The sequence below is a fragment of the Grammomys surdaster genome, unplaced genomic scaffold (assembly GCF_004785775.1).
Source record: "Grammomys surdaster isolate TR1022 unplaced genomic scaffold, NIH_TR_1.0 332711, whole genome shotgun sequence".
NCBI classification, from domain to species: domain Eukaryota; kingdom Metazoa; phylum Chordata; class Mammalia; order Rodentia; family Muridae; genus Grammomys; species Grammomys surdaster.
The window spans coordinates 1-72089 of record NW_021627929.1 but is presented as its reverse complement, the minus strand read 5'-3'; the positions used below and the strand labels follow the sequence as shown (position 1 = coordinate 72089).

General features: G+C 43.9%; 1 protein-coding gene across 1 annotated transcript; it reads right to left on the bottom strand.

Moving 5' to 3' along the window:
• Positions 1-54223: 54223 nt before the first annotated feature.
• LOC114616622 (vascular endothelial growth factor receptor 2-like) lies at positions 54224-71572 on the bottom strand. Its single transcript, XM_028762047.1, is given in 13 exon segments — positions 54224-55841; positions 55844-56016; positions 57717-57802; positions 58242-58341; positions 63224-63375; positions 64765-64870; positions 65253-65352; positions 65580-65691; positions 65834-65956; positions 68131-68228; positions 70053-70206; positions 70815-70903; positions 71416-71572. Coding segments are annotated over 13 exon segments (1533 nt in total). The 3' UTR covers positions 54224-55758.
• Between the last annotated feature and the right edge of the window lie 517 nt (positions 71573-72089).

The window sequence follows — 72089 nt, the reverse complement described above, 5'->3', positions numbered from 1 at the left end:
GAAGCAAGATGAGAAGTCTAGAACATGTGCCCTTTCCAGAGAACTCCCTCAGGGTCTTCTCTTCTACTGCAAGAATGGGAACAAATTGCCTTATTGTCATTGCCACCATCAAATCCCCGTTTTTACCAGTGCTAGCTGCAGTTTACTGGCTACTTACCATATGATTGTTGATTAACATACAGGAATTCAATCAGTACAATATTCTTTGTAGACAAGAATTATTAGCCCACTTACCAGTTGAGAAAATCAATATTAGGGAGGTTCTTATAGCTAGGATTAATTCTTGCACATTTGTTCATTCAATATACATATAAAGTATATGTATGTACATACACACATATATATACTTTACATATATTTTATAGTTATTTATACTTTATATATTCATATATACTTATATATGTATATATACATATATACTTTATATATGTATTTATATAAGTATATATATGTACATATATCCTTATATGTGTGTATGTATATCTGGAGATATATCTACATATATATGTATATATATGTATATACATATACATGTACATATACATATACATATATATCCTTTTTTAGACTCTCTGGATTCTAAAACAGTTCATTTGGGTGTTAGGAATTGAATGTTCAAGTTATTCCAAGTTTTATCATAAAATAAAATTCCCCCAAGCAACAGAATTGGGAGTGGGCAGAAGGCCATAAGAACTCCATTTGTTTTGAGAGTGTCTGCATTAGCTACTTATGAAGACTTGACCTGTCTGTTCCTTCTGTCATATAAAGACATGGGTCTCTTCCCTTCAGGAGAAGCTATCAGTTTTACCAATGCTGGAATCTGAGTCAGAACAGAACCCTTACTAGACACCAGAGCTACCAGCCTTGACGTTGGACTTCCAGCCTCAAGAACTGAGAAATAAATGTCCATTGTTTGTAAATCCGTTAGTCCAGAGTGTCTGGCTACACACATGGACTAAGCTTGTTGAGGTAAACAGAAGACAGATCCATAAATGATATATAGAAGCTCACAGAATGCCACAGAGATGTGACTATTGTCCCCAGGAAGAAAACCCAGAGTTACCACAGATCAAGTCTGATAGGAGACCTGCCCCATGGACTCCACTGTCCAGGGCTCTGGAAGGCAGCACATCAGTACTGCAGCCTCTAGACCCTCCACAGCCCCGTGTTACTGTCTCTAGAGGTACTTGTTACCTACTCTTTCATTCTTGCTCCTATGGGCCATTACCATTTACCCTGAAACTTCAACTGATATATTTGCTTTGGAAATGTGAGTCATCTGTCCACACTCTAGCTATGTGGGATGAATAGGTACAGTGATTTACAAACTTCTACAAAGAGAGGATCTGGCTGTCTCCAAGGAAGACTCGTCTCAAAATCTGAGCAGGACTATTAGATGCTGGTACATCTAGAGGAATGACAGACAGGTGACCAATGAGTCTTTGCCCTTCAGTCACTTACTTCTTAACAGAAGAGAAAAAAATGCACACGAATGACCACACTACATAAGAAATGCCTGCAGAATGACCCTGGCAAAGAATGCTTCTTAGACAGAGAAGAATGCTTCCTGTTGGGGTTAGGGGCCCATTCTGACTGGAGATAGCACAGATTTAAAGAAAATATCAGATATGGAGAGATGGCTCAGTCATTAAAGTGCTTGCCGTATACACATGGAGACCTGGGTTAGGACCCCCAGCACACACATAAAGGCCACACATAGTGGTATCCCATATTTCATGCTCGTGTGCAAGAAGCAGAGACAGGTGGATCGCTGAGCACTCTGGTCAGCCACACTAGCCAATGAGCTGCAGATTCAGTGAGAGGTTCAGCATCCGAGTAAATAACAAGATGGAGAGCAACTGAAGAAGACACAGGGCAGAGACCTCCAGCTTCCACATGCGCGTGCACACACATCACATGCATATTTGGGAATGTGTACACAGGTCACATATACGCACATACCATACGTGCACACCAGGGAAGGTATCACGTCCAGGGGAATCTCAAGGAAGAGTAGAGTTTGCAAAGGTAATTAAGAATATTTGAAAGAACAGCACCCATAGACAGATGTACAAGATGTGCAGGCGGAGAGCCGTGAGCTCTTGCAGTCTATGGCGTGAGAAAGAACAGGTGGGCTCCTTCTTCATACAGCAGTGAGACCACAGAGGCCCGGCCAAGGCTGGGACCAGGGCACAGGAAGGAGGACCAGACTTGGGAGTAGGGAAGGATCAGTTGGACCTCTTCAATGGCTATACTTCTTCACTGTCTGGGAATTATTTGGGGCCATGTATCTCCTCCATCAGACAGGAACTTTCCTGAGGCAGGGACCATGTCTGCCATCCCTCCCTCTCATGCATACAGCGCCCTCCACAGCTCTGTATTCAGAGAATGAGCTCAGGAGATATTTACTGAACACGATGAGACACAGGACAAGGGTGTGGAGCAAACAAAGATGACCCACAGGCCTTTTCCATATGCTGAATTTGAGGGCTGCAGGAACAACTGGGGAGACATCTTTCAATAGATTTTGAAAAGTGGGCAAAAATTGTTTCTAATCTATTATAAAGTCAAGCAGGCGAGCCTGTTCTGTGTGTCTATGTGCAATGGTTAATGCATGACAGACATTCGTTCCAACGATGGGATTTTGCATATACATTGGAAAAAATGGCTGTGGGGGGAAATGTGTATTGTGTCATTATTATTATTATTATTATTGGTACTGTTAGGACATTGTCCTGACTGATATAAATTCCTAGGATGGTACTTTATGGTCTGAAAAGAAGAACTTATGTTCCCTAAGGATCTCTGTAACTTCACAGTTATAGTATGAAACATAATAGTGGACATACAGCCCAGACTGAGAGAAGAAAGTAATTTACATAGAAGATGCAGTCCTGAGTCCCTGTGGTCCACAAGGAGACGCCCCCATAGCCAGGACATATGATAATGTATTCTTTAGGCTTGTAACCTTGTTCAAATCAAGAGCTGACTAGTTTCACAGTCAGAGGATTATTATCCATCTTGCTGCTTTGGGGACACTTGACCCAAGTAAGTTTGGAGGCTGATGGAAGCATTGAATTTAGGGAACCACAGGAGGGCTGGACAGGCCACCTGGCTCACTTGGTGACTACAGCCAGGTGACAGGGAACATTTAAAAAATGTTCTGGCTGTGCTGGCCAGAAAAAGAAGAACAGCTTCACTGAAGTTAACTCTTTTTCTCCAGTGAATGGTTCATGTTTGTTCTGTCTCTCTGGAACTCATTTTGAAATGAAACTGAATTTGACTTACAGGGAACTTAGAAACTAAGCACAAGTAGGGGCTGCATTTCAGGAAGAGAGCGCCACACTGGCATTTATAACAGAGCTTCCTACAAGCCTTCATGTTGGTACAAGACCCAAAAAGCCCCATGGATACTCACGGCTCCCCTGCCTGTGAATGGGGACTCAGAGTCCCAGAGTGGGACTGTGACACAGGCCAACACCTCTATAGAGGGCAGTGTGCAGTGGCTGAAGAGTTTGGGATAATATTCTCTTTCCCATTGGTCAGAGAGAACCTTGGAGCTTGGAGCTATTGTCATGCCTGAAGTATTAGCTTCAGAAATGTAGGAACCCAGAATATTTTAGTTTCTGAGGAAAGGATGTTTTTTTCCCTAGCAGGCACTAACACATCTGTAGATGACTCTATCTCTTTCCTTGTTCTGAGGCAAAAGAATTACTATGTGTTTTTCTAACTCGGGGTCTCAACCTTCCTAATGCTGTGACCCTTTAATGCAGTTCCTCATGTTGTGGTGACTCTCTAAGCATAAAATCATTTTTGTTGCTACTTTGTAACTGTAATTTTGCTGCTGTTATGTTCATCATAATGAAAAGATCTGATAGTCTTAGACGACCCCATGTAAGGGTCATTTGACCCTCGAAGGGGTCGTGACCCACAGGTTGAGAACAGATGTTCTAACTGCTCCTTCCCTCAGCCCCATTTTGTACCTGTTACGATTCCCTCTCCATGGGTCCTCAGGTTCACACTTAGATTTATATTTAATTATATGTATTTTCTGTGTATTGTTTACAGCCCAAGATTTGATATATTGATCCATTTTGAGCTACATAATAAAATGATGTGATTTTCAAAGTGTGTGGGTACTTAAGACAAAAAAAAAAAGTCCTCCATGAGTGAAACAGGTGGGAGATAGGAATGATTTCTCTCCCTACAAGGTCCTCCTGTCCTGGATGGCAAGAACACGGGTCCCTGCCTCTGTCCTTCCCACAGTGGGTTATTGAACATCTGGCTCGTCCTCACCCTATTTGAACTCATTGCTTGTCTTGGCTGAATGTTGTTGTTATTGTTGTTGCTGTTCTTCTCTATCCTGATACAAGCTACAGTCACCTGAGAAGAGGGAACCCTGGTTGAGAAAATGTGTCTCTCATATTGCCTGTAAGATGGCCCCTGGAGCATTTTCTCGATTAATGATTCATGTGCGAGGGCCCAGCCCACTGAGGGTGATGCACACCCATGTAGGTGGTCCTGGGGCCGGATTAAAAGGCAGACTGATATGAAAGATCAGCCCAGCATTGGTCAAGCCCAACAGATGGCCCGGCCTCCTGGCTTTCTTTAGAGTAAGCCATAGAGAGCAAACCAGTGAGCTGGTTCTTCCAGGATCTATGCCTCAGTACCTGCGTCTGCATTCCTGCCTGAGTTTCTGCCTTGACTTCCCTCAGCGATGGACTATGATATACAAGTGTAAGCCAAGCAAACCCTTTCTGGCCCATGTTGCTTTTGTATATGATGTTTGTCACAGCAATAGAAATCCTAACTTAAGACATTGCTCAATGTGTAAAATCATTTTGAACACAATTCTGGGACAGGCATTCAGTAATCACCCACCTTCTCATGCTTAGAGATTAACCCTGGAGGAGCATGCTCAGAGCATGTCTATTCTGTGGCCCCCAAACCCCAAACTGCTTATGTGAACAAGCTCAGGGCAGAAAGCCCTGAGATGGCTTCATAGAGGTATACTTGAGCTGGAAGGACGGAGGGAGCGTCCCTTACCCGAAGCCCTTTAGTCAGCTCCTAGGGTGCAGAGACTCTGACATCTGGTGTACTTTGCTTTAGGCAGCCTAAACTCATTCAGGGTGATTGCTCTGCTTTGAAGAACCTGTGCTCAGGAAACCTGACTGTGGTTCCTTCTGCTACCTGCCAGCGTTTGGCCACTTTGGCCCTGCAGAGGTATCAAGAGCATCAGAGGTGAAAGCTGGCAGGACCCATGACTGAGGGATAAGCACCCGCTGATAATCTGTAGTGGGAGCTTGGAAATCACGGGCTCTACAAACATCACTTGTCAGATAATTAGGCAGAAAAATGAATCCAGGAGGGCCTTGGACTGCTTTGGGCATGAAAAGAATGTCTCTCTCCAGTTCCACGGGGTGTGGTGGGACAAGAGGAAAGACTGTCAGATGGTTCCTGGAAGTCTGGCCAGCTTGGTGAGCACTCTCCTGCCTCTGGACCGGCTTGATCTGCACGAATCCACTTCATCTTTTCCGGAACATAGCACCTTCACCAGGTTCCCCAGAGGGGGCTCCCATTCTCCCCCCTCATTCAAATGGCCACCTCAGAGACCCTGAAACTAAAGATCAGTCCAGCATTGTTCCAGTCCAACGGATGGCCCAGCCTCCCCGCTTTCTTAAAATAACAAGAGAACATTTGCTCTCTGGTAGTCCAAGGCTGCATCCAAATTTAAAAAAGAAAAAAAAAATAACGGGAGAGGAAAGCGTTCAAACAAAACTCTTGGAAGTGGGCTCCTGTGGCAGCTCAGAGGAAAACAGGAAAGCCAGCGCATATCAAAAATAGATGACTTCCTGCGTGAAGTTCCTCACTGATCTTGTTGATTGGGGGCTGCCCATGTTGGCTGGCCTGACAGTTTCTGTCTTCATAAGAGTTCACACCGCTCGGCAGTTCTCAGGCTTGGAAATCCACCTCTGGGTTTCAAAGCATATGCCTCTTGTTATCAGTGCCCCACCCCCTTGGTCCATGAAGAGCATCAGAGAGCAGTTCCTTGTCCCTTGCTTCGTTCTTGTGTGTCAAGGAGATGACTGTGCATTGGAGATGCCCCAGGAAACCTCGGAACTGTAGGGCGTCTATGCCCGAGGCATCTTAGATGACAGAAGTGTCCCCCACAAACACAGCAAGACGGAGACAAGCGTTCTTCACTGTGCTGAGGGTGCATTCACCCATGAGTGCTCCCCTAGGGAACAGCTCCCACTTACAAGCTGCTGGTGATGAAATGCTCTTGGGTCCCTGGTGAATTTATCTTCTAGTTTGGAGAAATAGACAATAAACAAGATCCCCAATTAAAAAGTTAGTTGCATAGGTTGGTAAGATAGGGAAGGAAAGCTGGGCAAGAGGCATTAGGGAGTGGTTAGTATTAAATAACAGAATGACCCTAGGCAAGGAGGTGGTGTTTGAACAAAGACTTCGTGGAAAGGAAATCGCTAGGTAGGCAGGCATCTTTGAAAAGAGTGTGGTCAGGTGGACATACCAGCTGTGCAAAGACCAGGGGCAGCGCCATTATGATCAGTGAACAATACGTTTGACATATCTCTCCTTCATTATTATGAAAGCCTCAGACATGTTAATAGTCACTTTCTGAGCAGCAGGAGCCAGGACAGAAAGGTGAGAATCGGTCAGGTGTTGGAATTGGTGTGGTTGGATCGGAGGTAAAACGAGAGGTTAACGGGGATCAGAAAAAAACAAGCACTTTCCAGGATTCTACCCCCACCTCCCGCTCCCCAGGAAAGAATAAAACCTGGAATTCAAAGGACATGCCCAAGACAAATCACCAGGCAACAGAGAAGACCGTGTATCCTGGCAAGCTGCCCCCCTTGCTTCGGTTGGTGACTCCCGAAGCACTCGTGGAATTTTGGCGGAGGATCACAGAGCCTTCCAGCCGAATTCTTCCTTCCCGGCTGTGCTTGATCCCTAATGCCCTTCTCCCTCACCTTGGCTGGGGAGTTTTCTTAATAACTTTCTGTTCAGAGCCACTTTTGAAGTGGATCCTGGCCAGGGTGAAGACTGACAGCCCCGAAGATTTCTGTGTTCTCCTATCATCAGGCAGAAGGACTGGCATCTCCCCAAGCTTCCAAGTGAACCCCATTGTCAAGAGCCTGTAGGGAGCTCTGCTGAAATCCCTCAGAACTCCCCCTTGTTCTTGGGAAGGTGCCACTGTGCCTCCTGGATAGCCTGCACTACCCCACGACTTCTCTTTCTGAACTCTCCTCTTTGCTACTGAATACTGTGTGGCATTTCCTCTAAGCCTGTGCTTTGTCCTGCGGTCGGGTGTGTGTTCCTTCTGCCACTCCCTTCACTAGGCCCACGACAACTCACCTTTCACATTTCCTCACACCCTACACCAGTCACTTTTTTCATTGCTGTGACCTGAAGGGAGGAATCATTTACTTTGGCTCACAGTTTCAGAGAGTCTCAGTCGATCACGGTAAGGAAGACATGGAGAGTCCACAGCACTTGGAAGCGTGTGTAGAGAGCTTCTCCATCTTAATAGACCAGGAGCAGAGCAGTAACCTTTGAAGGCTTGCCCCTGGTGACCTGCTCCCAGGAGCCAAGCCTTATGTCTCAAAGGTTCCACATCTTACCATGATAACACCAATAACCAGAGACTAAGCATTTAGAAACCTGTGAGGGACGTTTTCCATTGTAACTGTAACACTGGTCTTTGACCTGGAGGGACCCCTATATTTCCAGAACACAATGTTTTCCTTGGTGCACAGTAAGTGCTCAATTAAACTCGGCACTTTACAAATCCATTTGATAAATACATGAACAGAAAAAGAAAGCTAAAATTAATAGGATAAGAATTATCAAAAGCAAAGAGCAAAATCCCCACTAGGAAGAAAAGATTCCCATAGGATAGATAATACTGCCTTGAAAGTTATTATTTAGAACACTCAGACCTTGGTAGTTACTCTCTGACTTGGACTCAAAAAGGAATGTGACTGCCCACGTTAGCCGAGGCTGACAACGAAGCAGTCAGAACGGCAAGGTGCAGCCAGAAGAGCCAAGCGCATAAGAAAACACAGCTTGCCTGAAGAAACTCAACTCCAAGAATGTTGTCTTAGCTTCTCACTTTGTCTCCAGCCACTGCAGAAGATCCAGGCCAAATCGCAGAAACCTGGTCCAAGACAGAACAGTGTGGACACTGGGAGACGGGGACAGGTCAGAGGTCGATATGACAGGAGCCTCAGCACAACCCTGCACAGTAGGGGCATATTAATAACACCAGGCGCCTCCCCAGCTGCTGCCCAGTCCGCTTTTATTAGCCCCACTGTGGTTTCCTGACTCGTTTCCATTCAGGAAGCTTGCAATAATGGTTAGCAGAGGAGCACGTTGCAAAAATAAAAGTTCTCCCTCTTTTAACTTTTCCATCTCCTTTAACTCCTCTGCCCATCCTTCCTCTCTTCCCAGCCTTCCCTGGAGCGCTGCCATGGCTGTGATCAATAGCACACTGGGGAGGACCTTCCCTGTGGCAAGATGGAGACCAGGGGCAGCGGGAGTACTGACCCAGCGTGCCTGCAGACTGGGATGTCCTTTTGCAGTGCCCTCGCAAACAGAAGTGAGGAAACGGCCCGTCATCTATCATGGGATTTCGCAGAGGATGCCGGTAATGGGAAACAGCCCCTGAGGTCACTCCTGTGCCGTATGGAGTCAGCTGTTGGGGGCCAAGTCGGAAAGGGGGAGTTCTCGGTGAAACCTGGCCTGCCTGGAATCTCCCTCCATTGAGGGCTGCACATTTGTGGGTGGGATGGAGTCCCCGCCTTCTGTGCACCCACACTTTTGGCCTCTAGGGGGAGTTGAAGACTCCTGCCCCTTCCAGATTCAACAAGCCTAGATCCAACCCCCCCACCCTCCCACCCCGCACCCCACCCCAAGCAAGTGTGCTGTTAGATGTAAGAACAAATGTGGAGCTTCTGGGTGTGACAGAGGCTTGGTGGTACTTGGAGAGATCTCTGTGGTAAGGGAATGTAGGTAGCATCATGGTGGTGTAAGCCAGCTCACCTGCTTCCTCTTGGTTAGCTGAGGCCACTCAGCATGTTCAGACATGAGAGGCATGAATCTAGGGGTGAGGAGGTGTGAGGGGATGATGGTGTCTCCTTTGATTTGTCTTCTATTCCCTGTCACCCCAGTTCATCTACCATCACAGATGTGCCTACAGGAAGCACCATCTAATGAGCTTCCTGCAGAGAAGCAAGGGAAGCCATACATGAGTCCAAGTGAGGCCATACAGACACTGCTCCAGGAAGCATCGTGAGACCCCCACTAGATGCCCACGCCAAAAGATGCCGAGACAAGTGCATGACATCATCACCAAAAAGAGACTGGGCCAGTCTCATGTAGCCATATAGCTACTCAACTCCCTTGAGCATCACCATGGTTCTCATGTGGCTAAGATCAGCGCTCATCTGACTTGTGTGGTTCAAGGTATGTCACGAGACCCTGTTTCTTTCATACATACATACATACATACAAACATGCATGCATGCATACATATGTACATACATACATATATACATACATGCATGCACACATGTGTATATACATACATACATATATACATGCATGCATGTGTACATACATACATCTATATATACATGCATGCATACGTACATACATATATACATATCTACATACATGCATGCATGCATACATACATACATATATACATAGATGCATGCATGCATATGTACATACATACACATATACATACACACATACATGCATGCATATGTATGTACATACATATATACATATATGCATGCATACATATATACATACATGCATACATACATACACATGTACATACATACATATACATATGTGCATGCATACATACATACATGTATGCATACGTACATACATACATACACACATACATACATATATACATACATGCATGCATACATACATACATTCATACATCACCTCTGGGAGGGCATGGCTACTGAGATAAGACCAATCAGGTAAGGATTCTCCAGAAGCCTGGAGAAGAAAGGACTTTGAGGAAGAGAAGTTATCATCTGTTCCTAACGATGCTGATAGGCCCCTGCTTGGTCCATTGGTCCATCCTCCTTCACCTCCGGAAAGTTCAGCTCCTTTCAACTCCGACAGCACCTCCCGTTCAAACTCTTCCCTGAGTTCTCCAGGTGGGACGAAGGCCTCCCTGTCTTGGGATTTGGGGTTACCTTGTTTTTAGTATTATTCAGCTTACCTCACAGTACTAGAGCATCCCCCTGTGTTGTTTAGTTCTGGTTTTTGCCACAGCTGGATGTATGATGTTGCATAAGTAACAGAGCCTCTCCCTGTTTCTTCCTCAGTTTCTTCCTCTGTAAAGTGGGACAACAGTTCACAGCTTACAGGGTTTTATGGAGATTACATATACAAAGACGGGAAACGACTGGGGTAGGGGATCCACGTGGGGGCTCTCAGCACCCCCTCATTCTCTGTCTACTTGACTTTTGTAGGGTGAGGCCTGAAGCCGAATGTCCTTTATTGAATATTATGAAGTAGTGAGTTTATCGCACATTTTGTTAGTTTCTCAATTGGAAGTGCAGGTAAATCAAATCTATAAAAGGCAATTCTTACTACTACAAACAATTTCATCGACTTTGTTCTAAATACGCAACAAATGTGTCACACATGTGTCACACACGTGACAACAAATGTTACACTGAACTGAATACAACTACCCTTTGTCAAATTCAACTCAACCCACTCTAAGGGGCAGAAAAATGAAAATGAGACTTTATACATACTTAGTCATTCTCCAGTGTCCATGGGGGAATTGGTTGTAACCCCTGTCTCTGGACAAATTACCAACATCCTTGGGTGCTCCATTCCCTCATATAAAATGGATCGGATTTTTATACCCACTGCCCGCCCCATGCTTTAAATCATGTCCTGGATACCCATTGTAATACTCAATGCTGTAACTGCCATGGAAATCACTGCACTGTGTTGTTGAAGCAATAATGACCAGGGAAGCCTCTGCACACCTTCACAGCAGGTACAACTTAGCAAGAAAACTACTGGCTGAGTCTGTGGATGTGCCAGGCCCACTACACATGATTAACTTATATGTTCTGTGTTTTGTATTATTAAGTGTCTATTTCTCTGTCTCCTGGGAAATCCTTTTTATGTGGTTTTGAGGTCATTTGACCTAGTTTCTTGTTGTAATAGAAGACATAGGACTTCAGGCACAGCCCATTACTGCCCACTTACTGAAATCCTTCCTCTCAGTCATGAGTGGCAAGGTTTTGTATAATGTCTGTATTCACTGAATCATTAGATCACCCACCAGGGCTATTGCTGAGTTCTTAGTCCAGCCTGAACCTACCTGTCCAAGTCTAGAGACTGGGAAGGTTCTAGAATGGTCTTCCCAGCTTTCTTCTGAGATCTAACAGTTCTCATCCTTCCCTAGCTCCTCCCAGGTGCCGCTCCCTGCTCCGCTTTGCTGTTCTTGGGCGATGTGCTCACATCTGCTCCTCATTGTGTTGATAATTTGATTTTGAACTTACTTCCCTAAGTATTTAATCAGGTGTGTAAAGATGAGAAGTGCAAGATGGATGCTTCTGAATATTTATTCAGAAAACAAATTAGGCAATATTCACCCTGTCTCTTCCCCGGGCATCAACAGCTTCTAAATCTACACTGGCCCGAGACCCTTGGTCCCTGAAGATGAAGCCTGGAACTACAGCTTTAATACCCATGAAATTAATTGTTTTTTCACGCCTAATAGTATGCTCACCCTACGCTCTGGATAAACAGGCTCTGAAGTGGTTTATACACTGGGCTTGTTTTGCTTCTGAAAGACGATCCTTAAAGTAACCTCAGAAAACAGAAGGTCAACACTAGAGATAAAAAGAAGTGATGATTATGTTTTTTTTAAAAAAAAAAAACCCAAATTCCATTAAATTAAGATGCTGTTGACAGAGCTGTAAAATAATCTTCTACTGGTTGATAATTTTAGAGTATTTCAGAACAGTGGAAGTTACAAGAGAGATGCCAGTATCTATGCTTGTTTTCCCTATGAGGGCTGAGATAAAAATAAGTTTATAGTGATTATTGGGCCACTGTAGGATAGAAAATCCTAGATATCTAACTCTTGAGACAAAAAAATGCGATATTACAGTTTGGCTGTTAAATGTTTCCCAAAAGCAAAGGCTTGGTCTCCAACATAGGGGTGTTTCAAAATAGAGTCTTTGGGAGGTGATTGGATCAGGATGCCTCTGACCCCACGAATGGATTGAGTCTCCTACAGCACCATGACTTTTGGTTTTGGTTTGGTTTTGTCCCCTTTTATTAAACATATATTCTTTTATCATGTAATATAATCGAAGACGGTTTCCCCTCCCTCTGCTCCTCAAATTCCCTCTATACCTCCTCTCCCATCCAGTTCCACTCCCTTTCTGTCTCTCAATAGGAAGAACAGGCAGCTACTTTTACAGCATCCATGACTGCAGACTCAGTTGAGAAAGAGGGACATAGAAGGTTTCTGTAACAACACTTACCCAATCCCCAAAAGTAACAGCCGAAACAGAAAGCCATCAAAGAGAACTCTTAAAAACTGTGGTAAGGATGCTGAAGTGTAGCTCTCCACAGTTGATGGCTTCTGGTGGGGATGCAGATGGGGAAAGACTCAGTTTTCTTTAAAGGTCTGGCTACTGGGAGTTTGCCCATGTTCCAGTGAGTATATGGGTAACACAAATTAGACTTTCCCTCCTCCTTGTCCTTCTTCTTGTTCCTTCCTTCCCTCCTCTTCCTCCTCCTCTTCCTTCTCCTTCTTTCTGGTGAGGGGAGGTTACAAGGATCTGGGGCAGACCTGGGAGGTCTGGGAAGTGCAATCCAGGTATATGACATGAAATTCCCAAATCATCAATAATGTTATGTTGCAAAAAAAACTCAGACTTTTAGGAGATATCAAAAAGCATAACAAAATATAATAAGATAAAATAGAAACTATTGAAGTTGGACATGACAAGTCAACAGAAAAATAGAAGAGCCCAAGAGAAGGTACAAGAATCCGAGACCTCCTCATTCACATAGTCAGGGGTTTCATAAAAGGACTAAACTGGAAGCTGTAGTATGTATTCAGAGGACCTGGTGTAGACCCATGTATGCTCTGTGGTTGCTGCTTCAGCCTCTGTGAGTTCATATGCATGTTGCTCAGGTGTTCTGGAAGGTCTTGTTCCTCTGATGTCCTCCATCCCCTCTGTCTCCCCCACTCCTTCTGCCTCCTCTTCCACAGGGTTCCCTGATCCCTTAGGGAAAGGATTTGATGGAAACATCTCATTTAGAGCTGTGTTCCAAGGTATCTTTTTCTCTCTGCATAATGTCTTGCTGTGGGTCCCTGTATTTGTTTCCATCTGCATTGGGAGGAAGCCTCTTTGATGGTGGCTGATTAAGGGACCTCTCTATAAGCAGAATATCATCAGCAGTCACTTTATTTTTACTTAAAAAAAAAGACCAGTAGTATTTGGTTTTATCCTAGGTCTCTGGGCTATCTAGTCTCTGGTTCTTGGTTACCCAAGCAGTGTCAGGTATGGGTTTTATCTCATGAGTGAGCCTTAAGTCAAATCAGACATTGGTTGGTTACTCCCACAAGGTTTATGCCATCATTGCCTTAACATGGCTTGCAGGCAGAGCAGACTGTACCTTTCCATGTCATAGACACTAGAACATGAGAGTAACGGTTCTGCACAAGTACCTACTCAACCTCTCCATGTTCAATGGGTTGTGTGGGCACTGTCTACAGCATTGGGACCTTGATGGCTGTTTGTAGAGATCAGCCTACCGTCTTGGCAAGAGCCTGGGTTGTTTAGGTATTTCCATGAGATTCTTTTGGTTAACAATTCAACTGGATGAAAGCCAGACAAGAGATGGCTAATAGAGGTTCCCTCACCCTCATTATTTGGAGACTTCATTAGGGTCACCTTCATATATTATAGGAAATTTCCACTGCACTGTGTTTCCATACTGCCCTTCGAATGGTCTTCAGTTCTAGGTATCTCTCCCCTCATTTTCTCACCATTCCCATCGGATTCTCCTGTTGTTATTCTCCTTATCCCCCTGCTCCAGTCCACCCATAAAATCTATGTAATCATGACTTGATGGAGAATTGGGTGGTGGAAACTTTAGTGATGGAGCCTACCTTGAAGAAGTAGTTTCCTTAAAGGGTGCGTCCTGTACCCGTTTCCCTTTTCTTTATCTCCCTGGATAACAATATCTGGCTCTGGGTTCACATCGAAAAGGGAAAGGAGTCACACATGTACCAACAAAAGAATTTGGCCTGGAGACGCTTGGAAGATCACAGAACAGTGGAGCTCACTACGTGTAGTTTGAAAGATTCCTTTTTACACCGTTTCTCTCCTCTCTTCTCTTTCTCCCTCTTTCTCCCCTCTCTTCCACTTCCTCTCTTCTTTTATTTCCTTCTTTTCTTCCTTCTTGTCTGCTCTGTCATCCCTCTTCCTGTGTTCTTCCTGACTGTCATGAAGTGAGAAACTTCACCGTGCACTCCTCAAAGAGGCTGCATTTTATCCCAGGCCCAGAGACAACGGTGCTAGCTAACCAGGGATCGAAACCTCTAAAACCATGAGGCAAAATAAGTTCTTACTCATTTCAGCTGATGTTCTCAGGCTCTTTGTTACAATAGTGTAAAGCTGGATAACACATGAATGGCAAAGGTGATGACAGTAACTTATCATCCTGATAAGTCAGGAAGTCTAGCCAAGAGAGACCTGACACCTAATGTGTGTGGCCTTAGTAATACTTTAACATAAAACCTTCATGTTTAATGCATCTTTGGAACCCAGGATCAGGAATTATAAAATAGTAAATCATTCTCAGTACTGCTGGTCCCATATTAACAATGACAAAGGGAAAGAGCTCTCTCTCACACACACACACACACAGATACACACACACACACAGATACACACACACACACACACACACACACACAGGCACACACACACAATCTCTCCTAGAGATGCTGGGTAGAAAATAATAGAAACCACTGAAATTCTCCGTGGGTAATTTAGAATATGACTTTTCCCTCACTGGCCATAACTGAGCTATGACCAGAAGACTGGACAGAGCCTTACCTTGCATCAGCCATTTCTATGTCTTAATACAGTGGCTTACCACTTACAAAGGATATTACAAAGCATCGACGTGATGCTCCAGGCCCACTGTTCCTGATCTATGAGTTTAGTCACCACACTGAAACAAAGATTTGAGATCATCAACCCCCCAAAAGATAGAGCAGATGAGAGCATCAGCATCAGCGGCAGAGGGAGGCAGACACTGATCTCCATTGTGATACTACTCAGAGAAAGAAAGTTGTGTCGGACGCGATAGAACTTCCTGCGGCAGTAAATGCAGGCTGCACGGGCCACCTCAAAGGCAGAGACACTGTCCTTTTGTTGTTGAGTAATAGCTCTCAAGAATTTCATTAAAGCAAAAGATGAACTTAGTTAATGAGAGTTAATCAGATGCATACCTGGTGGGAAGTTCAAATCAACACTCGTTAAAATGGAGGTTAGTTTCTTGGATCTCAATAAAAGGTACTATAGCTCTTGCCAGAGGCAGCAGGGAGGTGTTCTTTTGTGGAAAAGAAAACAAATGTCTCTGAGAAAAATACTCACATTAAATAAAAAACAAAACAAAACAAACAAACAAAAACTAAAAATGTCAATCAACTAAAAAGAAAGAAGACAAATGGGCAGCCTTGAATGCCGGAAGATGACTCTTTTAAATCTTCTCAATGGCAAGTGAGGTTAGCAAAAAAAAAGAAAAAGAAACAATCAAAGAAAAGCAAAGTCATTAAACCTATGGACCCAGACAGTGACTCCATGTCCAGCATTTAAATCCCAAATTAGTAATTTAATGATAGTGCCCCACCCAAGCCTACAGCATGCCGTCTCCATTGGAAGCTATAATGAAGACAGGAAGGGGCTAAGAGCTCTCGGCTTTCAGTGTGGGCGGGGCTTCTGTGTTAAATGATAGCACATCCCAGAGGGGGAGTTGTAACTATTCAGCATGTGGGTGTTCGTGAGACCCGTTGACATAAGAACCCTCGATGTTCCAGAAACGTCTATTCATTGACCGGCAGAGGCCTTCCCTTTAAGAGCTCAGAGAACAGGTAGGGTGGCATACTGTACAGTGGACAGTGCTGCCACACCTCAAGCCCCAGCCTCTCCTCACAAATCCTAGGGCTACTTGCAGCCCATCCATTTCATCTTCAAAGCCAGTGCTTTTCCCTGCCTCTGTCCATTTCTCTTCTGCAATCTCAGACCTATGCATCCAAAGCTGCTCAGATATAATAAATTCTGTAAAGATATCTCAGACAGAACTCAGCCAAGAGGGAATTTTCCTCCACCCTAGGTCCCAGAAAAATGTCACAATGAAACATGTAACCCTTTTATTATTTTTACAAGTAATGTACGCTAATAAAAAGGAGAAAAGAAGTAGTAAAGACCGAGAATGGGAGGAAAGTGATAGCACAGAATGATAAAACAGATGCTGGAGAATCCGCAACAATCTCCACGAACTACAGAGCAAAAGCTCTGTACTGAAGAAATGTCCTCCAGGCACGCTCCAGGACTGTGGAGGGAGGTGCAAACACAGTCCAGTTTGTCTCTCTTCCTCAGAGACATGGAGTCGACTTAAGATGAGTCTAATCTTTTGAGATGAATAGAACTGCTTCTTATCAGACTCTGCCCCGAGTTTCTAGATATATTTGGGTATCATTATCTCCGCCCAAGCAACATGGTGTGTGTGTGTGAGAGAGTGTGTGAGTATGTGCGTGTGTCTAAATATGTGTATTTGCATATATGTAAATGTGTGTGAATGTACTTGTGAAGAAGCCAGAGGTTGACACTGGGTGGTTTTTTATGCTATCCCCCCATTACTTGAGAAGGGTCTCTCAGTGAACTCATCAGTTCCACCAGGTTGGTTGGACAGGGACCCCAGGGGGAGCTGCACTCCTTAGGTTTCAGATGTGAGCTGCCTCACCCACTTAATCACTTTATCCACTGATCCATATTCCAAAGTCCCACTTCCCAAAATAATTAAAAATATTCCATAAATTTAACTTCAGGCTGTATTTGTAAGTCGTATAGGAAGTATAAATTAGTTTGGTGTTTAGATTGGATCACAGTCCCAAGATATCTCATTATACATACATGCACATATTCCAAAAGCTGAAAAGACAAAGCAATTCTGGCCCCAAGCACTTCAAATAGGGACTGCTTAACTGATGATGATGATGATGATGATGATGATGATGATAAAATAATGGGACATCGAGTATACTGTTAATGTCCTCCTTAGTTTTCAGAGCAACCCTATGTTTAGCAGCATGCACAATGTTGTAAAAAAGAAATTAAGAGCGCCAGGGTTGACGAGATGGGTCAGTCTGTAAAGTGCTGTAGGGCAAGCCCGAGGACCAGAGTTTGTATCCCCCACCTGGATATGCAGGTCCATCTGTAATGCCAGAGCTGGGGGTTGGGGAACCATGGAGACAGGCAGATCTTTGAAGCTCATTGGCCAGCCTAGCCAAAGTGATACGCTCCAGGTTCACTGAGAGGCCCTGTCAGAACAAACAAACAGCAAAAGCCACCAACAAAGTGGAGAAAACTTGGAGACCTTCTGGCCTCTGTTTACATGTACATACATGCACCCAGATACATATGTGCACCCATTCACACGAACACATAAATACACCACACGCAGACACCTCTGAAAAATCTCAGTAATGATGTATCATAACACTAGTCTATTTCTTTCCTTCGCAGAGTTTGACTTAGGTATGTAGAGATTGTCTCATGATAGCTCAAGGATTTAAGCTCTCCCCATCTGCTGATGTCACCGGGGAACACCTCAGTCTCCATCAGCATAGGACACTTCCACTTTCAGTCCATTGGACAGAGGTAGCACCATGGCCCCTACCCACAATGAGCAGGGTGGGAAATGCTGGGAGCATGTTGGGTTCAGCTAAGCTCAGGAATGATCAGTTAAATTTATATCACTAGCAAGAGCTGACCTAGTGTTTAAGACCATCTGGCTTCAGAGTCTAGGCTCTTAAACATAATAGTGTAGTATCTTTTCATTTTGCTTTTCTTAAAAAAAATAACAAATGTGATGTCTGTAAGTAGTCTTAGCTGCCTGGTACTTGCTATATAGACAGGCTGGGCTCAAACTCACAGAAATCTACCTGCTACTGCTTCCTGAGTCCTAGGATTAAAAGGTCATGTACCATCACTCCAAGTTTTGCATTGCCTTTGAAAGTAGTAGAAGACAATAAGATACTATTGTCAATATGGTTTCCTCAAGGATTTATGTCATAGAAATGAAAACCCTTGTCTGGGAGCCCAAAGCCACAGAACCTTAGCACCAAAGAACCCAGAGACCAGAATGCAAGGTTAGCATTCTCTTTTCAGTAGAGCCGAGGTGGGACTAGCAACAAAGATCACCAAGGGAAATCCCTGTATCTGACCTGCTGACCAACAATCAAGACACAAAAGTAAGGAGGCCAAAAGTAAGGAGAATGGGGAGAACTTGCCTTGAGACACACAATGAATGTACTACCCTAAAATCAGAGCAGAACATCCCTCCAAACTCCTGTGCAGGTCAGCAGGGGGATCCTTGGAACACAACAGTCCAGTGGGTGACACTGATGAGAGGCCAAGAGCAGTTGTGGCACCCAGGTCCTCAGATACCTTCAGCCTTCTCTCACGTCCCAGCACTGTGCACAGCATATCTTTGCACCAGTCTCAGTGGCCACACACAGGCACCGCCTCTTCCCGAGGCCCTCAAACACTCGTCCACTAAGCACCAGGGGCAGGCTGGCCTGCACACAGGTGTGTCTTGGCTCTCACCTTTGCTTGTCAGTTCTGGCATGCCTCCCTCTGACTTCCTAGGAGTTAGCGGTGTTTCCAGAGCCAGATCCCCACACTCACAACCCTGTGGTCTTCATGCTCTGCAGGACCAATCACCTTTGCCCTTGTTTGTCTTGTCTACTGGCCTGTGGGGATGGTAGTGCTGTCTCATACACCATTGCTGCTGAAGCTCATAGACCCGCATGACCCACATTAATACAACTGGTCTCCACTGACAGACTCGTTTCAGCATGCCTCTGTGGTCCACTGTACCTAGAATAGCTTTTTAGAACCTATCTTCTGGCACACAGGACAAAATAATCTCTGGGTCATGTAGTAAGCAGTGGCAAGGTAATGCAAGCAGCAGAAACCCAGTGTCATAGCTAGTGTTTCTGTGGTCATGATAAAACACCATGGGCAAAAACCAAGCTGGGGAGGAGATTTTAGCTTACACTTTCACATAGTACTATCACTGAAGCAAGTCCAGACAGAAACTCAAGCAGGACATGAATCTTGAACCAGAGCTGATGCAGACATCATGGACAGGTGCTGCTTACTGGCTTGATTCCCTTGTTTGCTCAGCTTGCTTTCTTATAGAACCCAACACCAGCATCCCAGGATGGCACCGCCCACAATGGGCTGAGCTCTCCCTATTGATCACTAATTGAGAAAATGCCTTTCAGCTTTATTACATGGAGGTATTGCCTCAACTGAGGCTCCTTCCTCTCTGATGAGTCTAGCTTGTGTCAAGTTGACATAAAACTAGCCAGTACACCCAGCCATAAAGTAAAATTCTGACTTGGAGCTGGGGCAGTAAAAAAGACCCAACTACAAAAGAACTGCACAGTTTCAACTTCTGTCATCTGTTCTTCTACCTTCCCTTTGGTCGTTCTCTGGCATCTGCAGTACTGGAGCTTCTCTTCCAAAGGCTTACCCAGAAGAATATGGGAAGTTGGATGGACAAACTCCAGTTCAGCTAGCAATTTTTGATCTCCATTCAGTTTTGAACCTAGATCTTTGGTCCACACTTTCAATAGTAACTCAGCAATCCATTCTTGGAGGTGAAAAAGAGTTTTATCAACAAGGTGGTCAGAGATCAGAGCCAACAGCATCCACATAATGCTATGAGTCCTGTATCATTATAAGCCTTGTTTCATCTAGTGCTTGCCACAAACCATTGAGATGCGTGTTACTGTCACAGCTTCACAGATGAAGAAATGGAGTTTGAGTAACCTGCTGAAGGCCACACAATTAAAAAAAGGTAATGGGGATTTCAGATAGTCTTCCTGTCTTAGACAGTTGTACTTCCAAGATACAGGCAGATACACACACACACACACACACACACACACACATGGAATATGTGTGTACCAGATATATACAGGATGTAGAGAACACTATGAGAGTAAAACCATAAGAAAACTCTAACCTCAAGTTGCATGTCCAGTCACAATGATGAGTAACTTACTCTGACTTATCTAAAAGTCGAGGGATCTGATTGGACTGCTGATAATCGTGCAGCCTTTGACAGACTCAGGTTGTAGTGAAAACAACCACAGACCTAGAAAACATGTTGGAAGCTGACCCCAATTAACACCACTGGGCACAGGCGGCTTGGCCGTAATATCATGTAACGGCTACAACATCCTTAAAGCTCCAGGTTCTGCTCGCAAGGGTCATTGATGACAGTTTTGTTTACAGAACAAACAACTAGAATGGGATAAGGATTCCCAATGGATCTTTGGTCCCTGGAGGTTTCTATGGTCTACATTTTCATCTGCACGAATAGAATAAATACAGTCACTTCATTTGCCAAATGGTCTGTCCATCATCTTGGTTCACACAAAGAGAAACCCAATTAGGTGTAATCGCCAGAGGGAGGGAAGTTGCTGAGTGGAGGGAAACTCCACTCCACTAAAAAGGCAGCGAGACAAATCTACTTCTCTGTGGGTTAAGAGGGCCTGGGGTGAACGGATTAACTCTGACATCTGGGCAAAGATTTGAACCTTTGCTGGAAGAAAAGCTTACAGCTTAATTTTGCAAGGCTCAGCGTGGATCTTTTGTTGGCTTGTAGTGAGTCGGGTCTGATGAAATTGGATTTGAGTTCCCAATATAAGGACCTGAGAGAAGAGTGCAATTATAAACAACTGCATCACATCAGCGTTATCTCTTGTGAGGCTCCAGTCCTGGAAAATATCCCAGGCTGGCTAACCAAATCCTGTCTTAGCAGCTCCATCCAGGACATGAGCTGACCCTAGACTGTAACAACTTTTGCTGCTGGCAACTGGAAAACCATCCATTTAAAGACAGTCATTCTGATACTTCTCCTAACACATACACCTACTAGGAAATAAAGAAGAAACAGCCAAAGAAAGTGAGTTTTCAGAAGAAAGCTCTCTCCATTTTCACTTGCTGTCTGTGCTCCTACCTCTGTGTCTCCATCCACGGGAGTCAATAATTACCTTTCTCTTTCCTATTCCAAAGCTAGCAGCAACATATACTCAAATATATCAGTAATTAAAATAGATAATGGATGTTAAAATGCTTGTTAAAAGTCAAAGATTGTCAGACTGAGTAAAGAAATGAAACCACTTAAATTTTAGTTAAAGACAGAGAAACAGGACACAAGAAGATGTAGAGGAAAAAGAAACAACATCATGCAAATACTAAGTAAATCCAAGTTGACATCAACATCCTTCAGTATGTGCACACATGTGTGCTGGTGTGTGGTGTATATGTACACTGTACATTGCTGCATGCTGGTGCATGGTGTCTATGTATGTGGAACATGCTGAATGCTGGTGTGTGGTGTATATGTATGTGGTACATGCATGTGAACAGGCAGGCGTGTGTGCCTATGTGCATAAAAATGGGGCCCAGCAGGACGTCAGATGTCTTCCTTTATGACTTTCTGCCATATTGCCTCAAGACAGAACCAGACGTTCTCATTTCTCAAAAGCAGACATCCAACATGTCCATGAATAAACAATCAATGCCAGAGAAATACAAATCAAAACCACAGAGAAGTATCATCTCATGCCAGGCAGCCTGGCTCTTTTGTTTATAACAACAAATGTTATTGGTGAAGTTGTATGGGAAAGGCAACTTCTACCTGGTTGTAAATTAGTACTGTTGTATTTTGGAAAACAGTACACAAAGTTCCTCAGAAAGCTAAAAACAGAATTACCATATGATTCCCACAATCTTTCTAATGGTTATTTATCCAAATATATATATTGTACATAGATATATTTCACACACATGCATACACACACACACACACACACACACACACACACATATATATAAATACACACACATATAAATATATATATATATTTGGTACATTAAAGAGACATCTGCATTATCATGTCCCCCACAGCCTCATCCACAGTACCTAGGATACAGAAGTAACCTAAGTACCCATCAACAGGAGACTGGGGTAAACTTGTGGAAGGTTCATTCCGCAAAGAACTGGGATTCTAGTTTGTGGGATGACCAAGCACAAAGAGAAAACTACTGTATGCAGTCACTGGTGTGTAGAATGAAAACATGACAATCGCAAGAAGTGAGGATATGGGATACCTGGAGCTAGAGGAGAGGGATGAGGGGAGGGGAGTGTTGATCAGTGGATATAAACTTATACTTAGAAGGACTAAGTCCTGATAGTCTGTTACACAGTAGCGTGACTACAGTTAGTAATAATGCATTGTGTGTTTTGATCTTAGTTTTTATTACATCTTACTTATTATTTATGTGTATGTGTGTGTATGCATGTTCACACAAGCGCACACACACATATCCCTCAGCACACGAGTCTAGTGCAGTTGAGCCAATTTAAACTTATCCCCATCTAGTGTACAAATGAATGAGACTCAGCCTCTGATTGTTTTATTTGGCTTTGACAATTACTGCAGGGGGGAGGGGCAACCCCTAATCTACTTCTCTAACTGCTGGACTGGCTACTTCCCCAGCAGTGTTCCCAAGTACTCGCTGTTTCTCCTGGCCATGTGCTCATGGTCCATCTTCTCTTATGGCAGTTTCCTCCTCTCTCCTGTACCCTTCCTCCCCCTCTCCTCAACCTATGACCTCCAAACAGGTCTACCCCACCTACCTCTATTCCCTCCAGTAATTGGCTGTGGTGGATAGAATCCAGGTCGTTAGCCTCAGTAACGACATCTTTATCCATTGAACCACTAGCCAACATATTATATATTTCAAACTACCTGGAAAAATAAATTCAAATGTTCTTCCTACAAAGAATTGGTGAATATTTGAGAAGACAAATTTCCATGATTTGATCATGACACAATGGGTACATTACTGAAATTATATTTCATAAGTAACTATAATTAGTATTTATTACCATTTAATATTACCAGTATTACCAATATTATTAGATGCTCTCAATAACCATACTATTAAAGTTTATTGTACCCTCTTGCCTGACTCCCATCCTGCCTTCTCTTCCCATGTCATAGTTTGGCACATTTCCAGTGGGTTTGGGAATCTTTTCTTATACTCAGTCCTAGGCCTTTGTCATGAATTTGGGTGGTATCATAACCTTGCTTTTAAAGACAGCTGGCTACCCAGGAACTGTGCCTTGCAATCTTCCCTGGAGTTGCCTGTGTGTCTGTTTGAATGTTGCTTATGTATGCTTCCTAGTGGACACCTGCCACAGTCTCTCCAGGGCAGTTTCATAGAAATGTTACTTTCCCTGCACTCAATGATAGGTTGTTTCCTAAAGATACTCCGGAGCCTCCAGTCCCAGCTGCAGCCCATTAGAGCCTCCTGTTCTCCTCTTCAGGTTTGCTGCCCATCTTCATTGTATTTTTGTTCACATAGTGGATGTAAAACGGTGTCTTAATTTAAACTTGCATTTACCCAGTAACTAACGAAATGGATAGTCTTTTAATATGTTGATAGTCACCTGTATTTCCCATGGGAATTGCTTTGTCCTGTTTTGGCACATTTTCCCATGGATTTGGTGCATTCTTTTTTCATTCTCAATTCTAATCTTTTGCCATCCATGTGGGGCTAATATTTCCACTATCTGTGGGTTTGGTTTTAGCAAAAACAAGGTCTTCATTTTAATAAAGTGAAACTGACTCCTCCTCTCATGCCGTCCGGTATGTGCTTTCAGTGTCGTTCGGTTCTATAGAAAAGGATGCGATTGCTTGAGTGGGAGAACTTTCAGTCTTTTATGGAATGGACTGGAGCCGCAGAGGGAAGGTTTCTCTCAGATCCACAGAGACCTCAGCATAAGCCACAGGGGTGTGAAGACACAAGTATAAGGGTCTTAGAGATGTAGCCAAAGAGTGCACAAGCTCTGGCTACTCTGTCATTATTTTTCTTGGAGGAGTAGGTTCCTCTGGGATGCTGCTGAAGACGGTCTTAGAACAAAGGATCATCAAAAGAGCCAGGGCAGCCAAGGAGTCCCAGTCCCACTGGGTCCCCTCGCCCCTGTGACCATCACCCTCCCAGCAAGGAGTAGAGGGAACTGCTGTGATCTCTTTGCCTTTGGTTCTTTGTTCGGAGAGCAGCCGGGGGTCTGTTTCCGTTAATCTTAACTGTGGCAGAATGCTCCAGGATGTCTATTCTTTTGGGTACATATGGAATTTCCTGAACTTCAGTTGATTGCTGGGGATGGAGGCTGATTAGATGCAGCTATTTCCAGGAGCCCTTGCTTTTTCTTTCCTGAACAAAAAAGAAAAAAGAGTTGAATTAGCAACATATTTTAGGTGGGGCTATACAGGTTCACACATAGTTTCTTTCTTTCTTTCTTTTTTTTAACTATACAATTTCAAACCATGTTGTTTCCCAAGAACAAACACACACACACACACACACACACACACACACACACACGTGTACACACTCCTACCATTTATAATCCATTTGGGCTTTTGCTCTATTTTTATGCAATCCTTTCTCATTTTTATCATTTCAAGCACACACACACACACACACACACATACACACACACACACACCCTTCCTGTGCAATTTCATGAAGTTTCCTCCATCTTCCCCCTCCCACGGTTCTTCTGCGTCATCGTGCCCTTCTCCATCATCGTCTTCTCACCAGAGCCGAATGCCCCAGGGGACTGGGATGCTGTGAAGCTCTGTCATGATGAATGGATTTCTTTTCACTCTCCACTAACTGGCCGGCTTCCATCAAGGGCAGCTAATGTCTTTGTTGCTACCCGGGGTAATTAGATTAGGTTACCACTGTTACACTGTTACTGCTTATCTAGTCCCGGAATCAAAGATCCAATTCACACACTCACCAAGAATAAATCTTCGACACTATTAGACAGAAGCCCGAGTAATTGATTAGTGGGTAGTCCCTGAAATGAGTCATGTACAAGGCAATGTCTTGGTTCCCGACCTCTCTCTGAGGTTGTGAGAGATGACTGAGTTGCTTGTTTATATATTCCTTGATTACAGCTTTTTCTTCCTAGTCTAATACTTGAAGCTATTCCTCAGTTTCTCAGTGTTCTGATCTCTTTCTCTGTCTCTCACTCTCCTTTCCCCCTACTCTATCTAATCTTTCCAGGCAAGCACCCCAGTTTATAGCACAGATGAACTTGAGCCTCTACCTCCTTGCTCATTCTGATAGCACTGAAGTATGGTCCTTTTGATCCTTCGAGCGAATCTTACCCAGGATCAGCTGCCTTCTGCCTCCTTTACACAGACAGCTGGCTGTGTCAGAGACAGGCTAAAAGATGACTTGAAGACACAACACATTCAGAAATGCTCTGACTCTCCCCATGAGGCCTGAATGGTGATGGGACATGACCACAAGGAACAGCTGGTTTTCAAAGTCAGGGTCTATTTGAGCTGGAGTCCTTGTGTTTTTCCAATCAGATAAGCAGAAGGTATTTAGAATTTGGTGATTTTTGTCTGCACTGAATAACAAGCTGTACCTTAAGATCTGAGCAGGGTTGGAGCTGGGTTATAATTTCTACCAAACACTGAGTGCTTTCTATGTACAAGATGTGTGTGTGTGTGTGTGTGTGTATGTGTGTATGTGTGCATGCATGCATGTATGCATGTTGTGTGCACACTAGAAGTTGAACCTTGTGCTTCACATACACTAAATTCGGAATCACTGAGCTACAAATCCAGCCTTCATTTATTCTTAAAACTATTGAATGTCCTGGGTGCTAACATCTATGCAAGAAATTTAAATCTGAGGAAGATTTTGTACATCTGCTAAGTCATTCATTCAGTTAATAAATGGGGAAATTTTCAAACACGGACTTAGCTAACTCAGAAAGGCACTGTGTCCCTTACTTTTCTTGTTGCTGTGACAAATTGCCTGACGAAAGCGACTTCAGGAAAGAGGGGTTTGCTTTGGCTTGGAGTGCAAGGATAGGTACAGTCTATCAGTGTGTGGAGGTGGGAACATGAGGCTGGGCACACTGCATGTGCAGTCAGAAAGCAGTTTCGGCCCCCTTTGTCCTCTCTATTCATGCAGGACTCCAGTGCCTAGCATGCTGCCACCCACATGTACAGAGGATCTTCTTACCTTAGCTAATCCAGTCTAAAGCCCCTCACAGTCATATTTGGAGGTCTGTCTCCTAGGTGACTCTAGATCTTGTCAAATTGACAGTCAGTCTTAAACCTCGCAAGTACTTTTAGACACCACAGCATTCTGCTTCTGTCTTTTAAAAGAGATGGGGCATAATTATATGGGATGCTCTGAAAGGAGGCCCAAGGAAGGCGAGGTCACAGTGGGCTGGAGTAGCCATGAGTGGCAGAGTAGAAGGAAAGATTTCTTTAAAATGTGTACAATCCCATGCTTGTCAGACAAGTTTCATTTTAAAAATGTATACAGAATACATCATATCATTTTGCACACTGTCCTTGTAATCTCTCCAGTGTTAAGAGTATGTGTAAAACCAGCATTCTCACACCTTAAATAAATTTGAGACCACAACATGGAATCATTTTACATCCTGTGTCAGAATCCACACATGCGTGTAACTGAAACAGTGTTGCTCTGTAATGCCCTTGTTATGTGGTGCACTCTACTTTCTATGTCATAGCTAAGGTGGTTCTGGTTACAGTCTATTAAGAGACACTATAACCTACAGAGACTCATTTACAAACACAGACAGATGGAGACCTTGAAGGTTGCTGACGCATTGGGTTTTTAGCCTACCGTCCTGAATGTGACATTCTTAGTGTCTGTCTGGCTTCCTTGTGTAGGTATATTGGGCTCATGCAGAATTGCTGCAGCAGATCTAGGATGCAACCCACATCTCGTCTGTCCTGACACAAGCTTTCTCAGTCAAGGACAGCTTATCAAAGAGGTGGGGTTCTCTCATGGCATGCTCTTTGCAGCAGAGGGCACACAGGGCAAGGAGGAACGCTTGTGGGGTAGTCACCCACTTCACAATAGGCTTTGCCCAAGGTCACAGGATGACAGAGCAGGATTGATTCTTTCCAAAGCTTCCCTCCTCTCTCTGGTTGTCTTCTTTGGTTGCTCAGAAAAATCACGTTGGAAGTCTTCTACCAGAACAGGCTTCAGGAGCCAACCAATTTGATTCTCCTACCCCTCCCCCTTAAAAAAAAAAAAGAGTGGAGTGTTTTTGAAAAGTTCCCCAGCTGATTTTAATACAGAGATCAGTGTAGTGTAGAAGATATCTCTTAACATTTTTCTCACTAATCCTTCCCCCCGGCCTGAAATAGCTCCCTTGAAGTCAAAAGGCCTCCCCTTCTCTCATGCTCATCTGACTGTCCTGATCCCTTCAGCCCATCTTCATCCCCCTGCTTGGCACTGCTCTCTCTGAACGTTGGCTCATGCCTTACTCAGAGCTGTATCCAATAAATAGTTACAGAATGCCCTTTTGCTTGGATGCTTGGATGGCTCCTCTCTCCAAACCATCCAGGCTTCTGGGATTGACTATGATCCTGCTGTCATTCCTGATGAGGGTGACTAACCACGTTCCCCAGGGTCAGTTCTACAGAGGACAAGAGAAACTCAGTCTCCAGTTGCTGAGTCCTTATCAGTGAAAACAGCAGTCCCGAGAGGCCATGCAACTATGTTTGAGTTGTCTCTCCCAGTCTTTCCAGTCCCTGTGTCTCCCTTGGATTTTTAAATCCTCCAGGATTTCAAACCAGGTAGTGTGGCTCATGGTGTAGAACTCTGGGCAGGAAGTGAGGAAGAACCTCCGGTTCTGCTTGAGGCCGTCAGTGTGCTGTTTGCTGGGGCCTCACCTTTCCGCTTTGTTAGCTGGGATTGACAACTTTCTGAACTCACTCATCACCCTCAGCTCCTTTTTCCCCCTTAGGGATTATGTAAGAACTTTTTCTATATAGGAAACGAGCTCGTCCTTGAGCCTTTCTGAGGGTGGCCTTGTATAAATATAAGATACTTTTTGTTGCTGTTTGTGACAGAAGGGATTACAGAAAGAGGCTGGCAAGCAGCAACGCTCAGTTTTATAGGCAGAAAATAGCTGTCGGAAAAACAATCTGATGTGTAGAGCATAACGTTCTTACCCAGGGGACAGAGTTATCTTTCCCAGGCAGCCATGAACACAAAACACCTGGTGCGCACGTTTCCTGACCCTTCACATAGTTTGAAAGCTTCGAGACCTTTACCCTGACCTGTGAAACCATGATCCCTGTGAACTTCTGCCTGCAGACTCCAGCTATTATCTCTGCCTGCTTCTGTGGGTTCAAATGGTAAACATCACTGATCCTTCCTAATGGGACATCTTCTCCTGCCATCCCTCAGACCTTATCAGATCTGTACTCGACCCTTCTTCCCACAAGTGCAGCCCCCAGAAGGGATCTCACTGGTGTCAGGGATGAAGGAAGAGTTAGGAACCTTCCTGCATTCTTTCCAGGTTCAAGTTGTGTGCTGTTGAGGTGATGGGGGTCGCAAGACTTGGTCCCTACCCAGAAAACACTTACAACCGTTTGGGAGAGAGAACAAACCAAATTCACTGAACCCCTTAGGGCATAATATAAACTGATTTACCATATGTAGTCTACCTGGAAGTAGATCTCTCCTACCAGTAAGGAACCAGGAATGGAAACCTTCTTGGAGGGTAAGAGCACTGTGCACCTGGAAGGGGCTCAGGTGAGTTGATGATCTTTGAAACAGATAAAAAAGAATAGAAGACAATGGGAGAAGCAGTAGCCAGCCAAGTCTGGGAAAGGCATACCCACAACAGGTTAGGTGCAGACATGGGGCCCAGCAAACCAGCTTGACGTCCGTCAGTATGTCACGCAGCAGCTGTGTGGCTCTGAGCAAACTCTTTAACCCCCCTGCTTATCACTGTCTTCCATAGTGTCCAGATAACAATGAGACTTAGACCATAATTTGGGTAAAAAAACTGAGTGAGTCAAAATAAATATAGACAAAGCCCCAGGCATGCATTGATCTATCAAACGTGACCGTTATTGTTGTAATACGGGGGAAAACATTAACATTTTTTGTAGGGGGCTGGTCTGATGCTAAGGTTCTGTTCCCCAATTGGTTCTTGATCTGTCAGTAAAAAAGCCATGGGCCAATTACTGGGTAGAAAGGACAGGCAGGACTTCCAGGTCCCTGGAGGCAGAGAGGAAGGGACAGAAGGACGGAAACGGAGTTTACATTGCTTTGGAAAGAGGAGAACAGGATGACCATATGAGATCTCAAAATGGAGTGGCCTTACAGGCCGCTCCTACAGGCAGGTGGTCAGGGGAGTTTAGCAACTGAAGTTTAGGACAGGTGGAAGAGACTGAGATAAGAAACTGATAAAGGCAGGATTTTCCAGGCCGGAGATAGTAGTACCCAGCAATTGTGCCAGTAGGAGAGTTGTGACTGATCAACTATGTGTCTGTGTTTCTTATTGGAGGATTCAAGGGAATCCTTGTGGGGGCTGGTAGTGAGGTCACATCCGAAAACGTCAACAACATATGGCGTCCAATACGGGTACAGCATGAATCCACAGGCAACACATTTTCCCCAAAGACAGGAATTTGTATGTTCATTTCACTCTCCTTCTCTTCCCTCTTTCTTTCTGTCCCCTTTCCTCACTCCCTCGCCTCTCTCCTCCCTATAGCATAGGGGATGAATGAACCCAAGGCTTTACCTATGCTATAAGATGCTATAAGGTTACATCTCCATCTCCAGTTCAGAAATTAATCTACACAAGAGATAGTCTTATTATTCTTCATAATAATAAAATATTTCAAATACTTGTCGCAGAAGTATTAAAACTGAAGAAAATATGGATTTATTACCCCTTCAGGCTTTAGTTTCTTCATCTTTATCTCAGCACCTTTGCCTGTCCCATCATTTCCACCTCTATGATGTTCCATGGGAAACTCACATGCTCTCTTCCCAGGCCTCTGCTTCTGCCCTTCCGTGTTCTCCTCTCCCACCTGATCCTCTCCCAAGCTGAATGAGAGTATGGGAATCCTAAGAGACATATCCACAGTGGTGGACTCTCAGGTCATGGTGACAGTATATAAAGCCCAGAGACAGAAATCTCTTTGGGTATATCTTGACCCATGTCACCAAGAATGTTTAGCAGGGTAATTTTAGGTTCTTCTAAAAACCAAGTGTTGATGAGTAAGAGCTTAAAGTATTCTTGCATTTTCCCTCTAGAGGACACATGCATGGACCTCATAGTCCATAAGTAACTCATAACAATATAGACTGTCTGGGTTGTCACCAACTGCTGTACAGTTTGTGCGTTTCTCATCTGCCCATCAGGCTGAGACTGAGGGCCCTGTGAAAGCTCGCCCTACCTCTTTCCACTTTGCTGTGTGGCTAACAGTCACACTCCTGACAATATGACCCTGGCCACATTTGTCAGGCTTACCTGCAAGACAAGAACTGAAGTTCTTAGCCTGGCAGACAAGACCTCCTCGTATATCCACCTCCCTCCTCTTCCTCTTCATCTTTTCTTCTCCCAGTTCACTCCAGACATTCCTTTCCAGACATTCTCCTTCAACCCAAGCATCTCCCCTCACCTCCTCCAACACCACCAGAATTATTTCTAGAATAAAAATTAAGGAGTTTCCTGCAGCCTCTACAGTGCTGAGCTCATTTATTGGGGTTCCTTATGCCTCAAGGGTTTAAGCACTACGTGGATTACTTAACTGAATGAGTTCTGCCTTAGACAGCAGCCATGATCCTGATGTGAGCCATCATTCCATCCATGATTGGCTTTCTCACAGCTCACAGTGAGGTGAGGGGAGAGGACACTGGGCCTGGGTTTTTCTATCTTCTAGTTCAAATACACATGTAGTGCTTTGAGTCACTTTGACAAATAAGTAAACTTCTGGTTTTTTTCAAAATATTTTTCTCTCACTCTGTGTTCTTTTGTGATTGTTTAACTTTGGCATGGCAGTGGAAAGCAGGGAGATCTGGGTTCTTGTGTCTGTTATCTCTCTAGAATTCAGCTGAGCATATGAGAGGGAGCTGTTGCCAAAACTGACTACCTTAGATCAGGATCCCTGGAATCAGAGACCCAGACAGAGAGTCTTCAGCAAGTATGGGCTGGGGACACCTTGGCAGGGGCTGAAGAAGTAAGATGGGGCAAGGAGACACAAAGCCCCCCAACATGGATTAAGCAAACGCTCAGTCTTAGCCTGGCTCCACAGAAAGAAATTGAAACAGGAGCAGTACCTCCATGTCTTAACTGGACATAAGAGGGCTGGGCACTCACAGGTCTCAGTAGCTGTGAGCCCCATGCACAGGCAGGAGCTATCCTCTTGGATACTTCTGTAGGCCCTGGGCAAGAAGGGTCATCTGCCACCATTGGTCACCAGCACTCAGGACATCGGAGTGAAGAGAGGGCTAGTCTGATAAAGGAATCTAGGCAACTTAGCCACAGATCCTCTGCTTACTTGAAAACAAAGATGGAGGAAAGGTGTTTCCAGAGAGATTCCCAGGCCTTTATTTAAAGCCCACCTATTCCTGCATCATCAACAATCCAGTCAGTGTCTTACCTGGACTGACTAGGATCCTGAGCTAGAGTAGCACAGAGGCTAGTAAGACTCCCAACAGAACCAGAAGCTAAAAGACAGAGCAACCTGGAACTGTGGGCTGTGAGTCCCAGAGGGCCAGGATGACTTAGCAGTCTAAATTATTGAGATTTTCAAGGATGCTCTGGATCCACAAGAAAAGGCTAATACGCTATTTTGGCTTCCTATGCTCAAGAACAGGGGGCGATGTGCATCGTACTTAAAACTTTTTCATCTGAAATTTGGATGCTTACAGCGTGTGAATAATTACACACCTCATGTCTGCCTTGTGTCTCCTCTGTTGGTGCCACCTCTGAGACTCTCTAACACCAGGGCCCTCTTGGCTTCCAGGGCCAGGGAACATCAGAGTTGCTTAAATATTCTGAGAGTCTTGCTTCTACCTGAAATTTGACCCCAACTGATCAGAGCTGAAGAAACCTTCACCAGTCCCTGAATTCACACACAGCTCTCTAGGGAGAGCAGCCTAATCTGGTACTAGATTGATACGGTTCAAGTTCCTCCTGTCTTTAACACCTATGTGTCTCTGAGGAAGTCATTTATCCTCTCTGAATCTGATGTCACCATCTGTGAAGGGGAAATGCTGATAGTTAATAACAGAGCATGCCACACCATTGTATCATATTTATAATATATATATATGTGTGTGTGTATATATATATATATGTATATATATATTATCATTATATCAATATATATTGTATCATTATTATACTAAGCATAGCAATTGTATAATAACTGTGTCTCATCCCTCCATTGTGGGGAACAGGGGAGATCATGTCTATGAACTTGCTTCCTAAGGGGTAACAAAAGATTAAAAATGAAAAAATTTGGAAAACACCCCCTTTGGCCCCATCTTCTTTCTAATGAACTTTTTCATGGTTCTGTTTTGTTTGTTTGTTTTTAAATCCATAACCTTGGTAAGACACCCATGGGTACCATTTCCTTTCAGGATCCTGCTGTCCTATTCATGACATGTGGCCTTCTGAGCTACACTCCCTGGGACCGACCTGTCCCCTATTTCCCACTCCTGTTTCAGAATGCCTGCTCGTGTGGACCGGGCTTTCTGAGGAAGGACGTTGCACAATCAGCAAAGGTTGATGGGCCAAGATTGTCACATTGTTCTCCTGGAGTGCTTTCAGGAATGTGTCACAGGGGTCGGGGAGACAGAGAGAACGGAGAGTACTAGGTCCCAGCCACCAGGTAATCAAATGTCCAAGCATTCCTTCTCAAAAGCTAATGAGAACATCAATCTTCGTTAAGTCCAAGGAGCTGGGATCTGTGGGGCTGAGATTTTCTGACCTCCTTCAAGAAGCCGAAGAAACAATGACCAAAATTCAGGCCGCGAAGCCAGAGGCAGACAACCATAGAATTTGATGATGTCTATTTTCAACAAAGATGTACTGTGCCAATAGCTACCTCCCTAAATCATGAATCTCGGCCTCTGTGGTTCCCAATCCAGCTCAAAAGCACCACTTGCTGTGGTCCTGTCAAGTTTCTGTTCACTAATGTCTGGTAGTAGCTTGCACCGTTCCCCAATGACAATGTAATACAACAGTTGATACAATATTTTTATTTCCCTAGAGCCATCTTATAAGTCTATCACAACTTGACTTTGTATCCAAATGTTCAAGATGTGTAGAAACCTAAAATAGCTTTCAGAAGGGCATGTGATGCTCTTGAATTTTCATGTAAGCCACTGGGCCATGCGTAGAGGTAGGGAGGGTAGGATCTTGTGTCTAAAATAATCAGGAATTCCCTTTTTTTTATAGATCACCATCTTCATATAGTCATTCTTTTTCTTAAGGCAGAATGTGGGAAGTGGTCACCACAGATATGAGAAGTGTCTGGGGCTTGCTTATGTCCTTGGCATTGTCCACTGGATTGTTTCCGAGATTGTGAGGTAACCCACCCAAGGATATGCTGCTCTCGGCTTGTAGGAATTTTCTTAAAAGAGCTAGAATCTGTTAAAAGCGACTGATTTCCACAAGAAAACAGGGTTTCCTTTTTTCTTTCCACAGCAAACTGTAGCGTTAATGGAACAACATAGGGGGTGAGAATCCAGACATGCCCAGTGCTGACTTCTCTCGCAGGGTTGTGGTCGTAGTCAATCACGTTCATTGTTCTTTCCCATCAGGGTCAGTCAAGAGCAAAGGAGGGGAGCAAAGATGAGCATTTATATAGCACCAACTGTTTATTAGGAAAGAACACTTATATAACACCAACTACCTATTAAGAAAGCATCTTGTTGAAGTATCATAGCCAGCATGCAATGTGTTACCATGATTTTTGTTTTTCTAAGGAACGGAAGTCAAGGGTCACCTGTGACTATACCAGCCTCCAGTTAACTTTGGGCTGCTATTATTAGAAATGAAAAAAAAATTGTGGCTGCATAGATGGCTCAGTGGTTAAGAGCACTGGCTGCTCTTCCAGAGAGCAGGGTTTAATCCCCAGCACCCACATGGAAGCTCAAAACTGTCTGTAATTCTAGTTCCAGGAGATCTAACATCTTTTTTGCTGGCTTCTGTGGGCACCAGGAATGTACACGGTACACAGTTGTATAAGCAGAAAAACCCTTATGTATATAAAAATATTAAAGAAGGAAAGTTTGTTTATCTGACGATTCTGGTCCTCTGTGGCTGGCCTTCCACAAACATGCACACTGGATTGTCCAATTAAAGGAAGGTTAGAGGTTTAATAGACATGTAGCTTACAATTTCTCAGGGATGGGTTTTAGACAAACAGTAAATCTTTGTAATATTCATTTAAAACATCAGAATGAAAGCTGAAGTATTGGAAGAGAATCTGGTCAAGTTTCCTATTCTCGTAGCTCATCCCAGTTACTCTTGACTTTGGCCTCATTATAGTCACCTGCCGTTCTTGTTGTCATTCAATGGAACAGTTACTGCTTGAAGAAAGAAAATAATAGGGGCCTGTGAGCTGGCTCAGTGGGACAAGGTGCTTGCCGCCAAGCTTGTCAAACTGAGTTGAATCCCTGGGACCCACATGGTAGAAGACAAATGAGTCCAACATGTTGTCCTCTGACTTCTACACATATATCTTCTCTCTATCTGTCTGTCTGTCTGTCTGTCTGTCTGTCTCTCTCTCTCTCTCTCTCTCTCTCTCTCACACACACACACACACACACACACACACACTAAATAAACATAATTTAAAGCTTAGAAAGGACATGATGATGATGTTGACCATGATGTTGTTAACAGTGAAGATGATGTTGACACTGATGATAATGGTGTTGGTGGCGACGACAATGATGAAAGTTATGGTTCCAGGAAATTCACAGTGAGAGAAAATTGTTGACCAACTTCCCTGGAGATGTCAATCTGTCAGTTCACTCTGGTGTATTGTCTGGAGGACGGTGTTAGATTCCCATGTTAAGAACTTTGACTTGCTCTCCATGGTTTCCTGAATATATCCCAATACAAGAGGCCTGTACATCTATGTTGTGACAATAGAGACAGCTCTGATGCTGAAACTTAGATTTTGTAGAGTTAGCCAAAAGTTTCCCAATAGGTTCATTCATAAGATCTCCACAGAGCACACAGAGTTTGGAAAGATAGCCTTTGGGTTCCTTCGCTTGTTCACTTGTTTTATATTTTGTATGAGTTGATGAAGAGATATTGCATTAATTATCATGCACTATCCTTTTACACATTCGTGTTTCCTCTGCAGCTCATTTTCTTCTGGGCAATAATTGGAATATACTGAGAAACTAGAATGCAAAGTGATACAAACAAATTATTTTTAATAGTCTTCCTAAAAAAAATGATACCTTAGGAATCTAACATTGGCACCCAAATATTTTAATGTATATAAAATTACATGAAACAGTAAATAAAATATTTTTGAAGTTTGATTTCATAATTCTGAAGTATAATAGAAAAGAAGAAAACATTCCTGTATGTGCTCTGCATGCTCAGCTAGGGCTCAGTGTGTAAGCACATCTGGAGATATATGCAGCTGGACAGACAGAACTCTCTGTCTGTCCCAAAAGAAAGGGCTATAGAGATGTATTTAGACTTTGACAGTTTATAGGATGTAATCAAAGCCATAAGAATAGATAGCATTGCCAAATAAAATTATATAGAAGAAGAAGGCAGCACATGCTAGCATGGAACTTAGAGATGCAAAAGATGAAATAAAAACAGATGCCAATGAAATCCACAGAATCAACTGGGAATGCGTTGGAAAAGTGGGAATTTCAAGAGAAAAAACCCTGGTAATTTTCTAAATATATGTTGTCCTAGCTATACTAAAACCGCATATATAAACAACTTAAAAGGCTCTGTGATGAGCAATGAGATTTAAGCTGTAGTAGTCTCCAAACAATGGTAAGTCCAGGACCACACATATCCAGTAAGAATTCTACCAAGTCTGACACCAATGCTCCTCAAACAGTCTCGTAAGATGGAATGGTAAGGAACACTGCCAAACAGTATATAAATGCTACTACTCTGCCTCCAGAATCAAATCAAGCTACTACAAGAAACAGAACAGTGAAACCTATAGACCAATTTTCTTGATGAATATGGGTATAAATTACCAATAAATTATTGCAAACCGATTTAAACCATGCATTAAAAGTATCATATAGCATGATAAAGTTGGTTGCCTTCAGGGATGTAAGGATATCAACGCATGCACATCAGTAAATATAATAGAACACACAAACAAATGCAGGAATAGAAAACAAATCGCCATCTCAGTAGATGCAGAAAGGGGCTATGACAAAGTTCAGTATCCTTTCATGACAAAACAAAGAAATCAAAAACTAAGAATAAGGAACATACCACAACATAATGAAGGGAATATGTGGTGGCTTAAATAGGTTTGGCACAGAGAGTGGCACTATTTGGAGGTGTGGCTTTGTTGGAGTGGGTGTGGCCTTTTTGGAGGAAGTGTGTCACTGTGGGTGTGGGCTTTAAGACCCTTGTGCTAGCTGCCTGGAAGCCAGTCTTCTCCTGTCTGTCTTCAGAACAAGATGTAGAACTCTCAATTCCTCCAGCACCAAGCCTGCCTGGACACTGCCATGTTTCTGCCTTGATGATAATGGACTGAACCTTTGAACCTATAGCTGTCCCCAATTAAATGTTCTCCCTTATAAGAGTTGCACTGATCATGGTGACTCTTCTCAGCAATGAAAGCCTGCCTAATACAGTATATACAGCTAACTCGTGCCCAACATTACATTAAGTATATACAAACTAAAGCATTTCTCCTAAAATCAGGCACAAGAAAAGACCATCTGCTCTCTCTTTTCTCATTCAATATGGACTCTGAAACATTAGCTCGAGTAATAAGGCAAAGAAAAAGAATTAAAGAGATACAACAGGGAAAGGAAAAGCCCTAATTACCCCTGTTTGTACTGCTGTGATCTTATATTTAAAAGACTTTAATGAGACAACCAGAAACTCTTAGATTAACAAAACAGCAGCCTAAAAATCAGTATCTTTTCTACATCAATAATAATCTTGCCGAGATTGAAATCAGTAACACCCTCCCTGACACAAGCTTTAAAAATACCAGCAACCAATGACATGAGGGGCTGACCCATCTAAAACAAGGGGAGAAAAAGGGTTGACCAGATAGCTACCCTTCTTTTCTTTTATATCAGTTTCCTCTGATAGACCTACCTAATTATTCCCAAGAAGCCCCATTTCCTCTATGTTCCACACTGCCTCCCAATACAGTTATACTGGAAATCAAGCCCCAAACACCTAACCCTGTGTAGTCACACTCAAACCCTATCTAAAACACAGCCAAACTCAAGTGCCTGTTCCCTAGAGAAAGAAACCAGGCTGGGAAGATGTTACTGTACAGCCCTACCTGACAATCTGAAAATTGACAAAGAAATACAGCAGAGGAATTTGGGGGGGGGGTGAGGCATGAGGGGGTGACAGAGAAGTAATTCATATTCTAAATGATCTATATTTGTGAAATCCCACAGAATGCTCATCAGTGGCGAGCTCCGCAATGAAGCAGACTTTGCATGGTGATGATGTGTCAGTGTTAAGACACTGGTCATAGCCAACACACTGCTGTGGTGTGAGATGCCATCCGGGGGATACTGCACAGGTGTCAGGACAAACCTCATAGGGGAAATCCTTGAATACACATTCCATCCAGCTTTTCAGGGAATAATCTACAACCACTCTGAAAGTAAAGTTTATTAGTTATGCAGTTGTGTTACAGCATTTGTGACAGTGGATTTAGCATAATATTTAAGTTTTGAAAAGCTCATAGGAAAAGAACATAGTACAGTGTCACTTACCCAGGATTCTAGAACCAGGAAAAAAACAAAAACAAACAAACAAAACAAGAACAGCAACAAAAAAGATTCACAATGGAAAACAGGAATGGTATAATTGCTTATGGTGAATGAGGGAACTGGCAGAGATCACTGGGAGGGACATAAACAACTTCCTGGGCTTTATTTCGTTATCTTAAAGAGACTTGGATCGAATAAACACAAACTATTTTATAAAACAATGAAGGAAAGAGTCAATGGGTGGGTAGAGGGCCGAATGACAGACAGCAAGACAGTGACATCAGAGGGTGGTGTCCGCTCACACACACACACACACACACACTCATTGACGTTCACTGAAAAAGTCTCATGTATGTTGCGTCTTGAACCTTTTCATATTTACATTCTAAAACTGTTTTAACCCAAAGATTATTTAGGAGGTGGGGGTGAGGGCAGATGGAGTGGGGGAAGGGGACTGCTCTCTCCAAGTCTTGCTTTATAGACAGAAAAAAATATGCTCTCCTAACAATTGAGTAAACACATATCCCGGAAGAACGGAATTTACAGGATATCTATATTAAGTGGTTCCCAGTCCTTCTAGAATGCATCGGAAATGTCCAGGATCCTGAAGGTTTGGGAGGCTTCCTTGCCTAAACTTGACATGACCTTTTCATTACTGGTGACTTACTTAAAATCAAACCAGAGACCCCCCCCCCATTTGCTTCCCTAAATTCCTGAGATGAGCTAAGGTCCACAAATGGTCTTCTGAAAGGAGCTTTTCATTCTAAAAGAATTCAGAGTTGCCTGCAAAGCCGTAGGAAGGGCTAGGGTTCAAAAGGGATATCCCAAGCTTTAAGTTCTGTGAAGTTGTTGCCCACGGATCTGTATTGGTCACCTGTTTATCTGACTATATCGTTCCGTGTCTAGTGCAAATCAAAGTCTTTTGAAGTATTTTGGAGGTAAATTAATAAATGCATGACAAATTCTTCTATTAAAAAAATTCATGGTAATTATCAGTTACATGATCCATCCCCTTTCCTTCTACTGGACAAATAGAAACACTTCCTGGCTAAGCCTTGACTAAATAATCTTCATTGTTTCTGTAAATGGTGAGCATTTCTTCCTAGTAACAAGCAAACAAACAATAATAATCGCTACTGCTACTACCATTTATTGAGGAAGTACTATAAATCGAGGGCCAATGCTAGGATTCCCTTACCTTGTCACCAGTTCCTACAATGCTCCCAAACAGGTCAGGATGAGATAGCTTGCTTGACTCTAAACCCTTTGTGTTGCAAACATCTAGCCAAGCAGATGGTATGGTACTCAGTGGCCTGTGACACCTAATATGCTTAAAACCGCTGTTATCGGGTTAGGAACCTCTTCCCCATGTGCATATATGGGTCGCTTACTCTTGGCAGCCGCCTCCTCCAGACCCTGGTGTGCGAGCCTGTGCAGCCTAGTTTACCAGGAAGAAGGAAACACATCCTCTAAGGCCTTTGGCCTCTCCCTTCCTACCCGCTAGTCAACACAAGCCCATCCAGACCCGAAGGCTCTTTATTCTTCTAGAAGACGTAGTGGCCCCAGGGTTATTATTATTATTCTACTCTGCCAGTTTTGCAGCTGTTTGTTTTTTGGTTTCATTTTGTTTAGATGCCTCTACAATGAGGAGTTTGTTTCTCCATGCCCTTCCTCAGTGGGCTCTTGAAACAGTTCCTCTCCCCAAGGAAATTGCTTCTAAACATTGGACATAAATGTCCCTGCCCTGATCATGACCGTCCCTAAACAACAGCCCAAGAATAACAGCCACATGAGGATGTAGGGACCACAGTCCTGGGAGGATTAGATCCCTGCTTAGAGCATGTCTATTGATGCATACATAGGCCTGACTAAGGCAAGCTGTTAGACCCTCATGCCCACTCCTGCTGACACATGCTGTACCGTTCACATGAAATTGACAGAAGATTCCTATGTGTGTTCTTTTTTAATATGAGATATTTATAGTAACTTGAGCAGCATGAAGATCGATGCGTACAGCCAAAATAATAACTGCAAAGTTCATTCCCATCTTAATGCACCAACCTCAAAAGCTATTAATGGGTATTTGCTCTGGTGTTTGGCCTTAGGTTCCCCTGGGAATGTGCATATGTAAATGTATATGCGTGTATGTATGTTTGTTATGCGTATAATCACGTTATAATTATAACTGATTTATATAATATAGAATGAATACAGACATGAATATATATTAAGAAATTTTATATATACATATGTACAGTAGAGAAGCAATAACCATGGAGGAGCAAGTATCTTTGTAGTAGGTAAGGCCTCTGGGTACATGCCCAGGAGTGGTATAGGTGGATTACATGGTAATTTAATTTTTATTTTTTCAGGAACCTCCATACTGATACTTTTAGTGATTAGTTCTTCCACCAGCGATGGACAAAGGATTCTTCTTCCCCACAGCTTCACCAATAGTAGTTCTGATTCACTGACTTGGTACAGTAGCTATTCTGACTGAGATGAGACAGACTCTCAAAGTGGTTTTAATTTACACATCACCGATGCCTGAAGACATTGAACATTTAAAAACCTGTTACTGGCCATTTGTATTTCTTCTTTTGAGAGCATTGCTGTTCATTCCATTAAGCTATTTATTGATCAGTAGTTTTATGGCCTTGGTGTTTAATTTTTGCAGTCTTTTCTATTCTTTAGATATTACACTTTTATATGCGTAGATATTAAATTTCCTGATTGGGGACAGCTAGCAAAGATCTCTCCTTCTGTAGGCCATTCATACACTCTGCTGACAGTTTCTCTCATTACAGGAAACCTTCACAATTTAGTTGCCCTGTTTATTGATTCTTGAGACTGTGTCTTGTGCTGTTGGGGTCCTATTCAGGAGACTCTGGTCCTGTCACCTCAGGCATACTTCCTATGCTTCTGAGAAGTTTTGATGTTGCTGGTTTAAAGATAACATGCTTGATCCGTTTTGAATAGACCTGTATGCAGCATGAGAGACTCCATCTAAGTTTGCTCTTTTGCAGATGGGTGCCCAGTTTTGCCAGCCCATTGAGCAGGTTGTCTGATTGGTTGAATCTCATCATCTCTTTGCATAAAAATTGAATAAAACCCAAGAGCCCTAAATATGAATGGCACATTTCACACTAACTTGCCTCTGTCTCTTGCTAGCTGTAGGGAGCCCAGCAACTAGAGGGGAGAATGGTGCACCTCCCAGACACGAACCCTCCCTAGACACAGCTGTGAAGACCAATACTTGCTGTGGGCTGTCAGTCAAACCTTAGTCACCTTACCTGAAAAGTGCAGCATCACTGTGAGAAACCGGTCAGACCAGTCACAGTCCTGACCGTTTTTTTTTTTTCATGCCATTAAACAATAAGTTAATAACTGCAGAGGTTTATCTCAGCACCTCCTGCTGCTTTTGAGTGCTTAGCTCCACAGTAATGCTCCTCAGCTTCTGCCGGTAAGCAAGAGGGAGCCTTTATCAGAAAACATAAAGATATCCTTGGGATTGCTATTAGGACGCTGAGTAGCCAGCTCCCCGAAAGTGCCCCACACAGCCCCTCCAGGGACACTATCTCTTGGGACTCTGGAAATGAGTGTCGCAGCGTTTAGATTTCTGCCTATGTCTGCTCCACACCACTCCCACACACGTTTTTAAAATTTTAATGCTGGGCTGTCTTAAATCACACAAAATGACAATTGATAAGATCTAGAGTGAGCTGCCTTTCTCCAGTACAGGCTGGCTGAGTCGGGCACTGCCTGCCCCACTCCTGTCTGGGCTCTGCTGGCTACACGGTCTCTTGTTTTCCCATAAACTATATCAGCATCACCATCCTGTGGTAGATCAAGATGGTCACACTGCACTGTTGTGCAGACCCAAAGTCACATGATTCAGACCTAATTGTCAAGGGCTGACAACCTCAGCAGGTTTCAGAGGCCAGCAGAAGCCTTGCATGAACTTTTAATTAAGTATCTGTTGGGAGACTCGTTTGTCATTTAAGGGAAATCATTAAAGCTGCTTCTTAGAAGGATTCTGGTTCTTGACGTTTTCTGTCACATGCCAGTGGCTATAAGTTCCAAATCGCCATTGCAAGAAGGCTGTGGCATCTCAGTTTTCAACTGCAGTACACGCAAGCTGAATTTGAAGGGTGATCATCTCTATTGTTTGCAAATTTCTGACTGAAGGATGCCAGAAAGGACCCTAGAAGAGAAAGATTATGTCAACTGAGGAAAAAGTCAGTGTGCTCAGAATGTTGACTGTCCACCCGGAAATGCGTTGTGCCAAGCTTAGTGGCTTGCCCTTTCTACTGCAGGACATGCCAAATCATGGAAAAGGAAGAGCCTTCAGACATTCTGACTCAAACACCCCAGGTTTCACTCTTAACCATCTCTCTATCAGCCCATCATAACCGTAGCTAGGAAGTGGGTCCGAGGTCAGGAGTGAAGGGGAGATGTGAATATCACTGAAGCTTGTTCTATACATGTCTCTGCAATGTTTGTTGCTTTACTCGTACACACAAATACACACATACCATCCTGACTTGATGAGAGAATGAAGGGTACATCATAAAACAAGTCCAAAGATAGAATTTTAAGAGCTTCTTCCCATCGGTTCTGTTCTCTTGCCTTCTCAAAAAGTTTCCCAGCAGGGTTGGAGAGATGGCTCAGCAGTTAAGAACGCTCATCGCTCGGGTAGGGGATCTGAGCTTGGTTCTCAGCGTCTACATGATGGCTAACAACCACCTATGATTGTGGTTCCAGAGGATCACAGATGTCTTCTGGCCTCCTTGGACATCAGGCATCTACATGGTATACACACATACACACACACACACTCACACACATACACACACACACACACACACGCCAACACTTAGAAACTCTAACTTTGGATAGATAATAAGCCTGTCTAAATCTCAGTTTCCCTATCTTTACATTGGCAACAACCAAGCTTATGGAATGATGTCACAGGTCAGATGTATGACATTTTAGTACTCAGTATGAACACTATTCTGGATACTTAGTGCTATTCCTAGAACAGAGTAATCTCTTAACAATACTGATTGTTTTTGTAGTTGTTATACTGATTGCTTTTGTAGTTGTTATTTATATCAAATTAATGGAAGTCATTTCTAAGCACCATTAGCATGAAAGATGAGGGAGAGAGATTAAACTCTCTTCCTTCTGGCAACTTTAATCAGCTTGTGAAGCTACACCTTTAGCTGGTTTGCTTATCACCCACTTGGCAGTTTTTGGAGGGGAAGCATCCTTTACTAGAATCATCTGACCCTCCCAGGAAACCCACATCATAATACCAAACCCTGAAGCCCACAGAGAAGGTGCTGAGCTGCTCGCCATATTTAGTCATTAATACAACCTTCCAACGCTTCTCTCGCTGTGCAAACAAAAGACCCAAGCACTGTTGGCCCTGCACAGCTGTGGCTCCTCCAGTCCCTGCTTCCTTGAGAATCGAGTGTTTGCTGGAACACTGCAAGCTCAGCTGCCTAATCCATCATCAGGTGCCATTCTAACAATCTAGCAGGAAAAGATACCTGCCCTCCACTTGGTGCCCCTGGGCAGACTCACAGTAATTTATGAGGCAGCGAGCACCCCTTCCTTACGATTTAATATGCTTAACAGCTAATTACATCTGTGTAGGGATTACACTTTACATTGTCCAGCTTTATGGAAACAAACCCGGGCTTCCTCAGAGTCCCTGAAATGGCTTCTTATCTTGGGGAGTGAGATTCTTATCGGCGCCATATGTTCTAAGGCCTGGCCAGGTTCCCAATGACCCCAGGAAAGCCTTTCTGGGGCCTAATCAGTCTCCAGGCCAGAGGGCTTAAAACAGGGTCCCAACCTGAAATGAGGGAAAGAGGTCACAGCCAAGAGGGGGAGATACTTCCCTGCCTTCTGTCCTCCATAAACCTGTCAAAGGCAGAGGGTCTGGACCAAGAGGACCACACATCAGCTCCTCCCCCAAGTGGCCAGCTCTTCCTAAACCAACATGGAGCTTCAACATGAAAATCCATGGGCAGTATAAGATACCTTTAGCTAAATTAAAGTGAATTCTTTGCCTTTCCAGGAGTTCTGTGGAAGGACTCTGGTGACTCTTTTGCTGGAAGAAAATGGCTTTGGCTTTTTGGCTCACAAGTCAGCTACACCTTTCTACCCAGAAGGAAATGAATGGCTGTTACCGGCTTCTTTTTGCCACATTGGCTGGTGAACTAGTTCACCTCACACATATTTTCTCAAGGTTTGGGAGTTTCCCAGCCTTGGCAGCCACTGAAAGCACGCCTTTGCTTGGATTACAACAATTCAGTCACACAACTTGCTTTAAGAAACTCTTGGGGTGGGGGCAGGGTGCAAAGAGCAGGAAATGTCCCCCTGTGTAAGGAGTCTGAAACCGAGGGACAGCGACATCACTGGGGCCTTCCAGGTTGTGACTCACAGGTCCACTTCCCTGCTCTCCCCAGCCTGGATTCCAGCTCTTGGCCAGGATGTCTCAGCTCCTCTTCCTGTCTCCGACCCCTAAACAAAGCCAAAGTCTGGAGTCCACTGTGAAGACTGAAGTGTTGTGTGTATACTTGGGCGTCATGTGGAGAAGCAGCTATTGTGCAAACAAACCCCAACTTCCCTGCCCTCAGAGGAACTCCATGCACTCTTCCAAGCATGCACTTTGGCCGCCTGAGATGGAGATCTTGGTTATCGGGTCTTGAGAGAAATGACAGGTAGACTTGGCACGTTCCCTTCCATTGATGTTTTCCTTGAGTTCTTACGTACGAAGCACTGTAGTAGTAAACACTTTAAGTGTATTCCTCCTTTGATCCTTACGGCAGCCTTAGGAGGTGCTCTACTATTACCTCCACTTTATGAATGAGGAAACCGAAGCTAAGAGAATTTGCACATGATTACACAGCTAGTAAACCATGGAGCCAGGATGCAAACACAGTCTGTCTCCCTTGAGGCAGATTCTTGGTCTCTGAGATGCTGTGTTAAAAGGCTGCCTGGAAGATTCCTAATCCAACTCTTCTTCTTAATGTCTCTCCAATGGCTTTACTGAACACTGACCTCTTCTCCAGGGAGTGGAGCATTCGAAAGGCACAAAGGAAGGGTCATGTGATGGTGAGGCAGATGGCCCAGGCACTGGGTTTCATGGTTTCTGTTGATCTGGCTTCGCCCTTTGAGAAGGCAAAAGGAAGCTGGAAGAGTTCCATAGACCCTTTGTATATACCAAAAGGGGGCCTTTGCACATCTCCTCAATTTTCCCTCGTATATTTCAAGTTTCTTAGTCATACATGGTATTGCAAGGCCCTGCTATTCTGCTGCCTCTGGGCCTCCTAATAATTCTTCAATGTGGTTACAGTTATTAGTTGTCACTGTTCAAATGGGTCTCATCAGCTTGGAGACCATAGGACAACTCCTGCCTCGCTCCACATGGCCATCTGGTTACATAGTGTTGTGATTTGAAATGTCTACAGGCATCTAAGGGTATGCTGAGATGTGGAGAAATAGCCTTCCCCAAGGAAGAGCTAATTGATTATCCAATACCATGTGGTCAGCCCTGAGGTCATATTCATGCAAACAATATTATACAGTCTGAGGCTGTATGTATAAATTTAGGAGTGAGTGTGTGTGTGTGTGTGTGTGTGTTTGTGTGTGTGTGTGTATGTGCATGTATGTGTGCGCACGTGTAGAGGGAGAAAAAGTAACAATAACAGAAATAAGTAGAAGCCATGAATTTGGGAGAGACTAGGGTGGGATACAAGGGTGGAGAGGAAGGGAAAGTTGAAGGGAGGAGAAAGAAGGAAGAAATGATGCAATTATATTTTAATTTCAAGAATAAACAATGAAAATGCAAAAACATCACAGAAATCTTCGATAGAACTTATCATAAACCTTATAAATAACTCTTAAATATTTGGGCTTATTGATAAATTTAATTTGGTGAGTTACTCGTGGGAACACTGGCTGTTTGACAAAGAGATTTTTTTTAAAATTGATATCTGACTAATTTCTAGAAAAATTGAAAATTTTCAACCAGTTTAAAGCTGTTCGTAAGCTATTTTCATCCAAATTTTCTGAAGAAATATTAGGTTAACTTTTTTTTTCAGCCTTTAAATCTTGAACAGCAAGATCTTCAGAATTCTGAATCTATCAAAGATAGCCTTCCAGGGATGATCCCTTAGTTTGTTCTTTGTGCTACAAGGACATATGTAAGTCTTCAAAACAAATTTCTGCAGAAAGGAGAGAATGAAAGTGAGGGAGAGAAGGAGAGGGAGAGGGAGGGAAAGAGGGAAGGGGAGAGGGGGGGGGAGGGAGAGAGAGAGAGAGAGAGAAGAGGAAGAGGAGTAAAATGAAGAAGAGAAAGAGGAGGAAGAGGAAAATGAAGAAGAGGAAGAAGAGAAGGAAGTGGAGGAGGAAGAAGAAGAGAAAGAGGAGGAAGAAGAGGAAGATTCTACTGAGGCTCTCCATCCAGGGAGCCAATGGAAAGTGAATCAGCGATCTTTCAGAACTATTATTCAATAAGATACAGATGGACCTAACTGCACTCATAGCCACATCATCAAAAGAACAAAAGGATATGAGCTAGAGAGATGGCTCAGTGGTTGAGAGCACTTGTTGCTCTTGCAGAGGTCCTGGGTTCAGTTTTCAGCACCCACATGGTAGCTCATAACCCTTCTGCAACTCCAGTTACAGGGTATCTGATGCTCTCTTCTAGCCCCTGAGAGCACCAGGGACACACATGGAACAGAGACAGACATACAAAACACTCATACATGTAAAGTCAAAACATGAAATAAAACATAGAAAAAGGAATTTGAGAATATCTAACTTCTTCCAAACTGGCATACAAATTAATGGGTGTGTTATCACATGTTCACGTGTGATGCTGTGTACTCCATCTTCTGCCTTTCCTCCTCTCAAATGGCTTCTCTTCTGCTCTCACGTCTTAGGTTGTTCCTGTCAAACAAACCGGCCCATCATTTTAAAATTCATCCTCACCCAAGTTTTCTGAACTCAACCAGATTCTTTCAGGATATAATTGCCCTCAGCCCAGTTCCCAACTGAGTTCTTCCTCTCTTCTGAAACACTGCAAGAATGGTATTTTCTACCCTCCTTTCTCCAGGTACTTTGATCTTCTGAACTCTTACCACCATCATGTATTAAATACTAATTGACAACACTCTAAGGCAGCACTTTTCAACCTTCCCAATGAAGAGGTCAGCTCAGAGCCTTTGGAAAATTCCACCAGGCCCCTCCCCTCCTGAAAAAGATATGTCATGAAGCACATAGACACCCCTCCCCTCCAGAACAGAGAGGCTGGATCATATTCCTTAGGAAGCCCACACAGGGACCAACCGTTGACCACCTGCAGAGAAGGGAAGTCCAGCGCATGTAGACACATTCCTCCAGGCAGACTGACCTAAGGACCAATCAGTTTAAAAATTACACTGTTCTGCCAATCACACTGTGCCTAGTGGCTGTTGCTCTATTCTACTCCTGAAAGCTGTATAAAAACTGTCTGAACAGGCTGCCCAGGGGTCGTTGCCTCTCCTTTTGGATGCAGGATGACCCCAGTATGCTGGAACAATAAACTCCTCTTGCTTTTGCATCAAAAAAAAAAAAAACCTAGATCCTGCAAATGAGAGTAAAGCAAGTTACTTATCTCTCTGAGTCTAGATTATGCTTTTTAACATGATCTCCAGTTCCACCCGTCTTTCCTGTAAATGACACCATCATCTTATCATTACTTTCCACCTATCAGTGATGCACTGCAGGCCTGGCAGGAATCTCATCTAACCCCACCCAGAAGAAGTTTAGGCTCGAAGAAGTAACTTATTCAAGACCACACATCTAGTGGGCAGCACACAGTCTTCCTTGGATGTTAGTCATTTGTTACCATGACTTAGTCAACACCACAGGGGATTCATCTTACAGGTAAAACTGACGTAAAGACAGCAATGTTGAAGCCAACACATACTAACAAGATGCTGCATGGTGCTGGGTCATCTTAACACATACCCTTCATGTGGTTAGTTGATCCATCATTATAGGATAAGTCAGCTTACCATTTTCCATCAAGAGCAAAGATCCAATCCTAATTCTTCACGCATCCCCGAGGTCATCTATAGACTGGATTCCTGGCATGGCTCTGCCTACTGAGGTTTCAACCATAACAGCAATCTTCACTTGTAACCTGATGATACCCACACCTAATGGGAGGGTCCATTGTCAAAATTTAAGGAACTCAGACATGAGGCTTAATTCCTGACATATGGCTAATGGTCAACATGGCTCTGCCTTTGGATGCATTCACATCTGAGGGACAGACTACTGATGACTTGTCTATGAAATAAACACAATGGAGGGTAAATCTATAGTCTACAGTTACCCTCAAATTCTATTACATCATGACTAAATTTTCTCTAATGTATTTATCACTGCTTAAAGTTAATACTCGTTAGCCATTGATTTGTGTGCATGTATGTGGACACATGTGTCCCACAGCATATGTCTGGAGGTCAGTTTGTGGGAGTCTGTTCTCTCCTTCCAACATGTGGCCCCAGGGATGGAATTCAAGGGCATCAGGCCTCACAGTAGATGTCTTCACCGTGTTGGATTCTTTGCTGTAACTTTTCATGTGAGCGTTATTAACAAATTCTCTAAAATCTTACTTAGGAATGGATTCTAGTCCCTTTATCTTTATCCTTCGAGCTCTTTGCCAGTACAAAAAGCTACAGGCACAGACACCAGGCAGAGTGCTAATGAATTGCTAATGAATTTGGTAATGAATTAGTGGGTAAAAGAAAGAAAAGCATCTTTTAGTTTTTTTCCTCTTTCTCTCTTCAGAACAGATCCTCAAGGTATTTTGCCCAGCCACATCAGACAGGACAGATGTGGTCTGATCTATAACATTTGAACGGAAGGAAAATTCAAGTTCATTATTGACCTCAGGTGCTAGTGCTTAAAAGACTTCCAAAGTGATCTATAGAAGAGTGTACTTCATTTTGTGAAACAGATGTATATAGGGAATGTTGCATGCTCCCTGACAATACTTTGAAACAACCAAGGAGAAATTCTAATATGAAACCATTCCTGTTGAACTGCTAGCAAAACTGATGACAGACATAGAACCTATTTTCCCCGTATTCTGAGTTTTCATCTACTGAAAAGGTTTTGGGTGTAAGACAGTATATTAAAGACAGTGTTGTCTTATTGTAACATCAATTCCTACAGTTGCTACTCTGCCAACACGAGATTCTTCTTTGGTGCTGTACAGTACGGTGTCATCTTGCTTTACAGGTGTAATGCAGATTTGCAACAGAAGATGAACCAGGCAAAAGGAAAGCAGGTTTTCTTGGCCTCTTACCTCCTGTTTCCTGGCTCTAAAAGCAGCTGGGTTCCCTACAGTGACTGTGAATTGCAGCCCTGAACTCGATGTGAAATGAGTGAATGAAGAGTGACTGAGCCAGTGAGCAGACTATGCCCAGTCCATTAGGGTAAGACATAAAGACACACACAGAGCTCTAGAATAAAGCTGCTGTTCTCCCTATGGATCTGTTCCTAACTTTAAGGAAACCATGCTGACCATTACCTGTAGAATGTCTGTTATCAAAGCCAGTCGTTGGTAAACACTGTGGAAACCCTTCATGAAGGTCCTTCTGTGTATCCTGCCCAGGCCTTTCCTCATGATCTATACTGTGATGTTTATGACTCTCTTTAGGATACTATAATGATTAACCTTCTCAGTCTGATGGGCTTTAGAATCACCTAGGAGACCAACCTCTGGGAAAGGTTTAATTAAAGAGGGACCTGCCTTGAATGTGTGCAGCACCATCCATGAGGGCCCAGACTGAATGAGAAGCAGAAAGCAAGCTGAACACCTCTCTCTCTCCCTGCCTCCCTCCCTCCCTCCCTCCCTCCCTCCCTCCCTCCCTATCTATCTATCTATCTATCTCTCCTTCCTCACTGCACACCCAATGTAACCATCTACCACACACTCCTGCTTCCATGCCTTCTCCTTCATGCTGGATATATCATCGAACCTTGAACCAAAACACACTTCCTGACTTAACTTACTTCTCCCCAAGTTATTTTGCCACAGCAGTATGTAAAAAGAACTGGTACGAGAAGCTGTCACTTAAATGAGTTAGTAAGTTTCTGCTGTGACTAGTGACTGGTACCCTGAGAGCATTTTTATAACTAGAGTCAAACATAAGCAAGCCAACAAAAATTTACTCATTTAAGATTTAATGTTAAGGGCTGAGTTCGGAACCTGATTTCCACAAGAAGCTTTGCCTTTCATCAATATATAGTACCAGGTTCTTGCTATTGTTGCTATGTCAATACAGGCTATAGTATGCTATTATTGACCAGTGTCCCTGTTAACCTGGGAAATGACAGTGAGTGCTCACTGCCTCTCTCCCTTCTAGCCCTGTACTTGGGGTTTCCTTCTCAGTTATATTTTCTCTGTGGAATGTCTCCCTCCAATCCCCCTTATCAGGATAGGATAAGTTTAGAGACATTCCCCACAACTCACAGCACCAGGATCCTATTACATTTATGTTGGCTCCTGAGCTGTGAGTCTGTGTTTCATGTTCTGGGAGCTGTGCACAAGTCTGGACCCAACATTGTACGTGAATCTTGAAACAAAAAACCCAGCCCATCTTCCTGAATTCGATCCCCTACTGTGGTTAGTATGCAGCTCTTAAAGTCCCTGTGTTACAAGCAGCAAATATGTAACACTCCACTCCCCAAAGTCACATAGTGATGATAATTAGAGGTGAGACTTTTGGGGACAACTGGATTAGAAGAACTCATGAGATTTGGGCTCCCAGATGGCATCAATGTGTTAACAGGAGATAGAAGGAAGGAGGGTGTCGGCTAGCCCACTTGCTCTGCCTTGCCTGTGATGTACCTCCATGACCACATCATGCATCAAAAAGGCCGTCAACAGAAGCCAGCATCTTGATATTAGACTTCCAAGCTCTTGCATCATAAATTAAGCTAATGTCTCTTCTTTGTAAATATGATATCTACAGTATTCTGTGGTCTTAACAGAAAATGGCTAAGAGATCCCCTGAAATATCATCTGCTATAAAAGGGGGAAGGACAGAATGAAATCAGAGCGAAAAGAAGAGAGAAGAGGCCAGTTTTCTTATTCTCTTCCCCTTTTCCTTGGCAAGGTGTCTAAACTTTGAAAAATCACACAAATGATGTGCAAGAAGACACTGTCGTCGTCAAACTCATACATCCTATGCTGTAAAGTTCTTCTCTTAAAAATAAGTTGGCATAAAACCTTAAGGTACATATTGTCTCTTTATGTCTTTAAATTTAAACTTAAAACAAACAAACAAACAAAAACAGTGAAACTGTTGAGGTTGCTGTTTTTGAGGCACCAAGAAGCTATAAGTTTCCAATTACAGAGAAGACTCGTAGGCCTAACTCAGTGCCTTCTAAGTACGTTTACTTGATGTCGATGACAGTTTATTGCAACCATGGTGTTATCAGTAGTTCTGGCTCAAACACTTTCTCCTAATTCCCTGCCCTTATCTCTGAGTCAGACTTCTGGGCTGGAAACAGTGTCTACCACGTCAGCTGCAGGACTGCAGGCCAACCTGGCTGGGGCTGAGCTCCTGTCTCCCCTGCCAGATTCCAGCGCATTTCTCCATCCCAGTCAAAAACACAATAAACAATTTTATTTCGCCTTGTTAATTTCTTTAACATGTAGGAAGATTCTGCAATGTTCTGCAGGACTGGGCTTCAAGTTACTGTCAATTTTTTTTAACCATTTTTTATCTTCTTCCTTCACATGGAGAAGCTTCATTTAAAAGTACAATTTTAATTTTAGTGTTAGTGTTAGTATTAATGGAGTGTGTATTTGGTGTCTATATCTGGTGTCTGTGTGTATGTCTTTGTCAGTGTAGGCATAGGTGTACGCCATGTATGTTCAGGTTTCCTCAGAGGCCAGAAGCCATCAGATTTCTTGGAGCTGATGTTATCAGACATGGGTGCTGAGTCATCAGACATGGGTGCTGGGTCATCAGACATAGGTCCTTTGAAAGAGCAACAAGCACTCTCGGCCTCCGAGCTAGCTTATCCCTCTAGCATGATCTTGTAAACATGGAAGCTAAGCCCCTTTGAGCTGTGCTCACTGCCTAGAGAAGAATGCAGACATGGCCGCTACTTCTAAACATGGACAGTTGTGTCGGGAAAGTGTCTTGTTTTCTCAAAGATTTTCTAAGTTTGCCAACATTTTATTGCTCAAGGATGCATCTCCGACTCAGAGGTAGAGTATAGTGCTAAGGGAGACGGAGAGTTGGGTTCAGTTGCCTTACTTTGAAGCAGTAGGCTATGGCTTTTCTTTTCTTCTCTCTCATCATCGCAGAGGACAAAAGAACATTCACTGATAAGGAAGCCTGACTAGGGACCAGAAGCTCAAACCTTCCCACAGCTCTCTCCTCTCCTGTGATGCTGTGGAATAGAAAGCCAGCTGCCAGTGGAGTGCAGGCCGTAAGGAGGCCAGCGGGCAGAGGAACGGAAGGTGAGCAGAGAGAGGACACGGGGAGGAGGATGGAGTGACGGGCATGGAGGAGGGAGAGCCAAAACCTCGGGGGTACGGGCAAAGCCGCACTTCAACATGCCAAATGCCTCCAATTACAAAATTGAACCTAAGACCAAGCAAGAAGCACTCTAAAACGCTACTGCCATGTCTTCAATGCAGGGGCAGGAAAGGAGAGGAAACCAGCTAAGAAGCGTGTGGAAGATGGAGAGGGTGCAGAGGCCAATGCCTACCTGTAATCCTTTTGCACAAGGTGAGGGAGGCATTCTTCAGAAAGTGTGGAGTTTCACTCACATCCAAATTCCTGACATCAGAAATGATGCCAGGAGCCACTTGCGAAAAACCAAACCCTTTTTCCCTCTGAAAGTGAAGAAAACTCTGTTTTTCTCTGTGGTCTTTCCACCCTGACTAACCTAGGTTCTCTTTCCATTCTTACTGGAAGAGGCTGGATAAAAGGAAGAGTGAGGAGTGCCCTGCAGGCCTGGCTCACTGATCCCTGCACATATGTCCCCACAAGTGTTAGGAACACACACACACACACACACACACACACACACACACACACACAGTTACTTCCTCCATCATAAAGTTAGGAAGAATGTCTCATCAAGATGCTAGGGCTGAAAAGTAATAAAATCTGCATATTTCTTCAGCTACAGGGAGAAGAGTCCTATGTCATAAGTAGAACTGCCATGTGTTTGACAATCTGCTTACAAAAAAAACCCCAAAAACTAAAAAAACAAAAAACAAAATTTAGACCTTGCTTTACTCTGTGTATGAAAAGAAACCTCTGGTGGATGATAATCTACTAAAAACTTTAAATTTTGGTGTTACTTTAGATTTGAGCAGAAATACTTAAGATAAAAATCAAAGAAAACCCCAAAAGCCATTTTAAAAAGATAGCTATATTTGATTAGATAAACATTTCAAACTCTTATATTTAAGAAAACATGTAAGTGAAATCCAGACACGGTGACACACACCTGGAATCCACACTTAGAGATGGAAGGAACAGAACTGGAGCTCTGTGCTATCCTTAGCTACACAGGCAGATGGAGGCCAGCCTGGGCTGAAGACCCTGCCTCTCCCAAACACAAGCAAACAATATTAAGCACTGCTGGAGGTGGCGATCCATGCTAGCACTAGGGATTTGCTTTGCTCTTTGAATTCAGGCAAAAGCAATCCCTTAAAGTGTCAATAATAGATCTTATACTCTGACCTTAGCTAGACAGTGAAATGCTCCTGCATCTGCTCCTGGCCTCTATCTCTGGCCACTTGCCCCAGGATTTCACACCCGAGTTCTGAGGTTCACTAGGGGGCCACAGAACTACACCTCTCCTGGGCTCGGGATGTGACAAGGACGTGCTTCTGTATCAATTATGACTGTAATGAAGACAAGGCGGGAATAGAAGAGGCTGTGGAACAGTTGTGATAACATGATAGCACTGTATCTCTTTCCTCGGAATACATTTATTGGGTTATAAAGCATATAAACATTTGATGAAAATATTCCTCCTAAGAACAGAGAACAGGAAAAGTAGAGCCCACTCACATTATATCTGACTCCTCCTCCTCCTCCGTTTGAGATGAGGGAGACGGTAGGTATAGCTGCACATCTTCACGAAAAGATTCCTTCGAGTTTCCCAAAGTTTTGAATAAAACAACACCAGCTGCTGACAGCATTATAATCTCTGTCGTGCTACATAATACTGATACAAAATGTGGGTAGTACAAAGTTCATTATATATAATATAAAGTTTTAATATATTACATTTGTTCTACATAACAGACTATAAATATATGTGCCATAGCATGTTTAACAGTCATTGTTCCCAGCTTTTCACACTATGGTACCAAATGAAAAGTACAGATTCTCTTCTGAAAAACATTAGCACACAGGCAAAAACCAGTAGACATAGCTTTATATGTTAAAATTCTAAATGATACAGTAGATGTTATCATAACCTTGGCTATAAAGTGATTTCAAAATCTGGCTAGTGATTATCTGGAGAGCGAACCAACCAATTAAGATTTTCTGCCATCACGAGGGCACAAGGCTAAAATACTGAGGACTTGGGGGTGAGACAGGAGGAACAAATGGGTACATCCTGTCAGAGCCTTTACCACCACCAGTTGACAGAGAACCCTCAACACTGCCACCAGGGCAGACATGTGGGTATCCACCCAGCAGAAACCCTGAGTTTCTGTTCTACTCTCACAGTTCTTCAGCATGACGGGAGCCTCTGCCGAAGTTCCTCTCTTTTGGTGTTCTGAATTAAGGCACAGCCTGGGAGATGAGGAGCAAGCTGCATCATTTCCTTCCTGGGGCTAGGCCAGGAGACACGTAAGAGTCCGGAAGGAACTCTCATTAGGAGTAGGAAACAGCACAGGGAACTCGCCTGTAGCCCAACTGTGAAGAGCACGCAACCTTCCAAAACCAAACCCTGCCGGCCGCCTTTGCGTTTCCTGACAAGCCACATGCCCACCTCCACCAGAGCCAGCACAATGCATCTGCAGGCTCCAACCGCTCTCCGAGCGAGCTTGCGCCTTCCTTCCTACCAGTCCACATCCCACACTTAACTCTTGGCTCATAGCCTACATCCTCCACAAAGCCGTCTAGGTAGTCTCAGCCCTGGGACATCTCACCCATCCTTAACACACAAAGCACTAACATTGCCCACTTCATCCAGTTTCACAGAGGTGTCGGTTGCCTGGGTATGGCTACTTCTTGAGGATAGAGCCACTCTTCCAAGTCTTTTGTTTTAACCGGTGTGAGACCCGCAGCAGGGCACAGCATATAGGATTTTTAAATGAATGAAAAAGAGTACAGTCAACACATTCTTGGGTCATGGGCATCTTCTCTGGAAATGCCCTGAGGACAAGCTCCTTGCAGTCTGAGGTCCCTCTTCTGAAATGAAAATCAAATGTGGCTACTTCCGGGTGGTGGAAAGAACAACACTTGAAAATCTAAGCAGCACCTCTCGTGTGATTTCCAGGAATCAGGGGCAGGGACAGGACAGGGCCCCTTCCTTTTAAACAGGAGGTGAGCACAATGTAGTCCCAGAGTCAGCATGCACTGTATCCACCATCTTTAAACGTCCTGCCTCGTCGCTGGAGTACACGGTGGTGTCTGTGTCATCTGAATGATACCCAGACTGGTAGCCACTGGTCTGGTTGGAGCCTTCCGAGGCCACAGACTCCCTGCTTTTACTGGGCATCATTCCACTGTGGAAGGAATGGCAAGCAAATGAATTGAAAGGGAAGCCAGTGCATTAGCTTTTCCCCAGCTCAAGGAGGTGGTGTCCCCTCCAGAGACACTAGCCCCTATCTCTCATTACCTAATCAGTCTGTCAGGTCTCCTCAGACAAGGCCTACTCTCAGGTACTAGCATGAGCTAGTACTCCCAGATAAGTCCTCTTATTCAGGTCCAAGTCTTTCAAGCCTGAGATGAGATAAAAGGCCGTTCTCCTTGTGGTATGCAAAGCCCCCAACCAATGGAACAGTTTTACGGCCTTGATGATTGACAGGTTTGTATACAGTGATAAGAGTCATAGGGTCTCTTTCATTATATTAAATGATATTGGGTTGGTCTAAAAGTTCATTTGTGTTTTTCCTGTTCTGTCATTTAGGGGGCTGCACGGTGTATGAAAGATATTAATAAATCTGTAGAGGAAAAAATAAGCTAGTGTACAGTCTGGCCAGACATGGCAAAAACTGCTTTTTGCTCATCAGAAACACATTCTTTGGACAACCTGGGGATTCAGTCACTCAGCAGCAACTGGAGAATGTTTCCAATGACATAGTAATCATGTGAAAACTAACAAACGTAGGCTGTGTAGACCGAAAAGCTCAGGCTTTGCTCTTGATGGGGTCTTAGTCACATTAGTCATAAGAAAAGCCACAGAGAGAGTTTACTCTCTGTTCAGATATGGCTTAAAGTAAGTTCGAAGAACCAGAAATACATTTTGGGCCCCCTCCCAATCCCATGTTTCACTTCCCACACCAAAACCAGTTTGTGTCTCAAACAGCAGCATGACGCTGGCCACCTAGTAACTCTGAATAACTATTGTTTGAGTTAATGAAAGAAGCATGTGGTTGGTGCTCATGGCTTTTCTCGGGCCCTCAAAGAAAGACAGCAAAACTTACTCTTGCTGCTGTTGCTGTTGTATAGGAATCGCTCAGAAATCCACAGGGACCCCCAACTCACACAGCAGCTGTGTGATGTGTGGATCAGATCTTTTGTTTTTCTACCTGGAATGAACCTACTGGCAAATGAATAACTACTGTTTCCCCCATTCTTCTTATAAATGTAGATTTTCATAACGATTTTTTATGTTTAAATCAGGGACACTTATTCAAAGCCATGATACATATTCCTGTTGAGCCATAAGGAAGAATGACTCAAGAACAAATTTTTAATAGTTTTCCCACAACTGAAAAGGGAATGATTCAAAGAATCATATTTAAATATGTTAAACAAGTGAATATGTATCTATTTACATATCATCTTTCTTGATTATAGATAAAGCCATTTAAGTACATGTTTGACAATCCTTCAGAGTCTGCAAAGTCTTCACTCTTCAGGATCATGGTACCTGTTGAGATCTTTGCTGTTTGGTCAAGGCCATAGAAGCCACTGGTCACTCTGCTGGCCCTAATCAGTCTGCTCAGAAGTCCCAAAGCCTTCACAAATTTAGTCATTAGAAATTGGTCAAACACTCTAACTCACTTCAGATTTTTTTTCTCAAATTCATGAATTTCATTGTTTGGTCCACTTCACTTCTTTATCCATTTGCTAATTTGGGATATTAATGTCATCAGCCTTTAAAGGCACCAAAAGGGAAAACTGCATCTACACTGGATGTCTTTATTAGCCTTCCAAAAATCCCTATTAAAATAGTCTTTCTTAGTTGGCTGAGTCTTACCCAAAAGATGGAGATAATTTGTTCCTGTCTTCCAGAGTTTTCAGCTCTTCTGAGGCAAGGACCATCCCACTGTCTGTCTGGCTGTCCTAGGAGACAGTGAGATGACACATGAGCGTGCACAGGACCAGCTACTTTAAACTCATTTCTCAGTCCATCTAGCTGACCGTAGGACTCAATGTCCTGCCCAGGAGGGAGAGGGTATGGCAGCCAGGGCCTATGCAAGCCACAAAGGAAGCAATTGCTTTCAGGAAGTAGACTTGGGCTAAGGAGAGAGGGAAGATTGGGATGCTAGGGTCCCCTTCTTTCTGCACTTGAGTGACATTGGGCATACAGTTAGACTATCTTGAACCTTGGTCCAGGTGCCTTTCATATGGCAAAACTAAAGGTCCATCTTCCCCCATGGCACATATGCTCAAGGACAGCCTTAATGAGGTTCTAAGACTCAAACGCTTAGGCTAATATTTATCTAGCTAGTATTTCACCCCAAGTATTATTTCTGCAACTATTTATAAAAGATGTACTTACATCTGGGATCACTTTTACTTCTGGTTCCTCCAATGGGATATCTTCAAATGTTTTTACACTTACTGGCCGGCTCTTTCTCTTACTGTTCTGCAGATAGTGACTGCAAGAGAACAAATATTTATTTGTATTTGGGTGGTGGTAGATTTGGCTGTGGCTGCCTCAAGTGATACCTAAGTTCATTATCTTTCAACCACAAGTCGAATAGCAACCTTCAAAACATCCTCTGGCAAAAGAAAAACAAAATTCAAAAAGCATATTTTTTTGCTAGCACACACGGAAGGCTTAATTTCCTGTGAAAGTCTATTTAAAAGTCTAATATAACTGAGAAGGGTAAAGGAGACCCTGTGCCTTGGAAACAGGCTTCTGAGGCTCAGTGCTGAACTAAGGACAAGGGCAGCAGACTCAACAGCAGCTGCCTTCTGATGGGCCCTGACTGGATGGGATTCCTCCAGTCATGTCGCCATGGACTGCAGCAAGCTTCCTTTGTTTCTAGCCACCAACAAAGAAAGGTGTTCTAGACAATATTCACAGGGCATTCTGGGCAAGGGAAACACCTTTGGTATCCCTAAGGGATGCTGTGCTGGGCAGTAATCGCAAGTCAGCTTAATCCTTCTACATGAACTACCTACCGATCTAGGGCACAGAGAGAGGGAGGAAGGTGGGCTGAGTCTTACCCAGCCATGCTTTTAGCCCACATGGTTGCTTATTTCAGAAAAAAACAGTAGAGTCTCAAGACTTTGCATCGCTTTGAGTCTAACACTGACTACACAAATAGAGTCATGCTTCTGCTGTTCCATTTTAAGTGTGTATAGGCAACAGCTATTCTTCTATTGGATTCGAGGATGTTGGCAAGGTGAGTAGCATGGTAAATGTCAAGATTGCTGTTCTTAAAAGGTCCAACAACCAGCATTTGTTTCCCTCTTTTGAATTCCAGAAAACCTTCCAAGAATGAGACTCGTCAGACAGCACATCACCACTCCCTGGGGGTGTTCTTCCCTACCACTTGACATTGGGAGAGTCCAGAGATCCTATCAAAGCCTCCTGCAGCCCAAGGGGAGATAAGAGAAGCCCCCTCACAGAAAACGCCCATGAAGACAATAAACATATTCTTCACTCTTGCCCCATGATGAGCAGTCTGCTGGCACGGTGCATCAATGCTGGGTCAGAGTTGAAGAATGGAAGCTGAGTATCTCTTCCCTTCCCTAAGAGGTCATTTCCTCCCCCACACTGAGGAGAGAATGAGGTTCTCAGTGATACCCCTATACCCCAACTTGGGGGACTCCAGAGGAAAGAAGACAGGCCAGGCAATACAGGGAACAAGCAAAGCCTGTTTCCTGATGCATCTGGTCTTTAAAAGCCATGTCTGTCAAAGCCAGTTGGTATCATGCCTATTCACTCGTTCAGGAAGACCTTTGGAAATCTATCACAGCTCAGACATTAAGCTGGATGCTCTTCAAACACGGCCTCACAGCATCTCACAGTAACTGCTCCAAAACCTGCTTATCCAAAATCATACAACTAGAATCTGAGGCTACAGTTGTGAGGGCCACTGAAAAGTTTGAGGCATGGGATTGGCATGATCAGATATGCTTTCCAGAAAGTTGGCTGTGAGGAGGATAAGACCAGAGGCAGGGAAGCCTGTTAGGAGACTTCACACTTCCCTAGCAGGAGCGCCGAGAATCTGATTAAGGAATGGGAATTCGCGTAAGGTTTGTGGCAGTGCCTGGATTCCATAGATATCTGAGGGGACAAGCAGGCAGAGTCAGGAGGCATGGGTATCACACAGCTACCTTAGAAGATTCAGATCCTTAAATTCTGTGCCCAGTGATTTAAAACCGGGATTGGTCCTTCACAAATGACCAAGTGTTCTCTTTCATCTCTCCTTGCAGCTGCTTGACACAATCTCCCAAAGAGATCTCTTATTTCCTACTGAGAGATGAAGAAGCCCAGACTCAGTGAGAGAAGGGCAAAACCAGGATTCACTCTCAAGTTCGCAGGCGCTAAAGCCCCCATGGAGTTGATTTTTCCTCATCCCCTTCTACACCGACTCTCTTGGAGTATCAGGATGGAAAAGAAAGAAGAGAGTCAAAGGCATGTCCCTTAAATCTTCATTGAGCATCTACTAAATTCATAGCATCGTTCTGGTTCCCACTCTGCACCGACCCTGGGGTGAGTGGGTGGGAAGAGTCAGTACGGAGTGCATAGCAGATGAAAGGTGAAGAAAGAAGACTCCCATTTCAAGTGGTCTAGCATGACGGCCAAGTCAAGAGAGAGCCACATAGCCAGCAGGCTCTCCCAGGTATCAGTCCACCATGGGTATTCAATTACCACTAGCAATTCATCAAAATGAGAACAACACTGTGTCCCAAAGCCTGCCTCTGGGAGAGAACTGCAAAGAAATCACTGATAAACTGCTTGGAATGAGAGGAGAAACTCCCAGAGAAAATGACAGAGCGACCACAGATGGTCCACACGCTGCCCTTTAAGAGAGATGAGCCCAGTAAATGCAAGTTTTCTTGAGGGAAGCACACTTGGGGCCAGGGATGACGATCCAAGGGGGAAGCTGGAGACAAAGCTAAGTCTAGACATGAGTGGCCTCCCTGCCCCCACTCCTCAGCCTCTTCTCTACACAACTGTTGAACAAATATTTTAAAAATAGTCTAAAGGGGCAACAAATCAAGAGGCTGTCTCCCACGGTGATGTCCCTGCCCAACTCTATTTATAATTCAGCAGAGTTGAAAAGTGTAAGGGAGGAATCAAAGCGAGAAAGACTCAGCTTTTCTACTTGGCTGGAAGCGTGAAAACAGAGCGAACATGCCCTGAGAGGTGTCTTAGCCTCAGTGGATTTTCCCCCAGAGAAGCTGAGCCACATGAGAGGCTCGCAGTGCTGTGTGCAGTGTGCTCATACCGCCACACCCTTCACTGTCTTTATTTCAGACCACTGTAAGGTGATGGCGCCCTTTGTTTCTATAAGAAGAAGCATAGGGGACTTGAGAAGACAAGCAAACAAAAGCTTCCAATGTCTGTTTTATTTTTCAGTTTATGGATTGCTAAAAGAGAAGTTAGTTTGGGAAGGCTCCTCCAAAACTCCCAGGCAGAAAATCTGAGCCAAGCTTGGCTGGGCTTAAAGCATGGTGTCACGTCTGTCCACACTTCTGGGGATAAACGTTAGCAGTCTCTTTTAGACCCAGCCTCACACTAGCATTCCTGCTTCCCAAACTTGACTTCATCACCTGCTTAGGGCCATATTCAAAGAAGCCAGCAAGCCAAGTGCCCTGAACTCTGCTTGGTCACAGGACATGAGGAGGACAGTGTGCTGTCACAGGGCTCTCTGATTAAGGAGAAGGCCACGCAGCATGTCAGAGGAACGAGCAAGCCCGAAGGCAGGTGAACCTGAACTAGGAAATTGCATACATGGGAGTCTCACTTCGTGACTTCAGACTCTTCCCCTGGGAGAGCCTCTCCTTGGAAGGAGGGAAACTGCAGCTAAGTCAGAGATCAGAGGACATGGATTCATCTCCGGACAGGATGGGAAGCAGCTCTCTTGAGAGCTGTCCTTCATGAAGTGCCTTCAGGTGTCAGGCACTTAGAAATACATTATAGTATCCAAATCCTCCAAGCAGCCATTCTCAACAGCAGTGGGGTAGCCTTGCTTCACAAAGAAACTGTGTGTGTGTGTGTGTGTGTGTGTGTGTGTGTGTGTGTGTGTGTGTAGCAGGAGTGGGGTGGCAGTTGGGGGTGATAGACGATTTGGGTTACACAGCTGCTAAAAGGCAGACCCAGGCCTCATATCTGGTTTTACCAAATTCTCAGGTCTACACCTTTAATCACACTGTTTTGTACTGCCCCAGGCAGTTGAATTAAAACTTATGTTCAGTATCCAACCTAGAAGATAGTCTCTATCTTGCCTAAATTCTCATATAGGCAAAACAGCAACAAAAACAAAACAAAACCAAAACCCTGATAACGTACAGAAAATTTCTTCAAAATACATTGACTGCTCTTGTTATAAAGGGATGGTAGCTTGCCGATTGACACCTAAGTCTGTCTGTCTGTCTGTCTGTCTGTCTGTCTCTCCATCCCTCCTACCCCTCTCTTTCTTTAGTGCAGGATTCCTGTCATACAGGATTCCTCAGGGCAAACATCCCTAGGTCTCTCTAACCTCCTGGCTTTGCAGCTCCTGGGCCAGTGCCTCCCCTGGAAGACAGCTGCCCATTCCTCCTGCAGCTTGGGGACACCCAGAAAGACAAGCTGTGCCCATGCTGTCAAGGGGTCTAGTTGCAGAAGAACAATGCCCAAAGCGAAGCAAAGTTGTCTTGGGCTTAGGAAAGGCACTGCTAAGATGGCATTGTGGGAAATCCCATCGGATTGTTCCTTATGTGCAGGTATTAACTGAGAACACAGAGAGCTGCCGGGTCTACAGACCAGAACTGGACTGCACTGCATTTGTTTTAAATACACTCAAGCATCCCATTAGGTAAACACAATGCTGAAACTCAGACTGGGGAGAGATTTCTGAGCTGTAGTTGCCAGCCCCGTTGAGGACACAGCCTGTGGCATGCTGTATCTACACCAGAGAGCCCTCAGCATGTTTCATATTTGCACAGAATCCTTTCTTCCTTAGTCTTTCCTAAGCCATTCAATTCACCTTAATAAAAGTGTACATGGGGACCATTTTAATACAGATGTCTCAGTAACATGGCTGTGTCTTTGTTTCTAGAGATTAACGAACTGTGGTATCTTAGTTATTTGCTCCCACAAGGCTTAGAATTCTTAAAGGCAGAGCTGTGCCAGCAACATGGGCCACAGATGGGAGGTGGCTCCACTCTCCAGACCTTTGGGGAGCCCTCTGAATGTCAGAACTCCAGTTAGCCAGAAGTAGTTTGAAGCAGCCTAATCAAATGTCTCCTCTGCTACCTCCTGAGCTGGCCTTGAAGCCCCTCACCCCCTGCCCTGGAGGGGATGCTGGCCATATCCAGTACCTGATTCCTGCTGTGTTGTCATAATGGAATTTGGGGTCACACACTTCCTCTTCCTCCATGCAGGAAACAGGTGAGGTAGGCAGGGAGAGTCCAGAATCCTCTTCCATGCTCAGTGTCTCTGACATTGGAAGAACAATATAGTCTTTGCCATCCTGAAACAATAAACACAGCATGCTATTGTTATGGCTGCTGTCCTTCAAGGGCCTTTTCATGAAAAACAAAGAGGGGGGGGTGTCTTTGGCTGTGTGTGCTGCTTTCATATCTGAATACAAGACTTCAAGACTGTCTTGGAAGAGGCTTGACAGAAACAAAAGGGCACTTGAAAGGGATGTGTGGAAGAAGGTTAATAAAGGGACTAAGGAAAAACAGGATTAGTAAAGGAACAAGAGGCCATGGTTGCCATGAAGACAAAGCAGGCAATGGCTGTGGAGGCGATGTGAGAACACAAAGCCCAGAAATCAGTTCCCCACAAAGACCTCCCCAGGAGCCAGGCCTTCAAAGCACAGTGCCTCCAGTGGAGCCTCTATATTCCAAGGCAATGGAAAAATCAAAAGCAGTGAAGAGGAAAGCAACCAACAGCAGGATTACAGGAATTCTGGGAAGGGGTAATACAGGCCGATGTTATTTCTCACGAGAAAGAAGAAAAACAAGCTCATCTGACACAGGTAAATGCTTGGAAGGTTTGCTAATGAAAATGGATGCCACCCTCAAGTGTTCAGACGGACAAAGGAATCCATTGGCTCTCACTAGGTCAAGGGACACCTAGCAGAAGACAACGAACATTTTAGAGGGCAGAGCTCTGTTGTGGAGCTGTCATTGAGAGTGTGACATTTCACCAAGAGGGGCCAAGGTCATGGTTTTGCCTAACTTTTATGTTTTGTTTGTTTTGGCTTTGCCCGTAGAATTTACTAAAAATTACATGAAATTCCTTCGATTTCTGAAAATCTGTAAATTAGCCAGATTTGGTGTGTTGTTTTGTTTTGTTTGTTTGTTTGAGATACTCTTGCTATGCTGCCCAAATTGGCCTCAAACTCGTGGCTGTTTGGGATGAGGTATGTATGTTTGGGATTACAATGTAATCCAGAATGCTGGAACTACAGACATGCACCATCATACTCAGACGCTTTTTTTTTTTAAATTTTTTTAGAAGAATATTTTTTAGAGATAACATAAAGAAATAAGGAGGTAGGGACAGCAGGATGACTCAGTGGACAAAAGCATCTTCAGCCACGCCGGATGACTTGAGTTCTTTCCCCGGGACCCGCATGGTAGAAGGAGAGAACAGGCTGCTGCAGCTTATGCATAGGGTAGAGTTGTGAATGAATTATTCTCAAGCTATGAATTAGGGTCTCATCAGTCTAAAGAGTGATTAAGGCTTTTAGGAAGCATTATTGCTGAGGACTGGAAGAGAGAGGCTCTGTTTTCAGTGGCCAAGAGAATAACATGGCGCCGTGTGAACGTCCAGGCAGTAGACTGTTAAGATTACAGACCTTGGACCTGAGGCCTCTTTGAAGAAGCTTCTCCAGTAGAGGATTACAAACCTGCTGAGCATTTGCTTGGAGGAGATTTCCCAAATGTTCCACCAACTCTGAAAATGAGGGTCTCTGGTTGGGGTCCTCATGCCAGCAGTCCAGCATGGTCTGGTACCTGGACAAGCGAGATACGGGTTTCGTTAACATTGTCATCCTTCCATGAGCTAACGGTCATGATAAGTGCTTGAGTGAGAAGCATTTGCAAAGGGCTGAGATGCTAAGGAGAGGTGAAACGATAGGAGACACAGACGACTGCACTTGGAGGTCCAACCATCTATGGAAAGGTCTTCTTTATCACAGCACTATCAACTTAAAAAAAAGAAAACTCTCTGGAGAGGGTACCAAGTAATGCCATGATGGTGCTTGAGCTACCTAACGAAGCTTTCAAAGGCAAGGCTGAACAAACTAGGCCATGGCGTAGACTCACACAATGGAAGGCTTTCTTGCCTTAGTGGGAAGAGTTTGTGAGAAAAGAAAGATGTTTTCCAGAGTCTTACATTTCTGGGGTGGTGTAGTCAGGAGCCCGCATTCTAGTTCCTTCTTTCAATCTCCTACAAAATTCTTCATCAATCTTGACCCCGGGATATGGGGAAGCACCTAGCATAAGGCAGGAAAAGAGCATTGTGAGATCTGAATTCCTCACAAAATGCCTTAAAGCCAGATTCTTCAGTATCACCTACATAGCTTTCTTGATTTTACAACCTAAATCTTCTAAGAAATTCTATTTGAAAGGAGGTAAAAGACAGAGAAATGATACACAAGGGTCATCATCGCATTTGCTCCCAAACCCCCACCCAGAAGAGGGTCAAAGAGGGGTAATTTACCTAAGGAAAATATTTCCCAGAGCAAAACACCAAAAGACCACACGTCGCTCTGAATTGTGTATACTCTGTCAAAAATTGTTTCCGGGGCCATCCACTTCAAAGGGAGTCGGGCCTGAGTGGGAGACAGCAAGGCATCAGTTCCCAAATTGGCAGGTTTCTAAAGAAAACTCTCCCCTCACTTCCAAACACAAATCCACAAAATTGGAATTCCACATCTGAATAGAGGTGTTCAAAGTTCATCTCTGGATACCTACATCTCCTTTTCTCACATAATCTGGGTCTTTGTAAATGTCCCGGGCCAAGCCGAAGTCACAAATCTTAACCACATTCTTCTCCGATAGGAGAATGTTTCGTGCTGCCAGGTCCCTGTGGATACACTGTAAAAAGAACAGTACGTGTGGTAAGTCTCTACACAGCTAATCTCTTTCACATCTGTTGTTACCTCACGCTTAACAAAAAAAATCCCACATCAGAAACCAAGTCATTAGAAAGGACTATGGTTGTGTTTTACACCAACACATCAGGAAAAGGGCCTGTGTGTTTCATTGAGACACACATCTGCTTATCCCATAAACAGTCCTGGCTGTTGGAGCTAAGTGACAAAGTTACAGTCTGATGATGGACACAATATAAAAAAATGTGCCTCTGATCACATCCACACATCCTTTGGCTTCTGCTCCATGTGACTAAAACCGGGTTAGACTGAGGAGATCCCAGAATAGACTGACTGGTCTTGAATGGATGTGGAGAAATCAGGAGCAAGGTTCTCATTGGTGTGGTGTGCTTTGTTAGCCTTCTCTTCCATTTGGTATGGAAGCTGGACTGGATCCGGAGGCAGCACCCACTGGTACTCATCCTGCTTCCAAAGCATTTGATAGTACAGTGAAGATGAACCCTGGCCAACACGTGTGGAATAGATCCTGTCATGCCAAAGCTCAGCTCAAAACCTCTGGATTCTCAGTTCCTCCGGTTGTCTCCTTTCTGTCGTCTAACTTGATCTGACTTTCAACCATCAAGCAGCTATGCCCCTCTGGTCATAGCCCTCAGCCAAGTGCCTAAGCACCATCTGAGAGGGAATATGAGCCCCCAAAGACCATTAGAGACAAATGAAAGGCGACGTGAGGTCAACACAGGAGTGACCAGAGAAGCTGGTAGTCATTGCCTCTGCGCTATCTGGCACCCCAGGTCTATACAGCATCCTCCCTCACACCAGAATATTCAGTATGGCATTGTCTAGTGTGAGGCAGGAAAACTGGAAAGGCCACAGAGCAGATGGCACTCCTGCTTGCTTTCAACCAAGGAGCTTCCTTTTCCAGCTGGACAACCAGGTAGTATTCAGAAAGATCATCTGGTGGGTCCGAGGGAAAAGAAAGGACTCTGGCTCCATCCTTTCCAGTCACAGTATCAATTCCCACTTCCTGTTGCCAAAAGGAACTACTTGGCTCGGGAATGAGCTTTGGCATTTACAAAAATAACAATCTTTGAAAGAGACTCAAGGCCCTTCTCTTTGAGAAGATCCTGTCAGACCCTGGTTCTCTCCCTTTTCCTTGGGAAATAAACGTACAAGAAATATTCAGCAGAACTATCTAAGGTCCCAAGGTTCTGGAAGCTGTGAGAAACTCTAAACTTCAGAGTGGAGAGGGGTAAGGGAACTTACAATGATAAAGAAAACAAAAGAAATAGTAAAGCCTTCTGTTCCTTCAGGAACTGGCAGCAAATACATTTCATCAACAGAGAGCTTCTCCTAAATAGAATGTGAACCTTTCCTACTGTGTATCCCCCACCTTCCCAAGGTTGCCAGGGACTTCCACCAACCTACTCCCACCTCAGTGGTGTTTACAACAATATTTGTCACTTGTCACGTCCCACCTCAGCCTTTGTTTGGCCTACTTTCTAATTTTAGCTGATTTAATCGTCTTCATCTGAAGCAGGGCCTTCCTGCCTTCTAATTACACAAATAACAAGTGACTTTTTGATGGACGGAGATGAATGTAAAACAAATTAAAAATAGATCCACCACACCAAGGTATCTACAAGACTCCTCCGGCTCCCTCTCCTAGGTCCTTGCTCACATGTCACATCCTTAGTAAGATCTTCTCATCTACCTTGTTTAACACTGAAGTACACACATGTTAGCGTATGCACACACAAACACGCCGTTTCTGTATACTCTGAAGGCCCTTCCTGCTTTACTTTATCGAACAACGTCTATGCCTATTTAACCTTCCATATCTGTTGCTTGGATATTGGATGTTTCAGCAGCCATCAGGGCTATAAACACCACAAAGAAGCAGAGCTGTCTTGGTTGGTTCATCATGAGGTTCTTAGAAGTCTACCCAGTGCTTAGAGGTTGGTCAATGAGAATTGATTATATGAATTCATTTTATGAAACCTCTAGCCACCTTTTATTAGCTGAAATGGAGCCACCCCCAGTGGCACACTTTAAAGACTCCTAAAAGTGGTGCATGACTTTCTAAACCAAACAAAGGGATGTCTGATTTTTAAGCCTATGACCTGAAGAGAAGGCTTCCTTCCCCCTGACCTGTCATACCTTTCTGGATGCCAAGAACTCCATGCCCTTAGCCACTTGGAAGCTGTAACAGATGAGATGCTCCAAGGTCAGGAAGTCCTTGTACAGTTCTTCAGAAGCTGTGAGAAGAGGCGAGAGGACAGAGATGAGTGCTCCCACCAAGATGAATGCTCCCACCCGTCAGTAGCTCTGCTTCTAAGTCAACTACAGGGATCTATTTAAGACCCAAGGGTCAATTTCAGGAAGCAGAGTACCTGCCCATTCGCTAAATCCCAAATTATTAGCCTCCATCAGACTCCTTGGGGAAAATAACACCTTCTCCATTTCAGTCAAATAAAGCCACTAACCCAGAAGGGAGAGTGGAAGTGAAGTCAGTGCAGACAGCAGGGAGAGAAGAAGGATTTTTTTAAGGGCTGCTATCTCAAGCTCTGTTGTTGTTTTCCCATGAACCCAGAGGGGAAACAATAGCTCATATTAAGAACTCTAAAAATAAAACAACAATATTCAGGGTCATCAAATCTTTTCTCTCCAGGTTTTGTCCTGGAACAAAGACCAAGGTTCAAACTACAGTCTACAACAGAAAACTAAAAATACCAGAAAGAGATTTATTTCTCTTGCTTTCAGGCTTAAGATGTGTGGTAAGCACATGAAATCTGGCCTGTCAGGGAGGCTTTCCTCCAAGAAGAGGAGTGAGTGACAGCCAACATGAAAGATGAATTTACATAAGTTGGTAGTATTTATTACAGTCAACTGATACAAACAAACTCTGAGGGACTTCTGGATATTTTTAAATGATCTCCTAACTTAGGCAAGATGAGATAAGGCTTACTGTCTCCTTCCTGGACACAAGACCAGAGTAAACACAAACTTAATTGTCACAATAGCCTTATTAGTATTAATAAGTCTGAGACTTCTTCCTTGGGCGAGGTCTAAAGGGCTCTTGAGGAATAATGAAGACCTTTTCATTTTCCAGATAAAGAAATAGAGGTAAAGTCCAGGCCTGCAATTCCAGGTTATTTATACTGTAGCCCTTGGGTTTCCAGCTCACTGGCTACCATTTGTGAGCAGGAGGGTGTATGACCCACTTGATTGTAGACCTCATGACATAAGGCCTAGACAACTTTCCCATGACCCTCTAGCCCAAGACCTAGCCACCAGCTGCCTACACAGCTTCTAAAAAGTGTTAGACTAAGTTATATTGGTGGGCTTATGGCAGGAGAAACAAAAATGAGTGTGGTTTGTCTAAACTCACAGTCCCAAGAGCACTAGACCCCAGACATCCCCGTCTCTTTGTCTATACAGCTGGGTCTGCTCCTGAGTAAAGCAGACATACAGTGAGTGTGCTCGAGAGCTGACTGGAGTATGGGAGGTGAGGCTGAGGTCCAGCTCCACCCATCGGTAGCATCATTAAGATCACAACAGCCGAGGGAGACAAGTCTAAAGCATGGAAGGGAGATTGTGAGAAGCCAGCTGGAGTGTAGAGAAAACAACAGATGTGTCTTAACCCATCTTGGAGAAGGTCAGGTCGAGAGAATTGAAGGGGTCAATTCTGTGTGGTGCTAAGATACATTACTTACTAGGTCTGAACCACACATGGCAACCAAGGCTAGCCAAGGACTAGAAAGCTCCCTTCCCCTTCCAGAACATAGCATTGAACCTCTACAGCCAATACATTCTGATCCAGTATTGGACCAAAGTATTGATTTGTTTACTAGCGACAGGTTAGCCTACCAAGTTACCTAGGCTCCTCAAGATAACCCTGATTTGCCTCCCAGTGGAGTTCACTGTCTATTTAGGGATTTCAGGCTTTAGTTAAGCTTGCCTGGACACTGCCTAGGAATTCAGATTTCTTTCAAACATGAAGCTTTCCCCCATTTTTGAGTATCTTGTCATCATTGCTTCCTATGAGAGTGTGTGTTAGGCACGGGCAGCAAAGCAGGTACCTTCTTCTTCCTCTACGTCACTGAGTGATTTCTCCTCAACAAAGCCTGAGCTGGCAGAGCTCTGGCTACTGGTGATGCTGTCCAAGCGCCGTTTCAGATCCACAGAGAGCTCCCCAACGTAGTCTTTCCCTGGGCGGAAGCGTGCCCCTTTGCTCTGGAAAAGAAGGAAATGTGCAAATTCCTTGAATACCAAGTAGGTCTCTAGTGCTTTGCAAGGTTACAAACAATTAAAATTATTAAAAACAAACAAGACAACACTAGGATTCTACAGTCTAGGAGTTAAGTTGGGTGGATGGAGCAGGGAGGAGAGGCAAGTTTTAACTGCATTCCTTCTAAGATGCTGAGCTCCTTCAACAGTATCCTGTGGTAAGTACTTCATGTCCAGGAGTATCCAGACACACTGCCATTAGTGTCCTCTTTACAGTGGGATGTACCCTCCATAGGACCAAGTACAGTTGGGGGGCTGAGGAGACATTGCTGTAATCCAAAGCCAATGCTCGCTCTAACCTGCCCTTTCCTTAATTAAATCTAGCACTGTCATAATGAGTCAAGAGATTAAAGTCCTAAAAATAAAATATTAAAGGTTCTAATAAGTAAAATATTAGAAGCATACAATCCCTAGAAGATAAAAGAGGAAGTTAAGACAACCAATGAAATATGCAAAGAATTTTAACTAAAGACACATGCATACCACTCTGAGGTTTGTTTGTTTTTTTTTTCCTCTGCTTTACATGACCAAAGCTCAGGTAGAAGACAGCCTACCTTATAAGGAACAAATTCATTTCTCTTGCCCCGTAAGTAAGTAGATAGGTTTCCAAACTTGCAGAATTCCACAATCACCATGAGGGGCCCTGCAAATGACAGAGCGTGTTGAGAAAGGAAAAATGTATTTCACGAACAGTTCTCACTATGTGCCCAGCATACTGATAAGCTCAAAAACTGCACTAGAAGAAGGCTGCCTATAACCTTTCATTAGAACAGGGCTGTAGAAATCATACAACGCCAACCCCCTCCTACTGAAACTACTTCTTTTCAAAAGGGCAATTCTATGCACGTAATCCAAACCTCAGGCAATCAGCTCAGATGGCTGCGGGGTGGGAGGAGATGGAGATGGCTTGACAGTCTCTCCTCTCAAGGTTTGGAGATGTTCGGTTTTCTAATCTAACACTTACTACACAAGTGGCAAACCAAATCCCCATGATGAGACCATTCTTTAATTCAACGGACTCTGTAGAGTCATTTGATGACAGTGCCTGCCACAATTCAGTGAGCTATAGCACATTCAGGAGTCTGTAAAGCTTTGCTTCCTTCAGATGCTAACAGAGTCACACTCAGGCAAGCAGAGCCCGGGGCAGTCACTCACCTCCCGGCTTGGTGCAGGCGCCTAGGAGGTTCACCACATTGAGATGGTGGCCAATGTGGATGAGGATCTTGAGTTCAGACATGAGGGCTCGGTGCTCACTGTGTGTTGCTCCTTCTACAATGTCAGAATACAGATGAGAACTATTAAGTGTGCCCATGGCCACAGGATGATGGAGGCATCAAACTGTGCAACTCACTCTCCCTGTGTAGCACAGCTATGGCTAACTAAGAGAGCAACCATGTGTCTCGAAGAGTCAAGTGGAAAGTTGATTCCTAATTAGAGATCAAAGCTTACTTGAAGCAAACCCTGAATGACTGGTGTTTAAAGGACTCTAGGGAGAAGCTTCCTGTGAAGTCGTGAACATATCTGCAATGGATTCACACCCAGAATCTCTTTCTATACAGATCTCTGTTTTTCTATTTCAGGTTTGGTAGGCTGTATAGGACATTTCAATGTCTCCTCATAGGAAAGCAATCCCATACATTAAATATTCTCAGATCTAGGGATCACTGAGTTGGCTGGGTGGGTAAAGGCGCCTGCCACCAAACCTAACAACCAAGTTCAAACCTTGGGACCTACACAGTGGAAGGAGAGAAGTGGAAGGAGAGAACCGAATCCTACGAGTTATCCCCTGATTATCATACATACAGTGTGGCATGGATATATTCTCTCTC